Genomic DNA, 72,089 nt, shown 5'->3' with positions numbered 1-72,089 from the left:
ACACACACACACACACACACACACACAGCTTTATTCACAAGTGTTTAAATGTTCCATTTACTTGAGCTCAAGAGATAAAAGTTACAGCTAAAACAGCTGCCATATCATCAAGCTGAGAACTAGTTTCACGTAGACACAGAAAACTAACAATAACAATAATCACAAAGACCCTGAATAACCAAAGCAATCTTGAGAAAGAAAAACGGAGCTGGAGGAATCAGGCTCCCTGACTTCAGACTATACTACAAAGCTACAGTAAACAAGACAGTATGGTACTGGCACAAAAACAGAAATATAGATCAATGGAACAGGATAGAAAGCCCAGAGATAAACCCACACACATATGATCACCTTATTTTTGATAAAGGAGGCAAGAATATACAATGGAGAAAAGACAGCCTCTTCAATAAGTGGTGCTGGGGAAACTGGACAGCTACATGTAAAAGAATGAAATTAGAACACTCCCAAACATCATACACAAAAATAAACTTAAAATGGATTAAAAACCTAAATGTAAGGCCAGACACTATCAAACTCTTAGAGGAAAACAGAGACAGAACACTCTATGACATAAATCACAGCAAGATCCTTTTTGAACCACCTCTTAGAGAAATGGAAATAAAAACAAAAATAAACAAATGGGACCTAATGAAACTTAAAAGCTTTTTCACAGCAAAGGAAACCATAAACAAGATGAAAAGACAACTCTCAGAATGGGAGAAAATATTTGCAAATGAAGCAACTGACAAAGGATTAACCTCCAAAATATACAAGCAGCTCATGCAGCTCAATATCAAAAAAACCAACAACCCAAACCAAAACTGGGCAGAAGACCTAAGTAGACATTTCTCCAGAGAAGATATACAGATTGCTAACAAACATATGGAAAGATGTGCAACATCACTAATCATTAGAGAAATGCAAATCAAAACCACAGTGAGGTATCACCTCACACCATTCAGAATGGCCATCATCAAAAAATCTACATACAATAAGTACTGGATAGGGTGTGGAGAAAAGGGAACCCTCCTGCACTGTTGGTAGGAATGTAAATTGATACAGCCACTATGGAGAACACTATGGAGGTTTCTGAAAAAATTAAAAATAGAAAACTACCATATGACCCAGCAATCCCACTATTGGGCATACAACCTCAGAAAACCATAATTCAAAAAGAGACATGCACCACAATATTCATTTCAGCACTATTTACAGTAGCCAGGACATGGAAGAAACCTAAGTGTCCATCGACAGATGAATAGATAAAGAAGATGTGGCACATATATACAATGGAATGTTACTCCGCCATAAAAAGGAATGAAACTGAGTTATTTGTAGTGAGGTGGATGGACCTAGAGTCTGTCATACAGAGTGAAGTAAGTCAGAAAGAGGAAAACAAATACTGTATGCTAACCCATATATATGGAATCTAAAAAGCAGTACTGATGAACCTAGTGGCAGGGCAGAAATAAAGACACAGATGTAGAGAATGGACTTGAGGACACAGTGGGGAAGGGGAAGCTGGGATGAAGTGAGAGAGTAGCATTGACATATATATACTGCCAAATGTAAAATAGATACCTAGTGGGAAGCTGCTGCATAGCACAGGGAGATCAGCTCGATGCTTTGTGATGACCTAGAGGGGTGGGATAGGGAGGTGGGAGGGAGGCTCAAGAGGGAGGGGATATGGGGATATATGTATATGTATAGCTGATTCACTTTGGACGCAGGGCCACCGGCCCGGGAACCCGCCCTGGCGTCGGACTCTCTCCGGACTGTATAGCTGATTCACTGGTGTTGTACAGCAGCAACTAACACACCATTGTAAAGCAATTATACCCCAATAAAGATGTCAAAAAACAAAAAAAAGAATTCAGTTGGAGGAGGAATACTTCTGGAGGTTTGGCCCCATTTAAAAATTCTCAGGTGAAAGGGTGAAAAGGGGCAAATATATGGTGGCAGTTAGCAACTAAACTTACTGTGGTGGCCCCTTTGGAGTATATACAAATATCAAATTATTATGTTGTGGGCTTCCCAGGTGGCGCAGTGGTTGAGAATCTGCCTGCCAATGCAGGAGACACGGGTTCGAGCCCTGGTCTGGGAAGATCCCACATGCCGCGGAGCAACTAGGCCCGTGAGCCACAGTTACTGAGCCTGCGCGTCTGGAGCCTGTGCTCCGCAACAAGAGAGGCCGTGATAATGAGAGGCCCGCGCACCGCGATGAAGAGTGGCCCCCACTTGCCACAACTAGAGAAAGCCCTCGCACAGAAACGAAGACCCAACACAGCCATAAATAAATAAATAAATAAATAAAATAAACCCAAAAGTTTAAAAAAAATTATTATGTTGTACATTTGAAACTAATATAATGTTATATACTAATAAAATTCATAGGCAAATCCTGCTGGAAAGGGAGTTAACAGTTTCATGTTATCTAAATACCAGGAGGTTAACAGGAAGGACTTCAACAATAATATCTTAAGTGCACATTTATTTGACATAATATATTTAGATATTTGCCAGGTTTTTTTGTTTGATTGTTTTTAAGAGTATTTTTAAATAGACTACAGATTATCTGTAACTTTTTTTTTAATATTGAAATTATCTTTCAGGTAACTTTGAGGTTTACAAGTATATTAGTCCCATTCTCCTCATGGGTGGAGGAGAAGGAATGGGGAGAAAAGAAAAGCTCTCCAAAATAAAGCTGGTGTTGACTGACAGAACTGGTCAGGGTAAAGAGTTTTCTCTTAAAATGGGATATACCTGTATATACTTTACAGTTACTACCATGCTTATGTCCAAGACCTCTATTAGTTTCATGTGTTGATTCATCTTCTTTTCTCTGTCATTTCTTCAACTTAGGACCACACATGTCACTTTCTTTGATGAAGTGGTGAGAGTGGGGAATGAAGAGAGAAAACTGTTTTTTTAACAATAATTTCATATAGTAATCCTAATAATGTTGGAGTTTTAAAAAAAAAATTGGGATAAAACATTATTGTGCTATTCTAGATAGCAACTTACCATTTTTATTCCAACATTTCTTTATCTTTTAAATTGTTCTCTGTTTTCATCAAATGCAGCTTGAATAACAGTTATTCAATCCGTGTGTTTATCTACTTAAGTTCTCTAGTCTTATTAATCAATCTTTCCACGTCCTTAATATGTCACTGGTTTTAAAGAATGTATTTTAGTGCAGTATTCTTATGATAGGTCTACAAGACATTTAATTAAAGGAATATCATTTTCCTGTTTTTTTCCTCTGGGGTCTTTCATACTCCATTGTCTCTTCCTAGAATATTTTCTTGGCTTCTATTAGGTTCTTCCACAGCACATTCTTTTTCCTATCATAATTTTTTACCTTCTGGCCCCTTTTTCAAATTATGCTTTTTTTTTTTTGGATTAAGAAGCAGACAGTAACTGAGGCTTCTACCTCTTAATGAAATTTCCTAAGCTTTACAAAGAAGCAGACAGTAACTGAGACTTCTACCTCTTAATGAAATTTCCTAAGCTTTACAAAGAAGCAGACAGTAACTGAGACTTCTACCTCTTAATGAAAGTTTCTTTAGCTTTACCAATACCATGCCAAACCTCTGAAATTATTTCTTGAAAAGATCTCTTCTTCAGGTATTTTTATCCACACTTGACTCTCTTGGGGCATTTGTTTTTTCCACTTCAACTCACTTAAATTGCATATGTCCCCAGCCAGACTCTCCTGAAGAGAGTAAGACAGTGTCTATCCTGCTCACTCTTATTATCCCAAAAGTTAGGGCAGAGTATCAAACAATGGAGGTAAACAATAAATAGCTGTTAAATTAAACCTGGCTGTACATGACATAGAATACAGAATCAATATTCAAAGTATTAGATTCTGCACAGTTATAAAGTAATAATTTAGAATAGTGATAATAATGATGATGATGTTTAACATTTATCAAGGCTCCCTAAGTGCCACTGACTATTCTAAACACTTTATATATGCTAACTCATTTAAAGATCACAAAGTCCAAGAGGTGAATGCTATTTTAATCTCCACTTCATAGATAAGAAAATAGCACTGCAAGTTGAGTACATTGCCTTGAGTCAGACACCTATTTAGAGATGGAGGTTGTCTACTTGACATTGTTTTAAGTAACCAATTTAAGCTACTGACATTTTCTTTTAAAAAAGAAATCTTTAATGTATCTAAATCATTAAGTATCCCTTACATTCTTTATATTCCCTTTTATACAATAGCTATTTCTATAAGATCTTCATTTTACCTTATTATACCATATTCTCCTCTTCATTTTCTTTCAGAAAAAAAACTTTATACAAATGTACTATCAATCATTTTCAAGTTACGAAAAATTTTATGTCCTTAAACATTCATCACAAAAACTATTTTATCTTTATTATCTTCTCTCAATATAAATTGATAAAAGCACATATTATTTTCTTAAATTCCTTTGCTAAGATTAACCCGTAATTATTTTAGAAACCTTCAGACTTGCCCTTGCAAACTTTAACTACCCATTTTTAATTGGTTCCTTCTACAGATTTTCCTTCCTACCACTGATTTTCTGTTATTTCCAGTTACTGAGCAGCACCTCACAAAGTTATGCGATCTTCAAATCCTTTTTTTCTTTTTTCAGAGGAAATGTAATCTGCTGTGGTTTAATTAATAGGATTATTCTACGTTATACCTGTCTTCTTTACTAACAGAATTTCTATCTCGTATTATTTCTGATTCACAATAACTTGCTTTCTTGACATCTAACACACTTGTAATCCTACCCACTTTGATCCTATTTCTTACAGTGCCAAATTTAAGTCAAATGTGGTTCATGTAGCAAGGATATTTATCTTTTCCAATTCTTAATTAGTTTTATTCTTTCAGTAACTGGTAGATCAAGTTGCATTTTACATCCCATAGGAGCCTCCTGTTTCTGCATGGCAAGAGAATTAAATGGTACTGGTATTTATGGATATGTATATACACTCTATCTTTATTTCCCCCCTTCTAAGAATCACAAAGCTTTTATAAATCATTCTCAACATTTCATGTAAATGACTTGCAAAATAAACTAATTCTTACTGGCAAACAACAATGCTGATTTTTCCCTAGTCTAAATAAAAACAAAAACAAACAATCTCATATGCCACTTTTGTCTCCAACTACTGCCATACTACTTTTATTCTCTTTACAGTAAAACTTTTAAAAATAGTTGTCTATGTTCATCCTAAATTCCTCCCTTCCTTTTCTTTATTTAATCTATACCAATCAGGTTTTCACTCCCAAATGCTCCACTGAAATTATTATTCTCAAAGTCATCAATGTACTCTATGTTTATAAATCTAATGGCTATTTCTCAGCCACATTCCTTTTACCCAAGTACAATACAACATTTTATGACAGACTTGTCCTCCTTGAAACAGTTTCTTTTTAGACTTCCCTAGATGTTCAATCCAAAATTGAACTCATAATATTCCTATCATCAAAAATTGCTATTTTTGTAACATTGATGTTGGGGAGTGAATGTTTGTGCCCCCCAAATTCATATGTTGAAATCCTAATCCTAATGTGATGGTATTGGAAGGTGGGACCTTTGGGAGCTAATTACATCATGAGAGTGGAGACCTCATGAATAGGATTAGTGTCTTCATAAAAAGAGGCCGGAGAGCTAGCAAGATTGTTTTCACCACTTGAGGATACAACAAAAAGTGGGTAATCTAAAACCTAGGAGAGAATTCCCACTAGAAACAAACCATGATGGAGCTCTGATATCAAACTTTCAGCCTCCAGTACTATGAGAAATAAACTTCTGTTGTTTATAAGTCACCTAGTCTATGGTACTTTGTTATAGCAGCCCAAATAGACTGAGACACTTGCTGATTTCAATCAATAGCAACATCGTTCTTCCAGTTACTCAAAAATTTTGGAATCCCTTATTTTTCTCACACCCCACATCTAGTTCATCAGCAAATCCTGTTGACTGTTACATTACAATATATGAAGAATCCAGTCACTTTTTACCACCTTCATTGACACCAATCTGATCCATTCAACCATCATCTCTCTCCAGGATTACAATTGTCTGCTAACTAGCTGTCTTATTCTGCTCTTGATTCATTTCTTGCTGTCTATTCTCAACATGGAAGTCAAGTGATCTAGTTAAACATAAGGTAGATCATGTCCCTCCTCTGCTCAGTAACTTAGCTTTTCCTATCTTCAAGTAAAAGGCAAATTCTTCCCAAAGACAAGGTGTTACATAATCTAGTTCTTCATTACTTTTCTGATTTTACTTCCTTTAAATTTCACACTTGCTCACTCTTCTCCAGTGCTATTGACTTACTTCCTCTACTTAATTTTTTTTTTTCTTTAATTCAGGCATAAATTGTGTGCCATTGCTATTCGTTGTGTCTGGAATGGTCTCCTCCAGGCTACTCACTTTCTCTCCTACTATAGAGGAGAGAAACAGGAATAGTAGTTTAGAAATAAATCAATTTGGGAGTTGTGAACACTTTAATAATCTAGACTTAAATTATTATGGATTTGTCTTAACATACAGTGTTATTTTCAATGATCAGTCAACATGGGAGTTTGAAGATAAATGTTTGATGTGATTGATGTATATGATAGATCTGCCTGCTTAACATCCACTCCAGTCCCCTTCTGGTGTGTTTTCTTGTGTTAAAGAAACTGGAAAGCTTAAAAAAGAATATGTTGCTCTGTTTCCCTTACAAGTAGGATCCAGGGGGTAAGATTTTAAGATTCATAGGATAAAAGAGAGGGGAAAAGGTGTCCATTTTGCTGATGGAAATTGTGACAGAAATGTGTAAATCTGAAGTAACGGAATAGTTGCAGTTTCCAAATTCTGTGCTCTGCCTTCTGATTGTGCATTTTGCTAATCATAACTCAGGCAGCAGTTTCCTTGGTGGTCAAGTTCTTGTGTCAGGTTTTGTTACCTTTCTCTTTAAAGTAGAGCAGATTTTGCTCTCTGTAACCAAATGTTGACTAAAACAGCTGTTATAATTTTCAGATTTTTTTTAAAGTGCAGAAGAATGCATTGTTTAGCTTTCAAAATATGACTTACTCCTCATGTTCTGAATATGATACACAGCTTAGAAAATATGCCAGCACAGAAAATGTCATTGCGCACTCATGTTATTTACACGAGTCTATTACCAAGGTAGGAAACTGATTGTTTAATAGAGCAGAAATAGCAGAAATGTACTAGATTTTTTCAACTGTATAATAATATAAAACGGTGTTACATTTTTTAACCTGTTTTGTTCTTTGCTGACTTGGAAGAGAAAAAGGTAAAAAAATAGGGCTAACAGAAACACATGACAAATAAGGTAGATCTCAGTGCTATTTACAGTGAGAAAAGTAAACAAGATTAGAACGAAGGAAGCATGGCAAATATATTCAGTTAACTATACTATACTCAGGTTATGATATTCTATTAGGCTGTAAATAAGAAAATTTAAGGGTTTCACAGAATGGTAGAATCTTTCAGTTCCTATTAGTAACTCAAATAAGGATGTGCCCCTTGCCATTTACAGAATGAAAAATGAAGTTATGTCTGTTTATACAACTCTTACAGAGTAGTGGGGCATGCTTTATTATTTATCAATATTATAAAGTTGTACTAAATGTATCTTTACGTATATGTATAAAAGACGTTCTTGAGCACATCATTATTTAGTCCACAATTCTATTCATTTTGACAATGAAAATGCAAATATTCACACACGTATCCATATGCACGTATATGAACAAAAAGTACACATAAGGAAATCATCCTCGTCGTATCTTCCTTAGGAGTTCAATGAGCACCTATTTGCTATGAATTTTATTATGTAATGGAGTTAGATGAAAAAGCAAATAGGTTTTTCATTATATGGTGATTGAAGTATGTTTAAGAAGATAAAATATATATATATATATTTTTTTTTTTTTTTTCTCTTTTAGTTTGCTGGTTTACTATCTAGTGTCTACTACCAGAACTAACAGGATGTATGTTAACTTCCTGGAAATTATATTTTAAAAATACATTAGAGTAATCTATGATAAGCATATATGATTTAGCAGAATCACATGTGAATGAGACATGGGGACTGAATATAAAGTAAACTCAACTTGATATGACTATCAAAGGGTAATGGGGTTTTAGGCTGCAATGCCAGAATTATAATATTTAAAATAAAAGACAGGTGTTTTATTATAGTTGAAAAATACATTTAGTTCTGAATATTCATTTTAAGACATATATGTGTATATGTGTATATCTATATCTATATCTATATATATATATAGATATATATATCTATCTCCTAGAATATCTTCAGAAAACAGTGATGAATACAGCTAAGATACCTGAAAGCTGACTTTGACAGGAAAAAAAGAGATGGTAAAGAATATCAGGAAATAGTTGCTAAGCATGAAAGCAAGTTGACATATTTATTCTAAATTTACAGAATAACTTTCTCTTGGAGATGTCAAAAAGTAAAATATACTTAATCAAAAGATACCAAGCTATCTGTCAGTAGATCTGTTCAAGCAAAATTGATTTGACAAGTGGGTTGAAATCATTCAGAGGAGAACCCGATCTCTGAGATCTGGAGGACCAAATGAACTTTAATTTCCCTTTCAACATCAAAATGCTATGCCTTTGAAATGCACATTAAAATAACTATATAAGTCAATAAATGCCAGTCACCAAATAACTCATAAATGCTAAAGTATACTAGAGGTGGGAGAAATAAATAACTTCTTTTCTAGTGGGAACAAGCCTCAAAGAAGTGATGGGATTTGAATTTGGCCTTTGAGGAGGAAAAAAAAAGAACATGTTGAAAACATTCCAATAAAGGGAACATATTTGATAAAAGATAAGTTCAAATATGCGTGGAGTGCTCAGGAAAAATAATAATAATAGAACATTGCATTTATATAGTTTATATCGGTTTTCAAAATGAATGACATCATCAAACTTTACCCTCACAATGTCACTATAAGATAGTATTATCTCCTATTTTACACAAGGAAACTGAGGTTCAGGGTGGTCCCAGTAAAACTGCAACTAGATCCTGCATTTTCTAACTTTCTGTCAAGTGTTCATTCTACTCTATCTTAAATGACATACGATGAACCCATGAAGCAGGGAGTAAGTTTGTTTTTTTCTTTCTTCTTTTTTTGATAGTAGATGTATTTACGAGTCATACTGCTTGAAACTTGCTGTGGAATTCTAAAGTAATACATATTTATGGTCCCACAATTGAATATGTGTTTGTATAGGAAATATGTTTCTTCGAAGATACTCTTTGAATCCAGTTATTTCTAAGATGAATAAATTATATGTCATTACAAGATGCAATGTACAACTATTATAAAATCTTCTTGTATAAGTTTAACCAGTTCATAAAGTAATTGTTATACTTTTAATATGCTGTGCTTCTTCCTGATATGTGGAGGAAGAGGGTTTGACAAGACTTTGTTTGCTGTTCCTAGAACACTCAATCTCCATATTCTCTTTGCCTGAATGACCATTATTCATCAAATCTCAGTTTAAATGTGACTTTTTCAGAGAGGTCTTTTTCTGAATTCTCCCCACAGATCTGTCAAGTTTCCCTTTTGCAGGTTTTTATAGTGCCTTCTATGTGAGGTTCCCAGCACATATCACAATTGTAATTAAATCTTTAGGAAGGTTAGGATTGGTTTAATATCCAATGCCGTGACAGACTGGGAGCTCTAAGAGAGCAGGAACCTCTTCTCTCTATATTCCCAGTAATAACCACAAAAACTAACACTTGTAAATGCTCAATGTATACTTTTAAATGAATGGACAATGGGTGAATGCTGAAATTGAGTGTACCATAAAAAATAAATGTATTGATCATCTTTTGGTCAGTATTTACTGCTAAGCAATAGTTTCATTAAGAATAGTTTCTCTTGATTTTTCTCAGAATGTCTTTATGTTGACATTTAGTAAAATTCTCTTTTTAGAAAAAAAAAAAAAACTAACAAAAATAAATAGATCTCTCTCAGTACACTTTTCATAGGGTGACCCAGGAAACTGGAATATCTTGCAGAAGACTAGATACCACAGCAATCAGAAGATGTAATTCCTGAAATATTTTTCAATGAGTACAAAGAAAAGAAATAGAGTATACTCCTGTCATAAGAAATAGAAATTTAATAAAATGAATACAGTTCATACGATGCAGGGGCCTTTCTGTGCATAATAATCCAGGCAACGGCTGATAGGAAAGTGAAAATAATTTTTTGTTTACTTACATTGTTTTAATCCCTCCTTCTCCACAGGATTTTGGCAGAAGTTACCTCTCCATAGGAAGAAGTCCATTGAAATCATCTTTAAATTAAATCATAGAACTTTATTAATTTACATATAATACATTTTAAATCATCTACATATATACAGTCATATCTCTAACAACCTTTATACAAAATACAGCTTTTTAAATATTTCAGTGACAAATGCTTCAGTTTCCTTCTTATGTGTCCATGTTTGAGAATCCATCAGACAAATTTACTTAAAAATGTTCCACAAATAATGAGGAAGGGTACCACCTGTGCTCGCAAATTTAGTCAGTTAACTTACCTGGAAGGATCAAATATCATAAGTCTAGAATTTTACTTAAGGTATGTAGTTTAGAGGCTTCCAATAGGCTTAATACATATTAAAGTAGAAAAAGTAAACAAAAGATATATGATTTTTCCAAACATCCAAGTAGTTTTAGATGCTGTTTAGATCAATAATAATCTCATCAGAGGTGATAGTTCACATCCAAAGATATTGAGCTACATGTTCAAAATGTCAATATGTCCCATAATACTGAATGCATGTTCGGGGACAACAGTTTTAAAAGGTTCCAGTGAGATACATCTCACCCAGAAGTACATTTATAAACTGAAAAGCACCATTTGAATGGCATTTGAAATTAGTTTCATGCATTCTATCTAGAACAGTCATTTTCTCTAAATACACAGATGTCCACAGAGATATATATAACTAGGTCGTAATACAATTTCCACACTTATTACTAATTAATTATGTGCAAATGGAGAGAGCACTGGTGGCAAAATTCTGCCAATCCAATAACACTTAAACCACAGAGGGTTATATCAGCAAGTGTTGAATTTGTCAGTTCTCAAATTATAAAGTATTAAGTCACAGACACTATCCATATTACTGCATATCTATGAAAACTTAAAATCTATTCTTGTTATTAAAATTGTGAATTATTAATGTGATAGTCATTGGTCATCATTAACCCTATAGGATGTCAACAGTGTCAGTCAATCTCTACATAAGGACTAACCATGGAAAAAAACCTTGGATGTCTTAATAACTAACATAATAAGTTTTTATGATCACATTTACTTAAAGTAAAATACACTTACTAATATGTAACTAGAATATTATTGAAATATAATGGTGCTATATGAGATATGGATGGCAGACTAATTCGTTAAGACATCAAAGTTATTACAGTGGCACAGCTTTTTATGTGTTGTATGATTATTGTGATGCAGAGTTCAACTTGATTATTAAATCAGTAACAGTCTAGGAAAATGGTGACATTTTCCTAATAAAACCTCTCCACTACTCGCAGATGGTGATGAACAGTGTGCAATCAAATTTATTGTGTAATGCCATAATTAAGCTTGTGGTGAGGAGACGATATGGAACAAAAGTACTTTTGAGCTCAATACTGCACTCTTTAAAATGAAACCAAATATTAATTATTTCACTACAGGCAGTTGTTATCTTGTTAATATCTATCCCAAGTCGTTACAATAGTAATCTAAAAATAGTTGTTAATTATAAAGGCAGGTTTTAATATTTATCAAAACAAAGGACTGCTTTTAAAGTATATCTCATGTCACCTATGAATAAGTGTTACTATGCTGTGAAGCAATTGAAAATAATTTATTTATTTGCATGAAAGAGAATTGTGAAATATTTATTAACACATTTCTAATGGAATTTAAATGAAATTTCATAATATGCAAAAGTTCCTATTTACCCCGTTCATCCTCTGGAGTAGCTAAAAGGAGTTCCTTGAAAAAACATTTAAAAAAATCAAAACGTAAAGTAAGTTCTTCCATGAACTTAGAAAAATGCCAAAATAAATTATATTTTTCAGGAAAGACAAAGAAATATGTCCCAGCATTTAATAGAAATAAATACCAAATACCACATTGCTCCTAGCTGTAACATGTAACGTGTGATCTCAATGTCCTGTGGAACTTGAGGTCTACAGTAGGTGATTGGCTATTGTAGTTTCTAAACTATAATGTTTCCTGGAAATAAATGTCAAGAGTTCTGAAGTTAAGATTTTTCAAAGATAGTATAATGCAACATAATTAACTGCAACATTCTGTGAATAAGACAGAAGTTGATAAATCCAAAATTTATAGAGTCAAGGGACTTAAGATAAAAATTAAGAGTGTTTCCCAGCTAATCCAACAGAACAGGTAAAATGAGAAAATAAATGAAAAGGAAAATTTTAAATTAAAATAGAAAAGCACATGGAAAGTTTGAAAAAGTAGGTATTCAGTTTTTTCTCACTTTCTTTGCCCATGTTCTATTCTGAACTGTCAGCATAAGGAAACATTATTAACCACTTTAAGTTAATGTACAAAATCACAGTATAGTTTTGGAACAACATTCTTGAATTATGTTTGAAGCAACAGAAAGAGTGAGGAATGGTATGGGAAGTAGTGAGGGCAGATGGAATCAGTCCAGGCTTTGCTGGACTCTGGTCTAGAGTTATAATTAAGTGAGTTAAATCTTATTATCAGTACAGAATCTATCTCTTTATTTAAAGGAATTAAGAATGTCTTTTAAAGTGTACTTAACAGTTTAATTACAAAGCATTTAAGTTACTTCTGTCATTGTAGACTTAACTTCATTTCTATACCTACAGGTGGGTATTGACATGGGGCATTATTCGTGTAATCATTAATTCAAGGAATGGTTAAGATAGTAAGTGCAGCAAAGTAGAACAACAAGACATGTTGAATCACATATACCTTAGTTCAAATTCTCATTCTATCAACACGTGGAGTGACCTTGAAAGTTCAATAATACGCAATATGTTTTCATCGGCATGTCTGTTTTATTCACTGCTTGATGCCTAGAACATAACTCAGTACCTGACACATATTAATATCTTACTAAGAACTTATTTTCTGGCACACATTAACATAAAATGTGTTCATTAAATTATTCATCTGCTACCTCTCTGTTTAATATCAAGCCAAAATGATAGAAATCTTTGGTAAAATAGCATTTTATAATTCAGTGCTGCTTAACCTTTGGTCCTCTAACAGGCTTCAGGAGATCTCTAACACCTTTACATTCTATGTAAATTTTCTGGAATTTTGTTCATTCAATAAGTATTTTTTGAGATATACTGGCTTCCAGACTTCTTTCATTAAGTTGCTTAAACCTCTTTGTGCCTAGTTATATCAACTTGAAGATGACTGATAAGAAATTAAATGACTGAATATATGTAAAGTGTTAAAAAATGACTCACACATAGTAAATACATAAAAAATGCTTATTATTATTACTATTGTCATCATTATTATTAGCTAGTAATTGATTCACGAGTATGCGGAAATGTAATGTTTGGCATATTAAGAGGGTAATATCTATTAGAGTCCCAAAAATGTTGGTGATTCAACAAAAGTTAAGAACCACTGTTATGAGTTGCGTGAATGGGAACTGTGGAATAACAACATCAAGCATACCAAGGTGCACACAATGGGCGTCCCAGAAAGAAAGAAAAGAGAAAGGAGCAGAAAATGTGTTTGAAGAAATACTAGCCAAATTTTTTTCCAAATATGATGAAAAACATTAATCTACAAATCCAAGAAGCTCAGTAAACTAGGATAAACTCAGAGATCCACATCTAGACACATCATAATCAAGCTGTCAAAAGCAAAAGACAAATGTTGAATCTTGAATGCAGCAAGAGAGATGCAACTCATCATGTACAAGGGATCACAAATAAGTTAACAGCTGATTTCTAATCAGAAACAAAATAAACCAGAAGTCAGTAGGATATAATATTCAAAATGTTGAAAGAAAAAGACTATTCAACCAAGAATAGTATATCCAGCAAAACTATCCATCCAAAATGAAAGAGAAATGAAGATATTTCTAAATAAAAACAGTGTTTATCACTAGCAGACCTACCCTATGAAAACTATTAAAGAGAATCCTTAAGGATAAAATAAAAGACCACTAAACAGTAACTCTAATTCACATGAAGAAATAAAGAGCACTAATAAATGTAACTACATGGGTAAAAGATGGTATAAGTGTATTATTTGTTTTAAACTCTTTCAAATACATGATTTAAAAGACAACTGCATAATCATTATAATTATGGATTGATAAACATGATGTATAAAGGTGTAGTTTATGAAAATAATAGTATAAAGAAGGGGAGAGACAATGCAGGTATATATAAAAACACTCAACAAAGTTAGGAATAGAAAGGAACTTCTTTAACTTGATAAAGTCATGTATAAAAACCCAGAGATACCATCATATTAATGGTGAAGACTGAAACTTTTCCCCTGAGGTAAGGAACAAAGCAAGGATATATACTCTTACCACTTCTATTCAACATCGTGCTGGAGGCCTTAAAAGGGGCAGTCAGGCAAGAAAAATATATAAAAGGAAAGGAAGAAGTACAGTTACCTCTATTTGTACATGACATGATCTTGCGAATTTAAAATACTCAGAAAGCCACCAAAAAACTATGAGAGCTAATAAACTAGCTCAGCAAGGTTCTAGGGTACAAAATAAATACATAGAAATCAATTGTATTTCTAATACACCAGCAGTGAACAATCAAAGACCAAATTAAGAGAAAACAATTCCATTTATAACTGTATTAAATAGAGTAAAATAATTAGGAATAACTTTCACAAAAGAAGTACAAGTTTTACACACTGAAAATTACAAAATATCATTGAAAGGAATTAAAACCTAAAGGAATGGAAAGACATCCTGTGTTCATGAACTGTAAGACTTACTATTATTAAGATTTTAGTAGTCCCCAAAATGATGTACAGATTCAACATGATCTTCATCCAAATCCCAACTGCTATTTTGCAGGAATTGGCAAACTAATTATAATATTCATATGGAAATGCAAGGGACCCAGACTAACCAAAAGTACTTGAAGGAAAATAAAGTTCAAGGATTCACACCTTCTGATTTCCAAAAGTATTACAAATCTATAGTAATGTAGACATTGTGGTATTGGCATAAAATAAACAAGAATATTGACATATGTAACAATGGAATAGAATTGAGAGTCCAGAAATAAACCCTTACTTATGGTCAATAGATTGTCAACAAGGGTGCCAAGACAATGGGGAAAAATAGTCTTTTCAACAAATGATCCTGGAATAACTGGATATCTACATGCAAAAGAAGTAGAAAACTTACTTCACTCAAAAAAATTAACTTAAAATACATTAAATGCTTAAATGTAAGAGCTAAAACTATAAAACTCTTAGAAGACAACATAGGCATAAATCTCTGCAACTTTAAACACTGGTTTCTTAGATATACCACCAAAAGTTCATACAATGCAAAGATTAAAAAAAAAAAAAACAAATAGATAAATTATACTTGATCAAAATTAAACCTCAGGGGTTACTATCAAGGAAAAAAATGAAAAAAAAATGACTCATGGAATGGAAGGAAATATTTGCAAATTATATGTCTGATAAAGGACTAGTCTTGAAAATATAGGAAGAACTCTTACAACTCAATAATAAAAAGATAAGTAGCTCAACTGAAAAATAAGAAAAGGGTTAGAATAGATATTTTTCCAAAGATGATATACAAATGGCCAATTAACATCTGGAAAGATCTTGCTATTATTCTTTAGTGAATTGCAAATCAAAATTACAGCGAGCTACAACTTCACACCCACTGGGGTGACTATAATAAAAAAGACAAGGATGATGCCAAGGATGTGGAGTATTGGAACACTCATACGTTGCTGATGGGAATGTAAATGGTGTAGCTGCTTTGGAAAACAGATTGGCAATTCCTCAAAAAATGAAAAACTGAGTTGTTATATGACCCAGAAATTCTACTTTTAGATAGGTACCCAAAAGAAATATAAAAGTAAACACAAAGGAACACAGTTGTTTGTACAGGATTATTCATAATTGCCAAAAATTAGAAACAACCCACACTGTCCACCAGTTGATGAAAGAATAAACAAAATGTGGTATATTTACACAATGAAATATCATTTAGCCATAAATAGGAAATAAGTATTCATACATGCTAAAACTTGGATAGACATTGAAAACATTATGTTAAATGAAAGAAACCAAACAGAAAAGCCATATACTGTATTGCTCTATTCTATGGACATGTCCAAAATAGACAAATCCATAGAGATAGAAAGCAAATTATTATTTTCCAGGGCTAGAGTGAGGGTAAATTGAGTCTTTATTTTAGGAGTGGTAAAAATGTCCTGAAATTAGATAGTGATTGTAGTGGCAGAACTTTGCGAATATACTAAAAAAATCACTGAATTCTACACCTTAAACAGGTGAAATTTATTGTATATGAATCATATCCCAATTTAAAAAAAAAGAACCACTGCTCTAAGAAGTGCTCTGTGTGTGTGTGTGTATGTTAGTCTTCATTAACAACGAATATAGCATGTTTAATAAGTGCCATCAATGGAGTATATGCTGAGAATATCATTGGGTAAAAATACACTTTTTTGTTTATCCTAAAGTAGTGTATTGTCTAATGTGAAAGATAAATATTTTAGACTAATTATATTAAAATGTATCAATATATATTTCGGTAAGTGTTAGGAAGTAAAAGTACAAGGTACTATGGGAGTTGATTCCAGGGATGACCAAAAGGGGCATGATACTTTCCAGAAACAAGAAAATAGGCCTGGAGCACAGAGAAGGAGGTAATGAGTAAAGTGAGATGAATCCGGAGAAAGTAAGCATGTTATGAAGGGCTTTGTTAAGATTTTCATATTTTTCTGATAAGAAAAAGCATTCTAGAATTTTAAGTGGAGACAAGATAGAGTACCATGATTGTATCTTTCTTTTGACTATAAGGAAGATGTAAGAAATATCTGAGAGAAAAGCAGCAGTGAAAGAAGGGAAAACAAGTAGGAAGATACTGTGGTAGTCCAGAAGAGAAATGATGGAGAGTTGGACTGGTACAATGACAGTGACTCTGGCATTGGAGAAAGGTAGATGAATCCAAAAACAATTTAAGTGGCAAAGGGACAGGACTTAGTGATGGATTACATATAACTTGGGGATAATGGTACACAGTACCTGGAAATGTTTCTTGATTTTACAACTAGATGTATAGGTCCCAAAAGGAAGAGGACTGAGTTTGTATGGGAAGATCATGAGTTTATTTTTTGGGCACGTTGACTGCTATGGGAACATAAATGGCCCATACTAGGTGCATGAAAATATTTATTACAAATTATTATCAAATGAACATCAAATAGCCAATTAGATGTAGCAGCCTCCATCTAGGCCTGGATAAAATAATATTGGCTGCAATCAAAGATCTATTTTTGGAACTTGGTAATAAAAACAAAAATATTGAGAGAGTAGAAATCCTAATACAGAATGAAAACTCTTTAAAACTAAGTAGCTAAGTAAAGAATAACTACAAAGGCAAAAATCTATAGTACTGTTGTTATATTAGTGTAATATTGATTTCCAAATCATGCTCATCAACTATACAAGTAAAACTATGGGAAAAGTCCCTCTGCTGTTCTTATTTAGGATTTTTCATTGACCTTGTCTATGCCTCATGATTGTTCTGTATCATAATAAAATCATTTTCATATATAGTTGCTTGGCACTAACTGCAGAGAACATTTAACATTTCTACCTGGCAATTTTCAAAGGTCACATATTAATATAACTGTATTTTCAAATAAGCAGTTTGCTTTTATTGTATCATGAAAAATGCTGGCTGATGTGAGTTTATTCAATGAATGGTAATTATGTTGAGGAAGTATTGGCCTTTGTATCATTACCCTAATATTCCACCATGCTCCATGCTGCATCATTTGTGAGGATTATAGCCACACTGCTTTCTGTTTTCCTCTCCCCCATAATAAAAAGCAGTTTCTTTCTTCTGTCGTTTTTCCTTTTACTTATTGAAATACACTAAAGAAATGGAAGAAAAAAAAAAATGATCCTACAGGAGACAGCCATATTTAAGATTTTGGTGTACATGCTTCCAAACAGTGTAATTAGTATATTACAAATCCTTTGGTGTAGCATATACCACTTGGTATACAAAATATATATAATTCCATTTCTACAGCTATTGAATGAAACCTAAACTGAAGAATACATATAAAATTATATCATGTTCCACATTATTAATGTATCATAGTTAGACATTTAATATATTTGCCCCATTTTGCTATTAGACACCAAGCTATAATAAGCATGCGAGTCCATAAATTTTAGCACATTTGCCTTATCATTTCACTAGTATAAATTACTGGAAGACTAATGGCTAGTTCAAAAGATATGTGTGATTTAAGCTTGTTGATAACATTTTAAAATTAGTTTACAGAATAGTGTTAATTTACCATCTCACTAACAATGTATTAAGTATCTTTCTGACCATTTTCTTTTTAACTAGATGTTGTGCTGAATATTATTATTTATAAATATTTTAAAAATAACTTTCTTGGTCCTTCCAGTAAAATCCTATTTCATATCTTATATTTCATTCTTTTTAATTTAGTGAAGAATGTCAAACAAAATTAGTACTAGGGGGCATCCTTAAATTTCTTTCAGTTGTTTATATTAATTGTCTAGGATTTCAAAACTAAGAAGGATGATATTTACATGTTTGTAATTGGTTTCTTAACAAACTTGCTTATGAAACTACCTGAGGCCAACATCTATTTAGGGGTTTTTGAAAAAACTTGTCAACTTTTGAACACATTATTCAATCATTTTACCTCTTGGTTCAATTAACATTGAGCAAAAAAATAATTATTTCAAGATTTTAAAGTTATTACTCAAAATGTATATTTTAATTGTCATATATTTAATAACAGTCTATTGTGTTATCATCTTCATCAGTAGTCATATTCTACATTTTCTCTTTTGATATCATCTTGCATTTTGTATTTGTTTCTCCAAATACTAAATATGCAAGTTTTGCATTTGATAAAATGGAATTTTTTCTTTGTATAATGTATTATTTCATATTTTTAATTTATTATTTCTCTTTTTTAGGGTTTTTAAAGCAAAATGTGCCTAATTATTAGATTATTTTCTTTAGATTTTTCCATAAACATTTGACATTATAAATATTTCTCTAATATACCTTTGGTTTCATTAAATTTATTTTGATATGTGTACTCATTATCTGAATATATTAATAATTTTCTATTTTTCTTTGACTTAATAACAAGAAGAATTATTTTTATTTCCCAGGTGGTTTGGTTTTATTTTTGCTGTTTTGATTCCTGTTATTGTTTTCTCATTTGTTATCCATTTGGAGATGTAATTCAGAAAATATTGGCCTCACCTACTTTTCTCCCGCAAAGATACAGATTTACTCAGTGAAGAAAGAAAAACTTTACTCTCAGCTCCTTTTATTACATTATTAGAAAATTCTGCTCAACCATTACATTGCTTTTTGCTGAATTTTATTTGCAAATATTTAAAGTTACAATATACAGTGAAAGAAAAGGGAGATATCCTACAAAACTTAATGCTTGATGCTGAGATAGCATTATTTCAGTCGGTGTCAAACACTTGAAACTGAAACATCAATGAAAAAAGCCATTCTATGTTTTCAAACAGTTCTCAGTTCAGTAGTTTCTTCAAATCAGTTTGTGATGTAGGTGAGGTATAAATAAGAAATTAACAAATTCAAATTAATATTGAATAATAATACAATTTTACACATACTATAAAATGTTTTAAAATCTGTTTTTATGTGCCATGAAATCTCTAATCCTTGAAAGTGAGACATTTGGAATATTATATTAGGTTTAGCTTATCCATGTTTTTCTGATGAGGCAGGTCAAAAGTGAGGTAAATATTTTGACTGAAGTTATAATTCATTCCACCCACACAACAAATACAGTTAACAAATAAATTAATTTTCTTTTTAGTCTGTCAATTTTCTATGTCATCTTAAAGCTTTAATTAAAAATTTGCCAAAGCTATGTCATCACTTTCAGGGCTTTTATTAAAGAAACATATCACCTCATATAATACTGTAATAGAATGGTGAGACTTTTATTTTAGAAATATCTTTGAGGAAATTTACACATTTTACTGCTATAAATTTGAATTTTCAATATCAACATGGATTTTAAATTAATTTGAAGTATATTTATGAACTTTCTTGTTAAAGAAAATAAAGTCTTTCTTTAAATTTTCTGACATTATAACTATCCACCAGTGATAGTGATAGAGTAGAATTATGCATAGCAGGAGTAGGTCTGAGTGGTACAAAGGATGGGCTTTAGCGGCTATTTTGGCACACTATGCTACATCCTCATTGTCACCCGTTTGCAGCAGTCTTATAGTGGACAATTCCAATGCATCCTTGTCAATGTCCTTTATCAAACAATCAAGCACACACCTTGGCATATCTTAGTTCGCTCTCCTCAAAGCAGCAGTAGGTCACTTAATTAATCATAAGTAGGTACAACAAAACGTGTGGGGAAAGTTAATGCTCCTCAGGGCAACCCCCAACTTATGGAGCGCAGGAACTCTGGATAAATACTCCAACCTTTTCATAGACTGGTGGGAAAATTCTGAAGTGTGTTCTACACATTTTCTTAGAAGGTCTTAGCAAGACTGAGCTCCAGTTGTCCTCAACAGTAACCAGGTTTTACTCTTTTCCCTATCTCCCTTTCTTCAGTGCCTCACTTCAATTTCCTCGGACCAATCATTTCCCCCCAAAGTAATAGCTACTAAGTTTTTGCTTCATGTCCGGTTTTCATGTGAAATGCAAGCTTAGAAACTCCTTTTACTTCACTATTTATTAGCTTGAACTTTACTAGGTGATTTGGGTCCAAACTTAATCACCAATTAAATCATCAAGAATAAAAATACTTCTTTATATTAGGAAAATATTCAAACGTGTAGAGGCTAATAATTATAAGAAAAAGATGATAAAAATTCTGCTAGACTCATAGAACCAACTGCAAATGTGTGTTTTTGGAGAAGTGTGATACTTCCAAATATTATATCCCAAACAACAGGGTATACATAATGTTCATTTAGTTTAAATTTGTTAATTTTATTGATCTTTTCCAAACACCTACTCTTGGTTTCACTGATTTTCTCCATTTTCTTATTCTATTTCATTTATCTCTGCTTTAATTCCTTAAGGAATTAAGGAACCTTAATTCCTTAAAGATTAAGGAATAATCTTTATTATTTCCTTCCTCAGCTAGCTTTGGGTTTAGTTTGCTCTTTTTCTAGTTCCCTAAGGTGTAAAGTAAGGTTGTTGATTTGAGGTCTTTCTTCTTTTTTATGTGAGTGGTTACAGCTACAAATTTCCCTTTGGCATTATTTTCACTGTATCCTATAAGTTTTGGTATGTTATGTTTTTATGTTCATTTGTCTCAAGATATTTTCTAATTTCGCTTGTGATTTCTTCTTTGACCCATGAGTTATATAAGAGCATTTGTCTAATTTCCACGTATTTGTTGATTTTCTAGTTTTCCTTTAGCTATTGATTCCTAGTTTCCATTATGATTGGAAAAGACACTGTGTATGATTTTAATCTCCTTAAATTTATTAAGACTTCTTTTGAGGCTTAATATGTGTTCTATCCTGTAGAATGCTATATGTGCACGTGAGAGGAAGGCATTTTCTGCTGTTACTGGGTGGAATATATTATATATGTACTTTCAATTGGTTTAATGTTAAGTGTTCTGTTTACTTACTGATCATCTGTCTGGTTGTTCTATCCATTATTTAAATTGGGGTACTGAAATCTTCTATTATTATAGATTTGCCCATTTCTCCCTTCGATTTATCAATGTTGGGTTTACTTATTTAGGAGCTATGATTTTGGTGCATATATATCCATATAAATATATCTTCTTGGTTAATTGACCCTTTTGTCATTATCTAATGTCCTTGTCTCTTGGAACAGTTTTGACTTAAAGTCTATTTTGTCTCACATTAGTATAGCCACTCCTGTCCTGTTTTGGTTACTATTCACATGAAATATCTTTGCATTTCATTTCACTTTCAACCCATGCGTGCCCTTCGATCTAAAGTGAGTCTCTTGTAGACAGCATATAGTTGGATCTAAATAATTGTCAATATGCTTGCTTTCAATGATTTGTATTAGAAAGGTCAACTCTTTGAAGAAATACCTGCAAAGTAATATCAGCTTCAACCTCTACCTTTGCTTAAAGTTGGGAATTTGACATAGAGTTATCAACAGTGCTGTTTCTATAGCTTTATGTTTCCCTATTGTACACCTACTACAGAGATCTATGCAGCTTTGTTAAATAGCTTATTGTCCTTCAGTAGGTACCCTGCATAATTCCTACTTCAGGTGGTAATTTCTTAGGGAAATGGCTCAGGGAATGGATTCTGTCTACATATGCTGTACCTCTGGGTTTTTGCTTGTTCGGTTTGTTTCATTTGTCAGTTCTATCTCAGTTCTGAAATTGACTTGAGTTATAAAATGGCTTTACTTGTCTACATTGAGCTTTTATGAAATGGGAGGATTTGCCAGATTTAGCATAATCTGAAAATATTTTCTCTCCCCCTACAACTTAGAAATGTTTTGATTCTACAAGACCACTTGTCTGGCACTATAAATCATCTTGCTGGATATGAGTCCCCAGGATTTGGTTTTGATCTACTAGAGTTTGGTCATTTATGTATTTATAGCTACTACAGGCTACAAAATCATATGTAAATTTTAATAAAATTCTAAAAAACTAAACTATACCACAAAGACTTCTAGACAAACACAAATCAGAGCACATCCTTCTATAGCATAAATAGATAAATAAATGCTTTAATTTAACAAATGTTGAATGCTAGCTACTCCATATATCACCGACACAAACTATTGATAACACAAGGCAGATTTTTTTTTTTTTTTAATGTGTATACATATATGCAGTTCTCTATGAGAAGGACCACAGCTTTTTTTTTTTTTTTTTTAAACTTTGGGTTTATTTATTTATTTATGGCTGTGTTGGGTCTTCATTTCTGTGCGAGGGCTTTTCTCTAGTTGCGGCAAGTGGGGGCCACTCTTCATTGCGGTGCGCGGGCCTCTCACTGTCGCGGCCTCTCTTGTTGCGGAGCACAGGCTCCAGACGCGCAGGCTCAGTAATTGTGGCTCACGGGCCTAGTTGCTCCGCGGCATGTGGGATCTTCCCAGACCAGGGCTCGAACCCGTGTCCCCTGCATTGGCAGACAGACTCTCAACCACTGCGCCACCAGGGAAGCCCAAGGCAGATTTTAATTTTTACTGCACTAAGGAAGAGAACACTATCTTTTTAAAGCTATCGCAGTACACTAGAAGAGGAAAGATAAGGTCAGAATTAATTCAGAATTGAAAGTTTGGTTTAAGGTGAATTTTTTCATGCAGAGAATTGGTTGGAAATTGGTAAGGATCACATTAAAACAGTACAGGATTGGTAGAAATAGCAAAGTGAGGATTTTTCAAAGAATCTTAGGGCACGACTCTCTCTTAATGCTTTCCGTTGAAGAGTTGATGGATCTTTCAGAAAGTGTCTATAATTAAAAAGCAAATTATTTGCTAAATAAACTCCTGGACCAATGAAGAAATATTAGTAAATATAGTGGTATATCAAACTCATGTTAATGTGAACAGTAGGTATAGTTTCTGTTCTTAGTGTCCAGGTTGAATGTATGAATACATGGTTTCAGTCCTCACAAAGAATGCTACGTGCCCATCAGAGTCATTTTATTTTTCTCCTACACACTGTAAGCGCAGCCAAACTGCAGTTCTTAACCTCTTCTTCAGTTAGGTAGAGTCGTGTAATTGAGTTTTGGTCAATGGAGTGAGGCAAAAGTATACACTGGCCTGTAAAATGTCCTGCACAAACCTCCATGCACTCTCCTGTCCCTCACTTGGTTGCTGGACATTTATGCCAACATTTGGAGCTATGAGTGCAATGTGGCAGAGCTATGGAATGAAAGGAACCTGGGTCCTTGAATAACTTCATGAAGCAGACCTCCTACCTCCCCTTCTCCTCTCTCCCAACATAATGTCCCAACACCTACAACCACATACAGAATTCTGATATCAAAGAAAAGTACTGTTTAATTGTGTTAAGTCATCATAATATTGAGATTTATCTCATCTTACTCTAATTTACCATGATCTTGGTATCAAATTAAAAGACTTAAAATTGCCTAAATTGCTTTCAATGATCTGAACCCTTTCCTCGTTTCCTCATTTCTAAATATCCTCTTGTCTATCATTCCTAGTGTCATTCTGATCACTTTTTTTTAATGTTTATTGTTTGTTTGCTTGTTTTTTTTATTTCACATCAGTAGCTTTGTCTGAGGTCTTTGGCTAAAAATCTTTTTCCCCTTCTTTTCTGTATCTGAATCCTAATTATCTGACAGATAACAGTGTAAACCTCACTTCCTCAGAAAATAGTTTTCTGATTAAATCCCTCCCAAGACTAAGAGTTCAGGTTCACCTACTATTATTTTGTAGTTCTTTGTAAAGGTTAGTTTTAAAAGTAAGTAAATTTCAATTGTGTAATTTTAAATCCAACCAAATGTGAATTCCTTGAGGACAGGAACTAATTGTATATTGGTTATTTTTATATCCCTCATAGCCTGCTTAATAAATAGTTTTGGAAGAAAGAAAGGAAAGAAGGAAGGAAGGAAGGAGGAAAGGAAGAAAGGAAGGAAGGAAGAAAAGTAGGAAGAAATAGTAACTAGTCACTTACACTGCAACCCTGAATATCCCATTCCTCCTTTTTGTTCTATGCCCATATTCTAGTCTCCAAGATCTACCAATACCTTTCATGAGGATGGCAAAAGTGTGTGCACTGATAAAGACTCTCTCCTTGACCACATTTTAGTAAGGCTTCTCTGAGCCTTTTTCTCAATTAGACCTCAGTACCTTGGTCCCCTAACTTTTGTTGACATGCATAGCTCAGTTTTAACAAGAATCCTGCATAAGTCAGTTTAGAGAGACTCCTCCACCTTGATATCTTATCCCTCTCAATATCTGATCAAATCTTCATCTTCCACCATTGGCATCTAATCACTCTGGCCTGCCTTCGGCAAGAATCCTGTTAGGTCAGTTTAGCAGTAATTCCCCTACCTTTCTTTGATGTCTCTGCTTAGTAATTTCCCATCTATTGACCCCACATCCTACTCCTTGGCTATAAATCACACCTGTCCTTGCCATATTCAGAATTGAGCCCAATTCTACACTGAGATCTCTTTTCCCCTATTGCAACAGTTCTTGAATGGAATCTGTCTCTACTACTTTAAGTACTCTCTGGCTTTTCATTTTCTTTAATACTGCAAGATCTCAGAATCTCTCCCCGAATATCCCCACCTAAATACACACATTGTATTTTATCTGGGAATCATATTATAATGGGTTGCTGATATCCGTAGTGACCATTTGTCTCATTTTCCTGGAATAGTCCTATATTTTCTGTTATAGGTATTAATAACAGTCCTTTTAATCTCAAGAGTGTCCTGGTTTGGATAAATTATGTGGTCATTCCACTGTTAAAAGATAAACCAAGGCATATTACAAATTTTGAGAGTTTATCTGAGCAAAAATCAATTCCAGTTGGGCAATGCCAAACCAGAAGTGATTAGGAGTGCTCTACTGAAAGGCACTAGGAACAAGGTTTTCATAGAAAAAACATAAAATAAAGCAAATATATATATATATATATATGTATATGTACATATACATATATATTTGATTGGCTTAAGTAGTTGCATTACTCAGGAAAGCTTTGTTGGATGTTTGTGATTGGTTGTTCTTCTTATCCTTGAGGCATTTATAGGAATTGACTCTGGCTTAGGTTTCAGTTGGCTTACATACGCTACCAAGGCATTAGAACCACCTCGGTCTACTGGCCTCCTTGTCGGACTACTTTAACACTATTGGTGTCTGACCACCATGATGTAGGTATTCTGAGGACAAGTTTGTCTTCCACGGATTCTCTGACACAAACTATGCATTCAAAACCTGCAATGAGTCAGAAAACACCAATAAATGGATTATTAGCTGATGTAGTAAGCCTTTGGGAAACATCATAAAAATCTTTAAAGCACATTGGTATCAATTAGTTCCTTAAAACAATAATTTCATGAAGTATATACTTTAAGGAGTTATGATGAAACTTCACAAAGGACTAATTTACTTCTCAAGGATGATTTACATACTGAGAGGATCTGGAACAATAATTATGATATCAATCAATCAAAGAGGGAATTGGGCATTTGTTTTAATGTTACTTCTTCACTGTTGTAAGAATTGTCTCAGGACTATACCTTCTACAAACTCAAATGTAACATGAAACACACTGTGGCCTTCAGTATAAATACCCCAGTACATTTCATACATGTAAGAGATCATAATAATGCAGAAAGGAAGCAGCATAACTATACCTAGAAAGTTTTAGAATGTTACAAAATCGGCATCTAGTAACAGCCAATAAGACATATAAGTTAAGACTTGAGTAAAGTCATACTTCTAAGGGTTTGGAAAGGGGATCTGAATTCATAGGGATCCTAAAGAAATAATTATATCTGAAAATATTTGAGGTTGAGATTTTAGATTTGATTATTTTGTGATTTATTTTCCTTTCATTCATTCATTCATTTATTTTCCTAACTGAAAAAAATTAAGTGCATTTTGTGGACAACATATTGGACAATATTTACAAAAACTATAGAAGATATAAAGAAGAGTGCATCACAACCCTATGCCCTAATAAGTGTCATTAAACATGGTAGAAAAGATAAGCAAAACAAAAAACAAGCAAACAAACAAAGTCTTGAAATACCTGAAATGTATGTAGGAAATATTGAGGAGGAGCAAGACTTAGGGGTGATGAAATCTAGTTACACGATCAGTATCATATTTCAGGTGAGTGTTAACATGATTTTACATTAGGGTAGTAATATTAGAAACAGGTCAGGAAGAACAACATGAACCATATGGTTTTGTATTCAGAGGGAACTGATAACAAACTAGATGTAGAGTGTAATGGATTGTTGGCAAAAATTCTAGCAGCACTCTATCTATACAAATATCTAAGCTCTTTACAATTTGGCATTGCAGCTACTTTCCTCAAGAGGTGGTGTCTATTTTTCCAAACTAACTCTGGGATTAGCCATATGACTTTCTTTGCCCACTGTGATAGTAGCAAACTTGCTACAAGTGCAGACTTGAGAAATGCTTTCTCACTTCCACTTTCTTTCTTGGAACAAAGCTACCACCATGGAAACAGGCCTGAGCTACCTTACTGGAAGATAAGAAATATCTAGAGCAGAGCTGAGTAGTTCCAGTTGAGGCCACCTTACGTAGCCAGCTCCTAGCAGAACTGTCACCTGCTCGTAGCCACATGTGTGAGCGTGTAGAAGATCAATTACCCAGAGAAACAGAATCTCTCAGACCACCCACTGGCTTCTGAGAAAAAATGAATAGACATTGTTTACTCCTGAGATTTTATGTGTTTTTTTCACCAGCATTATTTTTAAAATAGATAGCTGATATACTGGAATGAGAGAGAGAGAGGAGTCCAAGATATTTGCTGTTTATAATTTCAATCTCATTATGAGACAGTACATTCATAAGTATTTTCTAATATGTGAGGAAATTCACTGTTTACTATTTCTAGAATGTAAAATTGAAAAACATAGTAGGAAAGTTGGATTTCTGAGTATTTGAAGCCTGAATTTTGCTCCTTCAGTTTAACTGTGTGATCTATTGTCATACGAACATCTTATTTTGAGAATAACTTATTTGCTGACATATTGTCTACTTGCAGAAAAAAGGAATAGAAAAGGAAATATTTATGTTTCTGAAAGTAATTTATTATTTACTAATTGAAATGTCACATGCCATGAATTATGTAGCAAATATTGTAGGTAAACAAAATATTCCACCAATCCAAGCAACATCAGTTTAGATTCAAAAAAATATTAATTACTAAGTTTTAAGCTCAACAGTAGCATTGCTCTTTCAGGCAATTATTTTTAAAGTCTTCAATGAAATGAAGCATATTTCTATAGAATGTTTTTAATTACTGTATTACAATAAATGGAGTTCTCAAAACACTGGTAGAAGAATACATAGCATTTAAAGGATTCTTTACAGATGTATTCATTATATATATTTTATTTTATTGTTCTCTGTTCTATTTACTAGTGGAATACTTTATAGTAAAAAAAAAAAAAAATCCGAAAAACCCTTCTTTTCTAAAATCGTTATTACTACATATAGCATGCATATCTCTGTGCCTTAATAATTATAAGTATCCATTTGGCCAATAAATTGTTTTCTGTATAATTTCCCCAACTGATTCAAGTATTAAAAAGTGTAATCCTCTGGGTGTTATAACAGTGAATGATGAATTGGATGTTTAGAAAATTAAGACCAAGTTCCCTTACAATTACCTTAGGTGTTTTTATTTTTAATTAATCATTTAGGTGATTTTAATGAAAGTTAATAATCACAATTCTCCTTAAAATTATGTTTATCTATGGTAAAAAACAGTAATATTGATACTTCAAATTATAATTCTTCAAAGATAGGACAATAAATTTTTATGTGCTAGTTCATAATTTATATAGTGATTATTTTTGTTTTGAATTCTTGAGTCCTGAAAAGTTAAAATGAAGGTCCTCTTCCATTTTAGTAATAGATCTTTCCTTTCATTTCTTTCTTTTCATTTTTTTTCTAAGTTTATTTTCATTGTTTATGTTTGTTTTGAATTTAAGCTCTCAGGTTTACCAAGGTTTGAAAACCATTCAGTTAAGAAATAGTGTATAGTATTAGTAAATAGATTATCTTCCCTATGCACTTGGGAAAACTGTTTTTAAGACTATGAAAGGTCGTAAATACTAATAATCTACCATGTCACTAATGAGTGGATACTCTTATTAGATACTAGGATAGAGTTATCAGTAATATGCCTTTGAAAGTTTGAGGAAATGCTGTAATATCTGTCTCCACCTGAGGTTTGTTAAATGGTTTGGTTAGAACACTGGTTTAAATGAAAATTAGTTATGTGCATAAAGTGGTAAGGAATTTAAGAATAAATAACTATCTCTTCCTCAAAGATTACTGCACTGGGCTTCCCTGGTGGCGCAGTGGTTGAGAGTCTGCCTGCCGACGCAGGGAACACGGGTTCAAGCCCTGGTCTGGGCGGATCCCACATGCCGCGGAGCAACTGGGCCCGTGAGCCACAACTACTGAGCCTGCGCGTCTGGAGCCTGTGCTCCGCAACAAGAGAGGCCGCGACAGTGAGAGGCCCGCGCACCGCGATGAAGAGTGGCCCCCGCTCACCGCAACTAGAGAAAGCCCTCGCACAGAAACGAAGACCCAACACAGCCAAAAGTAAAATATAAATAAATAAAAATAAAAAATAAAAATAAATAAAAAGACTGTCTTTTTAAAAAAACAAAACAAAAAAAAAAGATTACTGCACTGAGAGTCAGGAAGTAGGACAATTACACTGTGAGTCTGAAAAGTTTGTGCTTAGGTCTCTGCAACTTCTGAGCAGACTGTCATGAAAGACAAATTATAGATTGAGAAAAAGGCTGTTTGGTTACTGTTATTATTAGAAATATATTAAACAAAATGAAGGGAATTCATTTGATATACTGAGCAAGCAAACAAAACACATAAAAGTCCAAATACCTTCCAGGCTAATTGACAGACTTGTTAATGTTCTCTCACCACATTCAACACATTCCAGCTCCTTGTAAAAGGCCAATTCTCTTCCCCAGTGTAATTCGTGGTTCATTAACTTTCAGTTGGTTAGAAGTAAAAAATTACTGGAGGGTCAGGTAGGTTCACACTAGTTTAAAAGAAACAATTATTAGGAAAAAAAAAATGGTCCTTAAGGATTTAAGTTTTTATTGTTTAGTAAACCTCCTTGAATTAACTTTCAGTGAAGTTTTATAATTCACCCAATGTCTGTTGAAGGGGAAAAAAGAAATACATCAATAGAAATGTTTTATGTGAAATCATAAGAATAACTGAATATTGTACCTGAATCATTGCTGTATTTTGACCTCATTAATGGCTTTATATTTTCTGCCTGTAAAAGTACCTCAGTCTCAAAATCCCAAGGCAGCTAAAGTAGTTATAACAATAGATAACTAATTGTGCAAATTTGTTCTGTTTTTAAATCAATAAAATCAAATTGTATTTTTGCTTCAAAGTTAATAGAATGGTATTGAATAGATATATATATGATTACAGGCCTGATAAAGCACATCACTTGATTTTCACACCCATGGCTTAGTGTGTTAATGTTGACTGCTGATAGTTAAAAGATAAATCAAAGTCAAATTATGGAAAAAGGGCAATGGAAGTACTGAATTCAATGAAGTTATACCTGTGGGAGATATGATCAAATGCAGCCTAGCTAAGATTTAAAGGTCAAATCTGTGTTGCTTCAGTTGCGATCCAGCCATGAAAAGTGTGATGAATTAGTGGTGAACAAAGGAATAGGGTCTTTTCTTATTGTTCCATTTATCTCCTGGATTACCTTGATTGGCAGAAATACATAGAACCAAAAGTTTTTGAAGCTCTCTGTTTTTCTCCTATTGACAAGAATGTGATAAGGAAGTTTAAGACCTCTACATTTCCAAGTGAACTGATAGTGAGACCATAGAGAAAACAAAATTATCAAAAGTATTCAATAAGACAAATCTTTCCAATGATAAGTACCTATTAAGATTTGAAAAGCTATTGAATTCTTTAAAGTGTTCATTGGGCCATTGGTAAGTTCTGCATAAATATCAGTAAAGGACCAGCTGTGCCAGTGGTGATGAATTAGTACAGTCTAATTTTTTTCTTGTTAGTAAGTTTGGACACATTTAGAACAGTATATTAAAAAATAAGATTGTAAAAAAAAAAAAAGATTGTAAAGAAAAAATTTGTATAAAAATTAACAAAAACTATTTTGAAATCTGTAAATTTAATATGAATGAATTAGAAAATAGATTCTGAAATTAAATCAACGATCTCTCTTCTTCATAATCCAATAAAAGTATACAGTGAACAAATATGCTTAAACCACTAATGTAATTGACTCATTTCTAGATCCTTGAAACAAGTCACGTATGTTAATGTCTTAGGTTGCTTTAGTTAGAATTAATCTTATTCAGATAGTTTTGATGTTTGTTAATACGTAAAACAAAAGGCTTAAAGAAATAAAGTTTTGTTTGCTTTCTTCTTACAAAGTTTGTTTTTTCTTTTTTTGTATGCTAGATAACTTTGCAAAGCTATATTCTGCACCGGTAAGTAGAAGTCTGAAGGCAAATCTTAGCAAAATGAGATATAATAAACATGTCTAAAAACAGCAATAATGTTGTTTTCTATTATTTGACTTAGCAGTTTGATGCAATTATTCATACACATTACTACTACTAAAATCAAAGTTATAATTGGAACAGTTTACATTTATTTAGCATTGCCCAATATGAAGAATTAACCAAAAAGTGAAAATCACTCTCTTAAAAGTTTTAGCTATAAAGGAGGTTAAAATCATATTACTGAATATGTGAATTATCTTTTGATTTTGAAACAGGGTTTTAAAAAATAATTGAATATAATTGAAAGCTAGAGTTTACTCTCAAACAATAACAACAATTCTTTTAAATGATTATATGCTAAGCACTGAGTTAAGGACTTTATTTTCTAGTAACATATTCATCTTACAACAAATCTAGGAGTCAGAGACTATCATTATTGCCATTTAGAGATGGGATTAAGTGATTGATCACAAGTCACACAACTAATACATGTTTGAATTCTACTTTGAACCTGGATTATTTGACTTCTTTACTCCTTGACTTCATTACACCACAGAGAGCTGCCTCATAACTAAACCACTAGCATTTGTTTGGCCTTTTAAATATTAAAGATGTTAAATTTTTTTTTTGTATTGGTCCTCTTTCTTAACTGTAAAATATCACACTTCATTTTGGATCAATAGCTGAGAAGTAATATCGTAATAATATTTCTATCTTAACTCAGAAGTAAACTTAATCATTAGTGACACTCATTCCTTGAATTACCACACATTCATTATTAAATAAAGATTTGTTGAGCTCTTCCTGGGTACAGTTCCTGTGCAATATTGCTATGGTTTGAATGTTGTGTCTTTTCAAAATTCATATGTTGAAACATAACCTTCAACGTAATGATACTTATTGGTGATTAGGTCATGAGGGCCGAACACTCATGATTGGGATTAGTGCCTATATAAAAGAGACCCCGCAGAGCTCCCTAGCCTTTCCACCATGTGAGGACTCAGTGAGAAGTCCACAGTCTGTAGCACCGGACCCCAACCATGCTGGTGTCAGGATATTGGACTTGACATCCTCCCAAACTGTGAGAAATAAATTTCTGTTGTTTTGTAAGCCACCTACTCTGTGGTATTGTGTTATAGCAGCCTAAAGTAACTAAGAAGAATACTAATGGGTTGGCCAAAAATTTCATTCGTTTCTTTCTGTAATATGACTCTAGTAGCACTTAGTTGTCTTTAACTCCATCTGAAGCAATTTTGTTAGATTGTATAGTGACAACTGTCCTATCAGCATGCATTTAAAAAACATTTATCAAAATTGGTGAATTTTTGTGTAGCAATTTTAATATTGAAGATGGAAGAAAAAAAGCAACATTTTTGGCATACTATGCTTTATTATTTCAAGAAAGGTAAAAATGCAACTGAAACACAAAAAAAGATTTTTGCAGTGTATGGAGAAGGTGCTGCGACTGATCAAATGTGTCAAAAGTGGTTTGCGAATTTTCGTGCTGGAGATTTCTCACTGGACTATGCTCCACAGTCGGGTAGACCAGTTGAAGTTGATAGAGATCAAATCGAGACATTAATTGAGAACAATCAGTGTTATACCACTCGGGAGATAGCCGACATACTCAAAATATCCAAATCAAGTGTTGAAAATTGTTTGCACCAGCTTGGTTATGTTAATCGCTTTGATGTTTGGGTTCCACATAAGTTAAGCGAAAAAACTTTCTTGACCATATTTCCACGTGCAATTCTCTACTTAAACGTAATGAAAATGTTCCGTTTTTAAAACAAATTGTGATGGGTGATGAAAAGTGGATACTGTACGATAATGTGGAACAGAAGAGATCTTGGGGCAAGCGAAACGAACCACAACCAACCACACCAAAGGCCGGTCTTCATCCAAAGAAGGTGATGCTGTGTTTATGGTGGGATTGGGAGGGAGTCCTCTATGATGAGCTCCTTCTGGAAAACGAAATGATTAATTCCAACAAGTACTGTTCCCAATTAGACCAACTGAAAGCAGCACTCGACAAAAAGCATCCAGAATTAGTCAACAGAAAACGCATAATCTTCCATCAGGATAATGCAAGACCACATGTTTCTTTGATGACCAGGCAAAAACTGTTACAGCTTGGCTGGGAAATTCTGATTCATCTGCTGTATTCACCAGACATCGCACCTTTGGATTTCCATTTATTTCGGTCTTTACAAAATTCTCTTAATGGAAAAAATTTCCATTCCCTGGAAGACTATAAAAGGCACATGGAACAGTTCTTTGCTCAAAAAGACAAAGAGTTTTGGGAAAATGGAATTATACGAAGTTTCCTGAAAAATGGCAGAAGGTATTGGAACAAAACGGTGAATAGGTTGTTCAATAAAGTTCTTGGTGAAAATGAAAAATATGTCTTTTATTTTTACTTAAAAACCGAAGGAACTTTTTGGCCAAGCCCATGTTTAGTCTACTTTTAGGTACAACATGTAGTGGTTAAAAAGATACCCAAGTTTCTTACTCTTGAGGAGTTTGGTTGGTGAAAATAGATCATAAACAAAGAAATAAAGAAATCTGCCTAGAAATATGGTAAAAGAAAAAAAAAGTTGATTTAGTGTTAATATAGACAGAGGCACTCTGTGGTCTCCCGTTCTATACACTGGACTAAGATCAACTCTGTTTTAGTTACTCATCTATGTAGCAGTAGAAGCAGTATAGTAGTAGTTAAGACTTTGCACTTTGGAGGAAGACCTCAGTATATAATCCAGACCCATCAACACCTACTTACTAGTTTTCATAAACTTCAGAAAATTTCATAACCTCTTTAAATCCCAGTTTCCTCTTCTGTAAAATAGAAAGTCATGCCAGCTCCATAGAGTTAATGATAACAATAATAATAGTGATTTTGATAAATAAATTTGAAACATTTTTTAAAAATCATGAAAACCATTAGGTTTTTCTTCTTCATATTAAACTTTCCCACTACTTTCAAACAATTTTCTATAATTTGTGATTGTTAGGCTTGGTTAAATAGCATTTAATATGTAACAATTATATGTCATTCTCCGTGCTATGCACTGGAGATAAGGTTGTAAAAAGTAAATAATATGGTTATCAAGAATTTTATAGTCCAGGGAAGAAGAAAGACATGAAGCAAATCATTTTTAGTATAATGAGTGATTAGTTTGCTTTCTTTTTACAGAAAATAATTACATTTTCTTTCTCATTCTGTTTTAAGCTCCCACGTATAAATCAGGTAGTGACTAGAATTAATTGATTCCTATAACAAACTATAGTAAGACAGGTATTAGTAAGAGAAATGATGGCTATATGACAGTTATTACATTAACTGAAAGGCAGGGCTACATTAAGCTATATTCAGAATGCTAAGGTATCCAACTAAAAATATATTTTATTTAGGAAAATTTAAAGAAAAAATAAAAAGGCTCTAGTTATGTCACAGGTGCTAAAGCCCATATTTTACCAAAAAGGTTAAGTCAGCAACAAATCAGCCATTTTACTCTGCAAGTGTTTGGAAGATTTCAAAAGAAGAAATTATCCAATAATGGAATGATCCGTTAAGGTTTAGCTGTTCATGAGAAAGAAAAGCTATTAAGGCTACAAGCTTTCTTGCCCTTTTTTGTACATAGATATTTTTAAATAGCAGAAAAGTAAATGTATGCTTCAAAATCTGGGCTTATTGCTTAAACCCTTTCTCATCTCTTAGTTTTGGATTTGCAGGATATGCAAAAGATGAGGATATTTTCCTCAGATAAAATTTCCTCCTTGTCCAATAAGTTTTTCAGATATCACAGGCATTTTACACTACTGGAATCTCAAATTTATAGTAAATACAGTTTTAAGCAATAGAAAAGAAATTGTATTAAGTTTTCATCATATTAATGAATATTCCTTATCTAGATAATTCTTTTGTTTTTACTACTTTTAATCCTAAAGTGTATTATGGAAACCAACATATTAGTTGACTAACAATTATTTCATTTTATTTTTATGTCAAAATAAATGAATCTTGTGAGCCTAATAGCTTGTATTCATTTTCTCAAAACACAAAGAGCTGCCTTGAGATTTAAGACCATGAATAAAACAAAGCAATTAGGGTAAGTGTGCAATTTTGATCATTATACGTAGCTATGATCATGCTTCAAAGCTACATTGGAAAAAAAGGATGCTACCAATTTTTCTACAGTGACAATAAAAAACTGTGAAAAGCAATATAGATTACATATTTTGAATGTATTGATTAAATTTATATTGGCATAGTATACAAACAGGAATATTTCAATACATGGTGCTTCATATAACATAGTTTAACTTTCTGGTTTCTGACATGGACTTTTATTTCTTATTTTAAACTGAACCTGACCCTGAGATCTAAATGGATAGTATTATTTTTTAATGTGATTTACATTTAAAAGGTGCATTTTCATCTTAAATCTAAGTTGGCCATATTCTGTTTATGGTGGGTAGTATTTAAATAGTTTTTGAATGGAGGCTGAACATTGAAATTTTTGATGGGAGAGGGAAATGACACCAACATCACTATACACTTCCTTGAATCTGAAGACTGATAGTTCATTGAATTTCAGCCTGAATTACCCCTACCCTTGGAGGATTATCTAGAGACTAGAAAGAGGTTTCTGGGGAACAAAACTTGGATCAAGAAACTCACATCATGCCCTTTTAAATCTAAATCCCAACTAAGAGTCAGGATGAAAGCCAAATGAGGATGAGAGTGCCAGATTAGATTTGGGACCAATAAATTAAATAATTCAAGGCTGGAGAACTAAGATGAAAATATGTAGGCTCAGCTAGGGATAAGTTTGAAAGCTAGGTGTCATTAACTTTTGAGATTACCTTCAAATGCATTTGAATATATTTATATAGATCTAAAATGCTCTAAACTTAGTGAGGACAGGGTGTAACTGTGAGTATTTTTAATACTTTCTAGTATAATAGGTATTTTTGGTGTCCTGTTTTCTGTCAATGACACTAATGCCTTGATCTGTATTCTTAGTCTTCAAGTTGTTTATCCATTTTAATAAAAATGTGTTGTTTCCTATGTGTCAGAAACTTTTTTAGGTGCTGTGGTAAACAAGATAGACAAAGTCACTGTCCTCTTAGAACTTGGATTCTAGTATGAAAAACAAATTAAGCAAGTTAGATGCATAATGAAGCAGTGGTAAGTGCTAAGAAGAAGAATAAAGAAGGTAAGACTGATGGAATGCCTCAGAGAAAGAAAGTCAGGAACAGCCTCTCTGAGGAGGTGACAATTCACCAGAAATTGTGAGCCATTTAGGGAGCCAGTCTTGTGAAGATCTGGAGACTGAGTGTTCCAGATCTCCAATTAAGATTAACAATCTCTTACTTGTTCCAAAAGGAACAATTAATACATGTAATGTGTGTCAGTCTAATCAAATAAGTCTTTTAGATGTCTTTGCAATCATTCAAACACACTTCATGCATTCTGCATGTATATGTAAATTGAATCACACCAAAACCCATACCTAATCATGTCACTTGCCTGCTCAAAATTCTCAATGGCTCCTCATCACCTAGGGAAGAAAGCTAAACCCAACTTGCCTGGTTTTTAAGTCCTCTGTGATCTGTACCAATACTGTTCCTCCCGTATTTCCAACTTGACCCTTTACATGATTTATGCTGGATCCACAAAGGACTACTTTCCATTTCTTAAACATAAATCCCTCCCCTTTTCTTGCTTTTAGAGCATTTCCACAGCTTTTCCTCTGCTAATTTTAATAACTAAAATCATCTAAGGTTTAGTTCAAATGCCACTTCTTTTGAAGACTTCCAGTGATTTATCTCTCCTTCGAACCATTTTAAAACTGCCTCATTATTTTTACCTCATAAGAGAAGAGAAAGTATCCTAACATGTAACTCAGGGAGAATGAGTGATACTATAACATTAATCACACAAGGCTCTCTTCATCATTGTTTATATTTCTGTGTTCATCTGCAACCAGATTATGAACATGTCAAAGAGTTCGTAGGGAATTAACTTGCTATCTGTGTATCTGGCACTGAAACTCCAATGAGTGATCACAAAACATCCCAGACATAACTAAAATATATTGGAATCAAAGAGGTTTTGAGCTTCCTGGTTATATTTGGGTATATGGTTAAGTGTGTTTCTTAGTCCAATCAGGCTAACGAACAAAAATACCTTAGACTGGGTGGTTTATAAGCAAGATAAATTTATTTATCACAGTTGTAGTGGCTGGGAAGTCCAAGGTCAAGGCACCCGGCAGAATCAGTGTCTGGTGAGGATTTGTTTCTGGGTCCACAAACAGCTGTCTTCTCACTGCGTTCTTACATGGTGGAACTACCAGGAGAGCTCTCTGGGACCTCTTTTTTCAGGGCAATAATCCCATTCATGGGGGTAGAGCTGACCAATTATCTCCAAAATAACCTCCCAAAGGCCTCACCTCCAAATACCATCACACTGAGTATGGCAAGGAAACAGATTCTCCCCTACAGCCTCCAGAAGGAATGAAGCCTTGTTGACACATTGATTTTAGGACTTCCAACCACCAGAACTGTAAGATAATAAATGTATATTGTTTTAAGTCACTAACTTTGTGGTAATTTGTTATAGCAACAGTAGGAAACTAATACAGGTATTGCTGTCATCATTGTTGTTATTGTAATAATTATTACAACATTAAGTATACTAAGCAAACAGAGACTGTTGACTAGGTGAATCTTTGTAATTAAATCACATATTTGAATAATGAAAAAGAAGGAAATTTGTGTAATAGAAAAATAAAGGGATTTATATTTTATTATGGGAAAAAAAAAACCGTCCCAAATAATTATTAAATACAGAATTTCAAGAGTCAGGTGATATAGAATCTCTTGGCCTAGAGCAATATTCAGTATGCAATAAGACATGTAAGGATTTTTGCCTAGGTATGTTGTAATATTAGAGGGAAAGAATAGGTTAGAACTCATTTAAAACTCTCTAATTCTTCCCTTAATGTATTTGAGAATATTTCAAAATGATGACTGACTAAAAGGAATTTGGCTGAAATTTCTATTATTTCTCCCAGGAAAAGACACTAAAATTAAAATGTTCTAAAACAAAAACCATATTTATGGATACAGCACTTTATACACTGACTGAAGCTACATGTTAATGAATTCTAGCACACAAAACATGGGGGATAGACTCTAAGCAATTCTGTGGCTTCATGTAGCCATTTATGATGTATGTAATCTCTCGCTCCTCCTCTTCTCAGCTGCCAGCCCCTCTGGTTATGCCTTTTTTGTCTTTCTCTTAGTCTCTCTCTCTCCCTCTCTCCTGTGAATGTCTTGCTAATATCCTGTTAATGAACTTTATACTGAGATCTGACTAAATTATCTATCTGGATCTGCATTCTATTTGAACGTATGTGTAGTGATCATCAGATGGAGCTTGGTCAGCAAGATGCACCAATGTTTTGTGAGAAGAAAGTTGATTCTGACTACTGTAGAGATGGCTGAAGAAACATCTAGAATATTGGGTAAAGAGCCACATAATTTAATCAAAGTCTTCAGGGCAGAATATCATTGGGTTCAAAACTACCCTGTACTTCATCCACTGGGCAATCCAACAGATACACTGCTTACTCTATATTCACCAATAATTTTGGAATGCATTTAGGTCGATCAGATACTCCCCAATGGTATAAATATCAATCATATTTTGTGAAGTGTTATAATGAACCATTTATTTTATGTGCACACTCAAGTCTTCTAACTACCATTTTTTTTCCTTCTCTATCAAGTTGTGTTTTTTTATTGCCTTTGTTTTTCTTTTCTTTACTTAAATATCCTGTGTGGCTTTAAAATGAAAGTATTTTTAATTGAGTGCAATTAGATCCTTAGTAGGGACTTTTCTGTAAAATTGACATTTCATGCAAATGCGTAATATCAAGATTTCTTTACTAATTTATATCAAATTCTTTACTAACTAATATCAAATATTCTTTACTAATCCTCATGCAGTATCCTTCTTAACTGATTTGGATTTATTCCTTAGGGATTAATTTGTATAACTAGAGAAATTTTACTTCAATCAATTGGAGAGCTACTTAATTTTTTTTTTTTTTTTTTTTTGGCCACACCAAGCGGCTTGTGGGATCTTAGTTCCCCAACAATGGATCGAACCTGTGACCCCAAAAGTGGAAGCACAGAGTCCTAATGACTGGACCTCCAGGGAATTCTGAGAACAAATTAATTTTAAATTCATTTTCATTTTTCTTTTTTTAAGGTTTATTTTGGCTCAGAATATATAAGACTAATTATATTAACTTTTTTAGTCCTGTGAAATGATTCCATTAAAAAATATTTTAGGTAGTAGCCTGTAGCCTTTTACCTTAGCATGTACCTTAGACATGTATGAATGGACCAATAAAGTACAGCCTAATGTGCCTTAAAGCTATATTCCCAATTCATGTGGCCAAGTTCCTCTTCAGAATTTGCCATGGACAATCTAGGATTTTATCTCTTGTCTATCACTAACTTAATCTCAGTTATCCTTTAATGTTAGCTAGTAGATTTGATTTTAAATTTTGTTTTGTTTTAATCTTTTACAGGACTAGACTGCAATTCTTTCTGAGAGTGAATGTTCCTGATTGTTATCCCTTTATTTAGTTTACTCTATTACTCAGTCTAAAATATTTATTATTCATCATCTGATAGAAATGTTCATTGCTATTTCTGCAGATGATGATAGGAGATTTATTTCCCTCCAGTGTCTTCTGCTTTTCATTGGTGGTTAGATTTGTTTATAGCTAAATTCTCTTAGACATAAATAAGACTTTCTTGTCATATCTTATATTATTTCTTTTATATCTTTTAGATATAAAAAGAAAGAAAAACTAAGATTGGAATCAGGAACATTTTTCTTCTCAAAATATATTTTAATCAGGTTTACTTTATAAATTTGCTTAATTAATTGACTTCATTTTGTTTCAACCAAATTTACTTCTTCATTTAAATCAGATATTCTTGTATGTTTGCATTGCATTTGAACACACAATATGCTTTATGATAGGCTGTTTGTCCAACACATATTTGTTGGCAATATTCCATTTTTCATATACCAATCCTGTTTGGAGTGAGCTTACTGTCTACTAAGAGAGATAAAATAGTATTAGTTTTACATTTAGGTAGTACCTTTATGTAACTTGGGCTCTGGAGTTGACTGACTGCCTGTGTTTATATTCCTGTCTTATTTCTTTCTAGATAAATCATCTAAGATAATTTTTTAACCAGTTTCTTTATAAAAAGGAAATAGTTATAGTACCTGTCTTATAGAGCTATTTTTGGAACAAAATATATTATTAATAATAATAGTCAAAGTAATAATGATAGTATTTATTAACTGCTCATTATATACTAGGCAGCGTTTTAAGCATCTCACCCAAAGTAAAAAGAGAAACTTGGTAGATTGCCCAACTCACTCACATAGTCCAAAAGACAGAGTAGGAATTTAAACTCAAAATTATCTACTTACAAAATCACTTGAACATTTCTCTTATACATAATAACTAAACAAATTCTCTAAAGGGAATTGTTTTGCTTTGGTTGATGATGATGAAGTTGATGGTGGTAATGATGATAAATGGGTAAAAATGACATATTCAACCCTTATTTTCTAATTTATCAACTACATGAGTAGTCATATAACAAAAGCAATTTATTTTCATTAGATTTTTTTAAAAATCCTTTTCAATTTATTTTCTGCGACACTATTAGAGTAAATACACTACAAGTGTGAATACACATTTTAGTTTTCAAATTAAAACTTTAATTAGGTCCTTGATGTTAATTGTTGTTAAACACTTATTCTGCTAGCAATGTTATGTTTCACAAGTCTAATAAGAAAAATGTGATGTTAATATAAAAATATTTGTTTTTGTAAAATAGTAATTTATCCTCCAATTTATATTTTCTATTGCATCAGGATAATTGCAAATGGCTTGCTATATTACAGAATGAGTTTTATGTAACCTATCTTTAAAAAGGAAATTTTAAAGCTTTATGATAATTTCAAAAAATAAGGATTGAAACAATTTTTAAGCAATCCATATTTTTAGATCTTGCATTGAGAAAACTGGTTATACAGAAGGAAAAAAAAAAACCGTATCTACATTCAACAAAGACCGGAGAGGTTAGTTTCTATAGCATTTCTTTTTTTCACTCCATCCTCAGAAGACAGAAGAAAAGGACAGGTGAACATTTCCTACAAAAGCAGTCATTTGTTCTCTGAATTCAATGGTACCAAAGTATAAAACCCATTGCTATAGACTCTGCCAAAGACATTCAGAAAGTCTAAAGCTTCCTTTTGCTATGAAAGATAATACTTCTGTGACATCTTCAAAGGAACCAAATTTCATACTTTTCTACATTTGTAAACCCCACACTGGGGGATATATTATGGGTAACAAAACCAGTAAGAAAATGAGAGTGTCTACTATTACAGTGAAGGAAAAAAACTGTAACCAAGAATTATATATGAAAGAGATATACATATTATGTTTATATTTAAACTGAAAAATATGTGAATGTGTTATGTATTATCAATAACTCAAGCAATAACTGCAAGCATTTTTTTAACTCATAATCAATACTGAGGCATACAATGATATAGCATTTTCAAAGTTTTCAAGAGTATCAATAGACTGTTCAAATGTATAATGTTCATTAAACAGTACTTGTATGTAATTATTTTGCATTTCTGGTAGACTTAACATGTAAAGTGCTTAGCATTATTTATGATTTTTCCAGACATGCCATTTTCTTTTAGCAATGCCTTTGGCTTTTAAATAGTGCTTCCCATTAATAAAAGGAAGTGACATTTTAAAATGAGGAACGAATCTAAGCTTTAAATAAATTGCATATGATTTACAATTTCAAATCTGGAATTTGAATAGAGTTGTACTATTCAAAATATGTTCTCTCATTACATGGTTTAAGTTTGAAGTATAAACCATTGTTCATAATCTTACACCTCCATTAAAATGTCTTGTTTCCATCCAGAATATTAGAACAGATCCTTAACATACAATGTGAAGCATATGTAGTTAATTAGCTAAGCAATAGTGGTACATTGTTTAGTCAAAATTAAGGTGTATTTCATTTTCGAAATACTGAAATTATCTTTTAAGGTACTGCAGCACACATGGGTTATTAAATATGCATTTCTCTCAGATTTTTCTTTATAAAGATGGTTTTATCAAGTATCATTAATAAGTGACATTTATGACCTGCAGCCGCCAACTGCCTTGGATTGTTTTTTAGAATTCTTCACTAATCTAATGTATTGCTCTTATTGCACGTTCTTGGGCTCTCAAAAATATTTATTTTTCAAATATTTCAATTTTAATTAAGGAAAAAGATTATTGAAAGGCCCATGGCATGAAAGATCATATGACTTAAAAGGTAGTCAGTGATTTATGACATTGTTATTCCCCATTATTGAGTAAATGATGCTTGAAACTGACTAATGTTTCTCTTCATTTTGTTTGTTGGAAACATTTATAACTTCCTCCAGGGATTTTTTTTGGTGCTTTATTGTAGAATAGTGCAGAAAAATAAAAAAATCTTGAACTGTCACTTGGTTTTAATTACATTTGAGAAATAATACTTTGGACTTAGTATCAATGTTACTGGGAGTCCTTTGACTTAGTAAACTTCATTTTGCATTTTTTGGACAACGTATGTATTGGTATAGGTGAAAAACAGCACTAATAATAAAATCCATTTCAATCAACATTACTTCAGATGACTAATCATTTTCTATTTTTGTATGCTTATATCAAATCATAGAAGAAAATTAGCTTTTCCCAATTACTTTCTTAGAGTTTAAGCCAACTGAACTGAACACGGACAGATGACATGATAGTCTGAGCTGTTATATAAAGTCACAAATATAATGGGCATTAAGAAAAGTTCTATTGTTTCAAAAGGAAAAGAAAGTATATGAAATACCTTCAATGTTTTTGCTATGAAGTTAAGAAATCTCTTAATGTACACATTCAACTTCTCTTTTTATGCTCAAGCATTATGCTCAAAAAGAGAACTTTATGTTATCTTTCCCTAGGGTTCCAAGACTGAACCCAAACTGTGGTCATCCCTGGATTTTGATGCTCAGCACAGTGGGGATCCATTTTACATTAATTTCTGACAGAAATAATTTATTCTTTGGAAAATTTATCAAGGATAAAAATTTTAGTTCAAGAATTTAAGATAAGTATAGACAAGGAAGATAGATTCTAAATGTAACACCAATGTTTTCTTCCCACTTTCATCTTGGAAAGAGAGTCTGAAATAAAACACAAATGATAAAGTGAATAATTTATTTTAAATTCATCAAATCATTGGGAATTCAACAATATTATTTTGGAGAATATATAACAAAATAATGGTTAAGACTACAAGCACCTGACAGACTTTGATTTAAATCACTTTTGCTACTAACTGTTTGTTATCAAGGGTAATTTACTTAATGTCTCTGAAGTTTAGTTGAATTTCTAAATTAAGATTATAACAAAAATAGACTTGATTTTTTTGGTTTGCTACAAAGGGAAAAAATGCAGTACAGTACATAAAACATTAGCACAGTGGCAGGCACAAATACATTTTCAAAAAATGTTTTTTAAAGTACTTAAAATGGTATACTGTTTAAGAGTTTTAGGTCTGCTTTCAGGCAGATGTGATTTTCAATCTAGAATTTACTACTTACTGGCTGAGAGAATTTGGGAAAGCTCTTCAAAATTTTTATGTTTATCTCTCTTTAAATGCAAACCAGATAGTAATAGTACCTACATCAGCTCTGTTTGGATGTGATAATACAAGTAATGCACTTATATACCCAGCACTTATATATGAAGTTCATAACAAATATTAGTTGTATTATTCCTGTTGTTGATAGAAGCATTTGAAAAGTTTTGTTTTTTTTTTCATTATTTTCTATCCACAGGATACTACTGGAGTATGTTAGCGCACAGAATAGATTTTAGAGGCTATGTTGGAAGCTGGACTCGCCTGCATCTGGAACAGCAGAAAAGCAGGAGGGGATATTCTATATCAGCTGACTTTTGCGCCTTCGGTGGGCTTTAATGGCACTAGTGATTTTCGCACCAGGAGCATGAGGAGACAGCATCATAGCCAGATCAAAAACGGAGCAGACGGAAATGCTAGAAGCCATGTGGCCATCAAAGGGAACAGTTCAATGGTGTACTGTAAGTCACCCTATAAGTAATCTATAAAATAGCTGGGGAGAAATGGTTGGAAGTCCTGCAATATGCACAGGAGGCAAAATCAGAGGAAAACTATTTTCTATTTATTTTAACCCTGCGATAGCCTAGTAAACATGATTTACATGGCTATCTAAAATTATTATTTGTTTCACTCTCCTTTACTTCCATAAATCTTATAGTCATTTCATATTTGTTCCTGGAGCTAGTCATTTCTTCCCCACGATCATGCACACGAGATGTTCTACGTGGGGATAGTTGGCTATATTCCAGACCAAAATACCGCATCACAGTTAATGAATAACAGCAGCAGTACCAACATTTTTGTTTTGCTGCCATGTGACACAGCTGCCTAGATCAAGCACCAACAATTCAGGGTGATGAGATGCCAGAATCAGCTTCTCTTCTAAATAAACAATTTGAAAGGAGTGAACAAATAACAACCTATTTTAAAAAACAGATAATCTCTTGTGTTTTATCACTGTCTATAAGAGAAAAGCAAGAAAATATGAAAAACCAGATCACAATTGGTGGCGTACTATATTTTACCACTGATATATATTAAAGATACTTCTTTAAGGTAAAGAATATAATGAGCCAATCTGACTCAGAAAGGCTTGACTTCAAGCCCAGTGCATAGAAATAATGGATTAAATGCATAACTAAACTTAAAGAAAGGGAAATACAAAGTTCCAGAAATAAAAGGGAAATCCAAAATTAGAAGAACAAACAGGGAATGTATCTGAAAGAATCAGTAATATATGAATCAGATATAAACCTTAATATGTGTCTCAGGCTTTAACATTCACTTCTAGAATGGTTTCAGGTTACAAGCTCTAAACACAAGCCTTTGGAAACTGTGAGGAAATTTTCCATCCACCTAGGACCTGGTGATAAAAATCATAGAAATTCAGCCCATTATTACTCATATATGTGGGACATACATTACCCTGCAAGCATGATTCAGAAATCTAAAGTTAAGAAATTAAAATCAAGTTTGAAACCAGTGAAAAAAACAGGGTCCTAGGCAGAGTCACCTACAAACATACCTCACAGAGACAAGTCCACAACACAGGAATCTATGGAAAACAAATGCCATGGCAAGTGAACTTAACACTGACATTTTATAAACCACAAGAGGAAATAAACTAGGCTTGATTGAGCTACATTCAGAGAAGTGCATTTAAAATTATCAAAGAGGAAAAAGAAGGAATAGACAATATAAGAAGTTGAGAAAGGCAGTATCAAGTGCATAGTTTTTCAACCACATCTTGACCCCATGAGAGTGGAACATTTCCTTACCAAGAAATAGTGTCCTTACAGCCTGTACTGGGCTTGTCACCTTGTGTAGGAATATCCTGTTTCAGACTCAACATGTACTCCTTTACCTTGCTTAAGCATGTGTGTCGTATGGCACCTGGCCAACCCCAATACCATATCGGTTGCCTGTGGAGGGGAGGTAGGTCCTTCTGATGCTGCACAAGAGGGATACATGCAGACCACTGCCCTGAATCAGCTGCCAGGAGGCACCTACTGGCCATGGGACCTGCTGACACACATCACTGAAGCCAGCCTTGTTCCATCTCTTCACTATGTGAATAAAGTGTCATTCCATCCAGACTCTGTTGTGTTTTCTTGGTGACTGATACCAAGATCAATGGGCAGAGGCGTTCAGATATCTGCTCCTGATAATAGGTAATAGAAGCCACTTGCTCAACATAAGATCAGTATAAAAAAGGAATAGGGCAATTTAATAAAAAAAGAAACTCTAGAAATAAATAATAGAAGTAAACTTAGAATAATAGAAATACATTATAAAAGCAAAAATGAATACAATGGCAGTGTTGGGTATAATAGAGCAGCTGAGAAGAACACTGAAGAATTTAAATATAGATCTGAGGAAATCACCTAGAATGCAATGAGAAAAAATAAAGAGATGTAAAATATGAAAAGTACATTGAACATAATATATATAATGGGAAGGTCCTGCAATGTTAATAGGCATTTCATAAGGAGAAAGTGCAAACAATGGTAAAAAAGCAGAGTTTCAAGTGATGATGGTAGGGAGCCATATTCTTTTCAGAGTTAAAGAAATAAATGAATTCTTAGAATGAAGAAGCCATCCAAGTCCTGACCAGAATTAAAAAGGTCAAAAACATTCCACTAATTCATAATGGCAAACTTACAAGACTTCACAAACTTTGAAAATGTACGAAAAAAATAGTAAAGATTTTATATAGAAAAACAATATTTAGAATTATGGCAGACTTCTCATTAAGAAAAATAAAAGCCAGAAGATAGTAGATAATACCTTTAAAGTTCTGAGGTAAAAGATATGTCAATTTCAAATGAAATATTTGCAGGGCATGCCTTAGAGAATAACTAAAGGGTGTACTTTAGGAAGAAGGTAATTGAATGCAAAAGAAAATAAGTTTATGCAACAATTAGTGATTAACAAATAAATTATAAAATGCTGGCACAATTAATGAGAATTAACTAAAAAATTCATAATAGTGACCAATGGGGTGCTTAGAATCAAAATGAAGCTAAAATTACATTACAGGGAAAATAGCATGGGAAAGCAAATTTACAGTGATGTAATGTCCTTGTATTATCCTATAAGAATATAGGGTAAAAATAAAGAGATTTTATTAAATCGGCATGCACGTTAAAATTTATGAGTAACCTAAATCACTGGAAATCAAATGGAAAAATTCAAAAGGTGGATAGAGTGAAGTGGGGGAAATGAAAATTGGATCAACTCAGCAAAAAGTAGGAAAAGAATAGGGGAGAGATCAAACATGTCAATAATCACCATGAGTTAAAATTCGTATAAAAACTCTAGAATGCATTGAAAATATCAAATAAAGTTTAAAACGTGCATATTTAATAATCCAATACATTTATTTCTCTAGATGTAGTCTAGAAACTTTTACACTGACTACTAGCAGATAGAAAGAATGTTTTGTTTATTCCTACATTGTTTGTTACAGAGAAAAACTGGAAACAGTATAAATATCCATCAGGACAGAAATGGATAAAGTATGATTTATTTGTATGTTAAAATATAATACATCAGTTAAAATGAATAGACTTTGGGAATGTAGACCTAGATAGATCAAAATATATAATATTGAGTTAGTTTGGTTTTCTATTATGCCATAAAAAATTACCACAAACTTAGTGGCTTAAACAAGATAAATTTATTATTTTTTTAGTTCTCTACATCAGGAATCTGACATATGTCTCATCAGGCTAAGATCAACATGGTATTAGGGCTTTCTGCCTTCCGGTAGGCTCTAGGGGATAATATTTTTCTTGAACATTTAGGTATTGGCAAAATTCAGTTTCATGTGTTTATAAGACTGAGGTGTCTATTTTCTTGCTGCCTATCAGCCTGGGGGCTGCCATTAGCTCCTATGGTCCTCTTTTTGGTCTTTGCACATAACCCTCACCTCTCAGAACCAGTGACAGGATGTGGAATCCTTCTCACACTACCATCTTGATTCACTCTTTTGCTTCTGTCATTGCATCTCTCTGACTACAGCCAGGAATTATTTTCCAATTAACTTGTGCAATTATATCATGCCCACCTATATAATCCAGGACAATCTCACCATCTCAAAGTCCTTAACCTTAATCAGAACTACAAAATCCTTTTGGCTATTTATGGTAACATTATCACAGGTTCTGATGAGTAGGGCACAGACATCCATGGGGCCATTATACTGCTTATCATAGATTCCAACCTCTGGCCCTCAAATGTTCTCATCCATCCCACATATAATTATCCCCATCCCAAGGTCCCCAATCCATTACAGCATCAACTAAAAGTCCAATAATCTCAATGACATTTCATCACCTTAAAAGACCAAAATCTCATCATCTAATTCATCCAAATTTGATATGGGTGAGTCTTGGTATAATCCATCCCAGGACACAATTCCTCTCCATCTGTGGACCTGTGAGACTAAAGAAACATGTTATATGCTGCCAAAATGCAATGGTAGGACAGGCACAGAATAAGGGTTAATGTATCAACTCAAAAGGAGAAAATGGAAGGGAAAATGAGACAATATTCCCAAGCTATTTTGCAATTCAGGCACACAAATTCCATTAGGTTTCAAGACCTAGGGATAATTCTCTACAGCTTGCATCTCTGCCCTCTGGCTCAAGACTGTGGTCTCTAATTATCATTATTTATTTATTTTTTTAATAAAGAAGTAGCAGATTTCGCAGCTAAGTAGTTTCATTAGCTTGTTTCTTGACACTAGAGTTTTGGGAATCCAATACCTTTTACTTATTTTATGTCTTGTTTGGTCCTGTTAGTTCAACCTGGCACTGTTTCTGCTGATATAAAATTCTGAAGAACGCTGTGGGTCTTCAACGTATGTCACAAAGATTCACTCCATTAAACAAGAGATGTGTTCATGGATCTCTCCTAGATAATTCAGTATGATACCATTTGTGAAAAAGTTTAAAAACTCATTAATGTTATATATTATTTGTGATTAATAGATATGTAGTGAAATAAAAACATGAGCAGGAAGAATACAGTGAATTCATAATTGTTTTGTCTGTAAAAGAAGATTAGCTGGGAAATGGAAATATGAAGGGGATATTTGAAATGTCTTTACTTCTCTATGAGTCTTTTTTTTTTTTTTAACTACTGCTTCTGAAGCAAAAATATCATTTGTTAATTCTGGATGGTAAATATCTAGATGTTTGTTACATCAGTCTCTATTATTTCCTACAGTTAAAAAAAATTACAACTAAATATACAAAAACATCATAATTCTTCAGGGATTTGTTCTAATAAATGGATTTTAGGTCAACAACTCTACAAACATTCTCAGTTGAACATTCAGCAGCTGAACAGTGGGCTTTCTGGAGCAAGCCAAGGCCTCTAAAGATGCCATTTGGCAGAGACAGATGGGCAGATAGGCACTGTCCAACATTTAGCATATGCTTCTCTGTGGAGTTCAGAAAATGCTTTCTAGGTGTCATTTTTACATAGAATTAGTTACAAAAGTAGACAATGGTTATTAATCTCCCAAATGCCACCATTTGTCCCATAAGAATTTGTGAGATTGTTCCAATATTCTATTCTTTTTTAATATATCTTTATTGGAGTATAACTGCTTCACAATACTGCGCTAGCCTCTGTCGCACAACAAAGTGAATCAGTCATATGCATACATACATCCCCATATCCGCTTCCTCTTGAGCCTCCCTCCCACCCTCCCAATCCCACTCCTCCAGGTCATCACAAAGCACCAAGCTGATCTCCCTGTGCTATGCTGCTGCTTCCCGATAACTATTTTACATTTGGTAGTGTGTATATGCTGATGCTACTCTCCCTTCACACCAGCTTCCCCCTCCCCCACTGTGTCCTCAAGTCCATTCTCTATGTCTACGTCTTTATTCCTGCCCTGCCACTAGGTTCATCAGTACCATTTTTTTTTCCAGTAGTCTATTAAACTTTTTAAAGAGCCAGACTTACTAACCCTTGAAATTGCTCTTAATTAGATTTAATTATTTATATTTCACTTGATTAATATGTGACTTTAATTTTTTAAACTTAATGAATAAAATAATTAAAACAATTTAATATCTATTAACGCAGATATATAAACATGATAGTTTTATTTCTTCTTATAAAAATAATTAATTTTAAAAAATCCCACATGTTTCTACTCTTCTCATTTTGATACAAGCTTCTTACTACTGGTGATAACAAGGAAGTACATGCTCAAGTTCTCCATAACTTTTGTTTTAGAAAACAGAAGAACCAAATGTGGACCAACAACAGTTTTCAGTTAAGGCAGTGTCCCTCCCATTAGCCCAAATCTGAGAGGAGTTTGAAGAAGCATTTTCAGGGACAACATAATGAAATTTGTATTTAGTTTAAAATATGAAAATCCCAGCAGGTTATTTTGCAGATATAAACAAACTGATTCTAAAGTTTGTATAGAAAGGCAATGGACCCAAAATAGCCAACATACTATTGAAGGAAAAGAACAAAGTTGATAAACTAGATGCTACCTGACTTCAAGAATTACTATTGAGCTAGAGTAAACAAGACAAAGGTATTAGCAAAGGTATAGACAAATAGATCAATAGAACAGAATAGAGAGACCATAAATAAACTCTCACAGAGTCAACAGATCTTTGACAAAGAAGCAAAGATAAAACAATGGAAGAAATGTGGGCTTTTCAACAAATGGTGTGGAACAACTGAATATACCCACACAAAATAAATGAATCTAGACACTGACTTTAAGCCTTTAACAAAAATTAACTCAAAATAGATCATAAACCTAAATGTGAAATGCAAAACTTTAAAACTCCTAGAAGAGAGCAGAAGAAGTCCTAGATGATCATGAGTATGTTGATGCCTTTTTAGATAAAACATCAAAGACACAATCTATGAAGAAAATAATTGGTAAGTTGGACTTCATTAAAATTAAAAATTTCTGCTCTGCGAGAAACAATGTCAAAAGAATGAGAAGACATATCACAGACTGGGATCAAATATTTGCCAAAGACACACCTGATAAAGAGCTGTTATTCAAGCTATACAAAGAACTCTTAAAACAAAAAGAAAATAAACAACTCAATTTAAAAATGGGCCAAGGAACTTCACAGACACCTCACCAAGGAGATACAAAGATAACAAATAAGATGTTCCACCTGTAATGCAAATTAAAATAATGAGACATCATTGTACACCTATTAGAATGGCCAAAATCCAGAACACTGACAACACCAAATGCTGGTGAAGAGGAAGATAAATTCTCATTTATTGCTGATGGGAATGCAAAATGGTACAGATATTTTGGAAAACAATTTCTTATAAAACTGGACATATTCTTACCATAGATCCAGCAATCACACTCCTTGGTATTTACCCAAAGAAGCTGAAATGTATGTCCACACAAAAAAAACTGCACAGAGATGTTTATAGCAGCTTTATTTATAATTTCCAAAACTTGGAAGTTACCAAGATGTCCTTTAGTAGGTGAATGGAAAATAAACTGTGATACCTCCAGACAATGAAATATTATTCAGTGCTCAAAAAACTGAGCTATCAAGCCATGAAAAGACATGGAAGAAACTAAGTGCATATTACTAAGTGGAAAAAAGCCAATCTGAAAAGGCTACATACTGTATGATTACAACCATATGAAATTCTGGAAAAGACAAAAGCCAATAAAAAGATCAGTAGTTTCCAGGTAGGAGATGGGAAGGGATGAATAGACAGAGATAGAGGATTTTAAGGGCAGTGAAACCACTCTGATATGATATTGGTATATGATATGATATATGGTATTACAGTGATTGATACATGTCATTATACATTTGTTTAAACCCCACAAAATATATAACACCAAGAGTGAAACCTAATGTAAACTATAGGCTCTGGGTTTTTATGATGCATCAATGTAGGGTCTTCCTGGTAACAAATGTACCATTCTGGTGAGTGATGTTGATAATGAGGGAGTCTATGTATGTGTGGGGCAGGGAGTACATGGGAAATCTCTCTACCTTTCTCTTAATATTGTTGTGAACCTAAAACTACTGTCAAAAAAATCATAAAGTCAGAAAGAAAGAAAGAAAGAGAGAGAGAGAGAGAGAAAGAAAGAAAGAAAGAAAGAAAGAAAGAAAGAAAGAAAGAAAGAAAAAGAAGGAAAGAAAGAAAAAGAAAGAAAGAGAGAGAGGGAGAGAGAGAAAAAAAGGCAGAAAGAAAGGAAGAAAGAGAAAAAGGAGAGAGAGAGAGGGAGGGAGGGATGGAGAAAGGAAGAAAGAGAGAAGAGCAGAGGTAATTGACAGAGATAGGTGCTAAGTTCAAGTTGCAGCTTACGCTCATTTCCAAGGTTAGGACAAAATCTTGTCTCAGAGATCCCTGGCACACTCCTTGATCTTTACAGCAAGCTCCAATATTTGCAAAGGATAGAAAAAATAAAATAAACATTAATTCTGTATACTGTTTCTCTCACTCTTTTATTTGCTATTTCCCCATTAATGTTGGCTGTGAAATGGATAGATCTTACCAATAAAAAGGAAAAGGAATTGCAGACTTAAGATAATTTAAGAAAATATCATACATTTTATTACATGCATATTCAATGTGTATGTACATGAGGTATCTACTATCAATACTATATAGCACATATTTTGTTAAAACAGCATCATCCAATTCCTCAAAAAATGCAATTCATTAATGTTTCTTTAAACTTACAAAATTCTGAGAAGGATGTTATGAACAGCAATCCAGAAAAAGCCCATACAAAAATAACACTGTACTATTTAACAAGCTTATCCCATTAACATTCTGCCTTCTTAAACAGTTTCAAATGTGAAAAGGCTAGGCAGAAATCCAAGAATAAAAATATGAACCCAGGTGAAATTGAAAAGAAACTGGAATGCATAATGTGGCAAGTTTTACGCTAATAATTTATGCCTTTGCCTCTCTGAGCAATACATAGTAGAAAACTTTTAAGATAAGTGAGCTTCTTGTAATTTTGTTGTCCAACTATTCTATATTTGCTACTTTGATTTTTCTCTTAAATCAGTAATTGTTTGAAAGCATTTAAAAAAAAATTAAGTGGTTGACTTGTTTATACTTTTACTACTGATTTTTCATTCTACTACATTATGCTCAGATGAACGAATTTCTGCCTTTTAAATTTTCTTAATCTGTGATTTTAATTTTTTCTAATTTCATGAAATTTAATGTCACACTCTCATCAAGAGCTAATTTGTAATATCTCTTTTCTTAGAGCTGCCTGAAGCTTATCCTGACAGTTCTACAGAATTTGTAAGACTTACTTAAATTATTCAGCAATTATCAATATTAATAATTAAATATATATTGATAATTAAAAACCTCTTTATACACTCCAATTACTAAAGACTCCTGAAAGAAAGAGATATCACTAAGCAGTATTAACCCCTTCTCATTCTATTCATACATAAAAGTTATTTTAATGATATCTGAAAATTTGAATATGTATTTCTATAAAAGAAAAACACATTTTTAAGAATAAATAAGTTCTCTAGATGTGCACAATCACAAATATATAAGCTTACACTGGGATTTGATTTGCACTTTATATTTAACAAGATATTATAACCAAAGCTTAGATTTAACTGTCTCCTAAATATCAAGCATCAACAGTTTCCTTTAGTAGGTGCTTTCTGATTGTTGATCATCCTAGAAAACAAATGAGCTTCTTCAGTTAGTGAAACCACCACTCAATACTTCCTTTTGATTTTCTTCCTTTAGACAACCCATGATTACAAATACTCACAACACAATAATAATTGTAATAATAATAAAGAGTAATGCTACTACTATTATTACTGGTAATATATTTATCAGATTAGGCTGTGGTAACAAACAAAACTCCAAGTAGAAACAACTTATGACAACAATGTGTTTCCCATATTATATCCATCATGTTTGGCTGCTGGTCTTCACTTTTTATTAACGTTGAGTCTCACAGTAAGGAGCAGGTTTTATCTAAGACATGCTATCTTCAGGATTAAAGAATATTTTCTGGGAATAATGCAGGCATGAAGATTTCAATATATGTCTTTGGGAGAACATATGAATGCAGTTTTGTGGGACATATACCATGGAGTGGAATTGTTGAGTCACAGGTTAGATATACTTTCAATTTTAATAGATACTTCCAAAGAGTCTTCTGAAGTGATTATAACTTTTCATATCCCACTAGCCCACTAGTACTGTACAAGTTTCTAATTCCTCATTTATACTTGGTATTTTTCATCTTTTACTTTTAACCATTCTCATGAAATTATATCACATTCAGGTTTTAATTTGTATTTCCCAGAAAACTACTACAGTGGAACAACTTTTTGTATATTTAGTAGACTTTTACATATCGTCTTTTGTGAAATGTCTATTCAAATATTTTGCCTATTTTAGAAATTGTGTTGACTGCCTTTTTCTTATGGATTCATAGAGGCTTTAATCGATTATTCATCCTTTGTTAGATATATGTGTTGAAAATGTCTTCTGCCACTTGGTAAGTTGCCTTTTCATTACCTTAATGATTTTCCTTAATGAGCAGAGGTTTCAATTTTAATATAGTCTCCTTATCTATTTTCAATTATATTTAGCAATTTCATGCCTGATTAAGAAATATTTGCCTACTCCCAGATCACAAAGTAGCTTTTCAATATTTCCTTCCACAATCTTAACTATTTTACCTCATATATATATATACATATAAATATGTGTGTGTGTGTGTGTATATATATATATATATATATATATATATACATATATATATATATATATATATAAAACAGATCTAGAATTGATTTTTGTGCATGGTGCAAAGTAGGGGTCAAAACATTTTTCCATATGGATATTTAATTTATCCTACACAATTTACTGAAAAGATTGTTATTTTCCCCACTGCAGTGCAGTAGGACTTTTCTCACTTTTCTCATTTTTCACTTTTCTCAATCAGGTGATTATATATGGTCTGTTTTTAGATTATCTATTTGTTTGAGTGATTTATTTTTATATTTATTGTACTGATTCTGATTGTCTTCCTAATCATATATCCTTATATGTCTTCATATCTATATTAAATCTTCCATGTATTAATTTTCTATTGATGCTGTAACAAAGTACCACAAATGATGTGACTTAACATAAATTTGAGAATGACATCAAGATGGCAGAATGGAAATCCCAGCTCTTGTTCCCTCACAGAAACACATTTAACAATGATACACAACATATTTGTGTATATATATACACAAATATATAACAGTGATATACCCTGGATCTGAACATCGCACATCTAAGGAACTCAGGATGATGGAGTGGGTGCCTCCGCACGTGATGTTGACTTCTATACCAGAGAAAAGGAGAAAGCTCTAAGAATTCATGTTTTTCTTTTAGTATTTTTTATTTTGTTTCATTTTTGTTTTCTGTTTAAGTTAGTTTTGTTTTTATTATTAATTTTGGTTTTTGGGCTCTCTTGTCTGTATGTTCTCTTGTTTTTTGCTTCCCTTGTTACTTTTGTCACTGTTGTTGTTGTTTTATTTTGTTTACCTGGATTTGTTTTCATTATTTGTTTGGGTTTTATTCCTCTGTCTGTTTTCTTTTTTTTGTTGTTTGTGTGTTTGCATTTGTTCAGTTTTGTTTTTATTTGTCTTGGGTTTTGTCTTTTTTTTTTTTTTTTTTTTTTGCAGCACCGCACAGCTTGCGGGGTCTTGGTTCCCAGGACGAGGGTCAGGCCTGAGCTCCTGTGGTGGGAGCACCAAGTCCAAGCCACTGAGCTACCATGGAACTTCAGGCCCCAGGGAATATTAATCAGTGTGAGCTCTTTCAGAGGTCCTCATCTCGGCACCAAGACCCTGCTCCCCCAACTGCCTGAAAGCTCGAGTGCTGGATGTCTCAGGCCAAACAACCAGCAAGACAGGAACACAGCTCCAACCAACAACAAAAGTGAGATGACAGAGAAATATGTTACAGACAAAGGAGCAAGGTAAAAACCTACAAGACGAAATAAGTGAATAGGAAATAGGCAATCTACATAAAAAGGAATTCAGAGTAATGATAGTAAAGATGATCCAAAATCTCAGAAATATTGGGTTTGCTGAAAAGTTCATTTGGGTTTTTCCATAAGATGGTATGGGAAAACCTGAATGAACTTTTTGGTGAAGCCAATAAAATGCAGGCACGGATGAAGTAAACACAAGAAAAGTTTAACAAGGACCTAGAAGAACTAAAGAACAAACAAACAGTGATGAACAACCCAATAACTGAAATAAAAAATGCACTAGAAGGAATCAATAGCAGAATAACTGAGGCAGAAGAATGAATAAGTTAGCTGGAAGATAGAATGGTGTAAGTAACTGCCAAGGAGCAGAATAAAGAAAAAGAATGAAAAGAAATGAGGAAAGTCTCAGAGACATCTGAGACAACATTAAACACACGAATATTTGAATTACAGGGGTTCCAGAAGAAGAGGAGAAAGGGAAAGGGTCTGAGAAAATATTTGAAGAGAATATATTCAAAAACTTCCCTAACATGGGAAAGGAAATAGCCACTCAAGTACAGAAAGCACAGAGAGTCCCATACAGGATAAACCCAAGGAGAAACACTCAGAGACACATATTAATCAAACTAATAAAAATTAAATACAAAGAAAAAATATTAAAAGCAGCAAGGGAAAAGCAACAAATAACACACAAGGGAAGCCCCATAAGGTTATTAGCTGATTGTTCAGCAGAAACTCTGAAGGCCAGAAGGGAGTGGCAGGATATATTTAAAGTGATGAAAGGGAAAAAACTACAACCAAGATTACTGTACCCAGTAAGTATATAATTCAGATTTGACAGAGAAATCAAAAGCTTTACAGACAAGCAAAAGCTAAGCGAATTCGGCACCACCAAACCAGCTTTACAACAAATGCTAAAGGAACTTATCTAGGTGGGAAATACAAGAGAAGAAAAACACCTACCAAAAAAAACCAAAAACAATTAAGAAAACAGTAACAGGAACATACATATCAATAATTACCTTAAATGTAAGTGGATTAAATGTTCCAACCAAAAGACACAGACTGGCTGAATGGATACAAAAACAATATCCATATATATGTTGTCTACAAGAGACCCATTTCAGACCTAGGGACACATACAGACTGAAAGTGAGGGGATGGAAAAAGATATTCCATGCAAATGGAAATTAAAAGAAAGCTGGAAAAGCAACACTCATATCAGACAAAATAGACTTAAAAATAAAGACTGTTACAAGAGACAAGGAAGGACACTACATAATGATCAGGGGATCAATTCAAGAAGAAGATATAAGAACTGTAAATATTTATGCACCCAGCATAGGAGCACCTAAATACATAAAGCAAATACTAACAATCATAAAATGGGAAATCGACAGTAACACAATAATAGTGGGGGACTTTAACACCCTACTTACACCAATGGAGAGATCATCCAGACAGAAAATTAATAAGGAAACACAAGCTTTAAATGATACATTAGACCAGATAGACTTAATTAATATTTATAGGACATTCCATCCAAAAGCAGCAGAATACACTTTCTTCTCAAGTATACATGGAACATTCTCCAGGATAGATCACATCTTGGGTCACACATCAAGCTTCAGTAAATTTAAGAAAATTGAAATTGTATCAAGGATTTTTTTCCAACCACAACTCTATGAGATTAGACATCAATTACAGGGGAAAAAAAAAAAAACAAAACTGTAAGAAACACAAACACATAGAGGCTAAGCAATATGTTACTAAATAACCAAGAAATCACTGAAGAAATCAAAGAGCAAATGAAAAAATACCTAAAAACAAATGACAATGAAAACACAATGACCTAAAACCTATGGGATGCAGCAAAAGAAATTCTAAGAAGGAAGTTTATAACAATACAATCCTACCTCAAAAAAAAAAACAAGAAAAATCTCAAATAAACAACCTAACCTTCAACTTAAAGCAACTAGAGAAAGAAGACCAAAAAAAGGGAAACCCCCAACGCTAGTAGAAGGAAAGAAATCATAAAAATCAGAGCAGAAATAAATGATATAGAGATGAAGAAAACAATAGCAAAAATCAATGAAACTAAAAGCTGCTTCTTTGAGTAGATGGACAAAATAAATAAACCTCTAGCCAGACTCATCAAGAAAAAATTGGAGAGAACTCAAATGAATAAAATAAGAATGAAAAAGAAGAAATTTCAACTGATACCACAGAAATACAAAGGATCATAGAAGATCGCTACAAGCAACTATATGCCAATAAAATGGACAACTTGGAAGAAACGGACAAATTCTTAGAAATGTTCAACCTTCCAAGACTGAACCAGAAAGAAATAGAAAATACGAACAGACAAATCACAAGTAATGAAATTAAAACTGTGACTAAAAAACTTCCAAAAAACAAAAGCCCAGGACCAGATGGCTTCACAGGCAAATTCTATCAAACATTTAGAGAACAGCTAACACCCAGCCTTCTCAAGTCTTCCAAAAAACTGCAGAGGGAGGAACACTCTCAAGCTCATTCTATGAGGCCACCATCACCCTGATACCAAACCAGACAAAGATATCACAAAAAAAGGAAATTATAGACCAATATCACTGATGAACATAGACACAAAAATCCTCAATAAAATACTAGCAAACAGAACTCAACAACACATTAAAAGGATCACACATCAGGATCAAGTGGGATTTATCCCAGGGATGTAAGAATTCTTCAGTATACACAAATCAAACACTGTGACAAAACATATTAACAAGCTGAAAAATAAAAACTGTATGATCACCTCAACAGATGCAGAGGAAGCTTTTGACAAAATTCAATACCCATTCATGATAAAAACTCTCCAGAATGTGGGCATAGAGAGAACCTACCACAACATAATAAAGTCCATACATGACAAACCCACAGCAAACATCATTCTTAATGGTGAAAAACTGAAAGCATTTCCCCTAAGATCACGAACAAGACAAGGATGTTCAGTCTCACCATTATTATTCTACATAGTTTTTAAAGTCCTAACCATGGCAATCAGAGAAGAAAAAGAAATAAAAAGAACCCAAATTGGAAAAGAAGAAGTAAAACTGTCACTGTTTGAAGATGACATGATACTAGAAACCCCTAAAGAGGCCACCAGAAAACTACCAGAGCTAATTAATGAATTTGGTAAAGTTGCAGGATACAAAATTAATACATAGAAACCTCTTGCATTCCTATACACTAACAGTGAAAAATCAGAAAGAGAAATTAGGAAACACTGCCATTTACCATTGCAACAAAAAGAATAAAATACCTAGGAATAAACCTACCTAAGGAGGCAAGACACCTGTATTCATAAAACTATAAGACACTGATGAAAGAAATCAAAGACACCAGGAACAGATGGAGAGATATACCATGTTCTTGGATTGGAAGAATCAATATTGTGAAAATGATTATATTACCCAAAGCAATCTACACATTCAAAGCAATCCCGATCAAATTACCAATGCCATTTTTCACAGAATTAGAGGAAAATATTCTACAATTTGTATGAAAACACAAAAGACCCTGAATAGCCAAAGCAATCATGAAAAAGAAAAATGGAGCTGGAGGAACCAGGCTCCCCGACTTCAGACTATACTACAAAGCTACAGTAATCAAGACAGTATAGTACTGGCACAAAAACAGATATATAGATCAATGGAACAGGATAGAAAGCCCAGAGATAAACCCACGCACATATGGTCACCTTATTTTTGATAAAGGAGGCAAGAATATACAATGGAGAAAAGACAGCCTCTTCAATAAGTGGTGCTGGGAAAACTGGACAGCTATATGTAAAATAATGAAATTAAAACACTCCCTAACACCATACACAAAGATAAGCTCAAAATGGATTAAAGACCTAAATGTAAGGCCAGACACTATCAAACTCTTAGAGGAAAACATAGGCAGATCACACTATGACATAAATCACAGCAAGATCCTTTTTGACCCACCTCCTAGAGAAATGGAAATAAAAACAAAAATAAACAAATGGGACCTAATGAAACTTAAAAGCTTTTGCACAGCAAAGGAAACCATAAACAAGACCAAACGACAACCCTCAGAATGGGAGAAAATATTTGCAAATGAAGCAACTGACAAAGGATTAATCTCCAAAATTTACAAGCAGCTCATGCAGCTCAATATCAAAAAAACAAACAACCCAATCCAAAAATGGGCAAAAGACCAAAATAGACATTTCTCCAAAGAAGACATACCGATGGCCAATAAACACATGAAAGGATGCTCAATATCATTAATCATTAGAGACATACAAATGAAAACTAAAATGAGGTATCATCTCACACTGGTCAGAATGGCCATCATCAAAAACTCTACAAACAATAAATGCTGGAGAGAGTGTGGAGAAAAGGGGACTCTCTTACACTCTTTGTGGAAATGTAAATTGATACAGACACTATGGAGAAGAGTACATAGGTTCCTTAAAAAACTAAAAATAGAACTATCATATGACCCAGCATTCTCAATCCTGGGCCTATACCTGGAGGAAACCATAATTCAAAAAATACATGCACCCCAGTGTTCACTGCAACACTACTTACAATAGACAGGACATAGAACCAACCTAAATGTCCATCAACAGAGGAATGGATACAGAATGTGTGGTACATATATACAATGGAAAATTGCTCAGCCATAAGAAGAAACAAAATTTTGCCATTTGCAGAGACATGGATGGACCTAGAGACTGTCATACAGCATGAAGTAAGTCAGAAAGAGAAAAACATATATCGTATATTAATGCATATATGTGGAATCTAGAAAAATGGTACAGATGAAACTATTTGCACAAGATCAATCTCTCAAGACTGGAAGAGGCGGCTGTTTTATTTAATGTGCAGAAATCAACAAAGAAAGACAAGGAAAATGAAGAAACAGAGGAATATGTTTCCACACAAAACACAAGATAAATCTCCAGAAACAAATCCTAATGTAAAAGAGTTAAGTGTTTTACCTGACAAAGAGTTCAAAATAACAGTTATAATTATCCTCACTGAGGACAGGAGAACAATGCATGAACAAAGTGAGAATTTCAACAAAGAGATAGAAACCATAAAAAATTACCAAAAAGAAGTAACAGAGCTGAAGAATATAAAAACTTGAGTGAAAAATTCAATAGAGGTGTTCAACAACAGACTAGACCAAGTAGAAGAAAGGATCAATGAACTCGAGACACAGCAGTGGAATATAACCAATTAGAGGGGCAAAAATAATGAAAAAGAGTGATGATAGTTTAAGTGATAAAAGCAGCAAGAAAAAAGCAACTAGTTACATACAAAGGAACTCTCATAAGAGTATGACAGATGTTTTAAGAAAAATTTTACAGGACACAAGAGAGTGGAATGATATATTCAAAGTGCTGAAAGAAAAAACTTCCAATCAAGAATACTCTACCCAACAAAGTTGTCCTTCAGAATTGAAGGAGAGATAAAGAATTTTGCAGACAAACAAAAGACGAAGAAATTCATCACCACTAGGCTGGCCTTAAGCAATGCTAAAGGGAGTTCTTCAAGTTTTAATGAAAGAACACTAATTAGTAACAGAAAAACCTATGAAAGCATACAACTCACTGGTAAAGGTATATATACAGTTAAATTCAGAATACCCTAATATTGTAGTTTTGGTGGGAAAACCACTTATAACTCTAGAGTTATAAGTATTAAAGTTTAAAAGACAAAAGTATTAAAAATAACTATGACAACAATATTTTTTTAATGAATATACAAGGCAAAAAGAGTGAATTTTGACATCAAAAATATAAAATTTTGGGAGGGGTTGTATAAAATGATTGAGCTTGTGTATGCATTCAAAATTAAGTAATTATTAGCTTAAAATAAACTGTTATAAGCCTAAGATTTTTTATGTAAGCAGCAAAAGCAGTTCCAAGAGAGAAATTTGTAGTGGTAAATGATTATGTTAGGAAAAATGAAAGATCTCAAATAACCTAAATTTACACTTCAAGGAACTAGAAAAGGAAGTACAAAGTAAGCCTAAAATTAGCAGAAGGAAGGAAACAATAATAATCAGAGTGGAAATAAACAAGATAGAGACTAAAAAGACAATTTTTAAAAAATCAACAAAACTAAAAAACATTTTTTTAAATTAAATAACTAAACAAATTTTTAGATAGATTCACCAAGAGAAAAAGAGAATGACTCAAATAAATAAAATAGAAATGATAGAGGAGACGTAACTAATACCACAGAAATACAAAGTATCATAAGAGACTACAATGAACAATTATATGCCAATAAATTGGACAACCTAGAAAAAATAAATTCATAGAAACTGTATGTTTTTAACCAAGACTGAATCATGAGTAAATTAAAAATCAAAACAGACCAATTCCTAATTAGGAGATTGTATCAGTAATCAAAAACATACCAACAAACAAAAGTCCAGAACCAGATGAAATTTACAGGTAAATTTTACCAAATATTTAAAGAAGAATTAATACCAATCCTTATCAAAATCTTCCAAAAAATGGAAGAGAACACTTCTAACTCATTTTGTAAAACCAGAATTATGCTTAAACCAAAAATATACAAGGACACTATCAGAAAAGAATATTATAGGCCAATATCCCTAATGAAAACAGATGCAGAAATCCTCAACAAAATATTAGCAGACCAAATTCAACTGTACATTATAAAGATCATACACAATGATGCAGTGGGAGTTATTCCAGTGATGCAAGGATGGTTCAACATCTGCAAATTAATCAATGTGATTCACCAAATTAACAAAATGAAGAATAAAAATCATATGATTATCTAAGTAAATGAAGAAAAAACATCTGACAAAATTCAACATCATTTCATAATGAAAATTCTCAGCAAACTGGATATATAAAGAATATGCCCCAACAAAATAAGGGCCATATATGACAAGCCCACAGCTGACATCAGACTCAACATTGAAAAGCTGAAACTTTCCTTTAAGATCAGTAACAAGACAATGTTGTCCACTCCTGCTACTGTTATTCAACATAGAAGTTGGAAGTCATAAGAGACTTAGGTAAGAAAAAGAAAGAAAACACATCCAAACTGAAAAGGAAGAAGCAAAATTGTCTCTATTTTCAGATAACATACTAGTATAACAGAAAACCCTAAAGACTCCACCAAAGACCTGTTAGACTAATAAACAAATTCAAAAAAGTTGCAGGATACAAAATCAATATACAAAAATCAGTTGTGTTTCCATATATTAATAACAAACTACCAGATAGAGAAATGAAGGAAACAATCCCATTTATAATAGCATCAAAAAGAAAAAAAAAAAAAAATCTAGGAATAAATTTAACCACAGAGGAGAAAGATCTCTACACTGAAAACTGCAAAACACTGATGGAAGAAATTGAAGAAACAAATAAGTGGAAAGATATTCCATACTCATGGACTGGAAGAATTAATGTTGTAAAAATATCCATATCATCCAAAGTGGTCTACAGATTCAATGAAATCCCTATCAAAATGCCAATGGCATTTTTCACAGAAATAGAACAAACTCTCCAAAATTGGTATGAAACCACAAGGTCCAAATAACCAAAGCAATCTTGAGAAAGAAGAACAAAGTTGGAGGCATCACATTTCCTGATGTCAAACTACATTACAAAGCTATAATAATCAAAATAGTATGGTATTGCCTTAAAAACAGACACATAGATTAATGGAACAAAATAGAGAGATCAGAAATAAACCTATGCATATATGAGTAATTAATTTTTGATTAAAGAGCCAAGTATATACAATGGGGAAAGGTTAGTCTCTTCAATAAATTGTGCTGGGAAAATGGATAGCGATTTACAAAAGAATGAAACAAGGTGACTATCTTACATCATACACAAAAATCAACTCTAAATGGATTGAAGTCTTGAACATAAGACCTGACATTGTAAGACTCATAGAAGGAAATGTAGGGGATGCACTCCTTGACATTGGTCTTGACGATGACCTTGGGGGTTTGATGCCGAAAGCAAAAGCAACAAAAGAAAAAATATATAGAACTGCATCAAATTTAAATGCCTCTGCAGAGCAAAAGAAATATCAACAAAATTAAAAGGTAACTTAAGGAATGGGAGAAAATTTTTGCACAGCAAGTATCTGATAAGTGCTTAATATCCAAATTATATATAAAACCATACAACTCAATAACAATATAATAATAATAATAATCCAATTAAAAATAGGCAAAGGACCTAAATAGACATTTTTCTGAAGATATATAAATGGGCAACAGGTATATGAAAGGATGCTCAACATCACTAATCACCAGGAAAATGCCAATTAAAACCACAATGACATAATACCTCACACCTGTTATTATGTCATTATTTTAAAAATAAAAATAAAAACAAAGCAGAAAATAACAAGTGTCTGCAAGAATGTGGATAAATTAGAAATCTTGTATACTGTTGGTGGAAATGTAAAATGGTGCAGCTGCTATGGAAAACAGTATGGAATTTCATTAAAAATATTAAAAATAGAAAAAAAATATTAAATATAGAACTACCATACAGTCATTCCAGGAATTACACTTCTGGGTATTTATCCAAAACAAAATTGGAATCTTGAAGAGATATTTGTACTCCATGTTCATTGTAACACTATTCGTAACAGCCAGGGTGTGGAAGCAACCCAAATGTTTACATCAGCAGATGAATAGATGAAGAAAATGTGGTATACACACATAATGGAATATTCTTAACCTTAAAAAAGAAATACTGTCATATGCAACAACATGTATGAACACTGAGGACATTATGCTGAGTGAGATAAGCCAGTCACATTAGGGCAAACACTACATGATTCCACTCACATGAGGTATCTAAATTAGTCAAGCTCATAGAAGCAGAAAGTACAAAGGTAGATTTTAGAAGCTGCGGAAAGAGGAAATGGGATGTTGCTCTTCAACGGTCATAAAGTTTCAATTATGAAACATGATGAAGTCATAGAAATCTGTTATACAACATTGTGCTTATCGTTACAATACTACATAGTTAAAAATTTGTTGAGGGAAGACCTTATGTGTTTTTTACCACAATAAAAAATAAAATAATATAAAACATTGATTAACTTAGAATTCTGGAAATCAGAAATCTGTAATAGGTCTTAGTGGGCAAAAATCAATGTGTCAGCAGGGCTGATTTCCTTCCAAAACTCTTGGGAAGAATCTGTTTCCTTGTTTTTTCCAGGTCTCACTCTGACACTCCTGCTTCTCTGTTATAAGAACATTTGTAACTACATTGGGTCTACCTAGACATAATTTTCCCATCTTAACTTTCTTAATTTAATCAAATCAGCAGTCTCTTTTTCCATGTGGGATAATGTATTCAAAGTTTCGGGACTTAGAATGTAGACTGCATTGGTGGGGGACATTATTCTGTGTACCACTGTCTACCTTCTGGCCCACAAAGATTTCATCACGTCCCAGGTGAAAAATAAATTCACCCCACTTCAATAAACTCAATATCTTAATGTATTACAGCATCAACTCTAAACCCCAAATCTCACTTAAATCTCATTAACTCAAAAGTCCCAAACGTCATCATGTAAATAAGGTATTTGTGAATCTCTGAGTAAAGACACTGTGGCAAAATTTTTCTCCATCTATGAACCTACGAACCAAGAAACAATCTCATTTCCAAAACACAATGGTGAGATAGGCATAGGTTTATAGTTATAGGAATTTTTATTTAAAAGAGAAAGTGAAAAAAAGAAAACATTCATTGGTTCCAAGCAATTTTGAAATCCAACTGGACGTTAGGTTTCAACATCTGAGGAAAAATCCTCTGGGACTGCACTGAATCTATAGATTAATATGATCTATCATACCATTAATATGATAGATGAAATTTTACTTTTAATCTTTACTGTATTGAGTCTGTCAATTCATATATATTGTGTAATTCTGCATACATTTTGTTATTTAGTTTCTTTAAATAATTTTCTATTTTCAGTGTAGAAGCTTTACACATATTTTGTTAGATTTATTTCTTGGTAGTTGAAGGATTTTAATTCTACTGTAAGTGGTATTTTTTAAAATTTAATTTTCTATTTATTGCAGCTGTATAAATATGCTATTTTAATATTGGTCAGTGTTCTTAATACTTACTTAATAAATCCAGTAGACTTCCTCTATTTTGATATTTTCTACACACATAATCAGGCCATCTCTGAACAATGACATTTTTTTCCCATTAAAAACATTTATTCCTTTTCTTGCCTAATTGCACTAGTTAGGATTGTGAGTATAATGTTTAGTAGGAGTGGTGATAGCGGATATCCAGATTCAGAAGAAATAATTATTCAGAAAGTTTTGGGCTATAAGTATATGCTGATATTGATCATCAAGTTAACAAGTTTCATTCTGTCCCTTGTTTGCTAAGAGATATTTTCATAAATGGGTTCTAAATTTTATCAGATACTTTATCTATGTTTACCAAGGTGATTAAATGTTTTTCCCTTTTAGTCCATAAACGTGGTATATTATATTACGTGCATTTGAATGTTAAATCATTCTTATATGCTTGGATGAACCTCCACTTGATTTTATATATTTTTATTTTTCTCCATTACTGGATTCAATTTGCTAATGTTTTGTGTAGAATTTTACATGAGATATTGTTGTATAATTTTCTATTCTTATAATGTTTTTATGTTGGCCTGGTATTTGTCTCATAATATAAGCTGAAAAGTTTTCACTCTTTTCCTGTTATACAGAAACATACGTGTCAAGCTGGTTATTTATCCCTTAACTTTTTGAAGGCTTTTATTAGGGAAGACAGTTGGTCCTGGAATTGTTGTTGGTATCTAATAATAGATACACAATTTTTAATAAACTATTTCAATGTGTTCTTATTATTTTAGCTTTTAGTAAGATGTGTTTTCAAAGAATTTATCCACTTTATACAAATTATCAAATTCATTATGGTGAATCTGTTCATATACATACCTAAATTTCTAAAACTGTTCATAATATTTTTTATTTTATACTTTTGAATTTTATTTTATTTATTTTGTATATAGCAGGTTCTTATTAGTTATCCATTTTATATATATTAGTGTATATATGTCAATCCCAATCTCCCAATTCATCCCACCATCACTACCACCCCATCAATTTCCCCCCTTGGTGTCCATATGTTTGTTCTCTACATCTGTGTCTCTATTTCTGCCCTGCAAACCAGTTCATCTATACCATTTTTCTAGGTTCCACACATATGCGTTAACATACGATATTTGTTTTTCTCTTTCTGACTTATTTCACTCTGTATGATAGTCTCTAGATCCATTCACTCATTTTATTTTAATGTCTGTAAGATCTGTAGTGATATTCTCATTTTCACTTCTGATATTGGAAATGTATGTTTTTACTTCTTTTTTTACGATTTAGCCTTGTTTCTTTTTATTATTTAGCCTTATTTCAGTTGATTTAGAAATTTGTTTGATATTTTTGTAACAAAAGAGGAATAATTACCACTTGTTAGAATTGATGAGTTTCTTTGATGTTGGACAATGATAGGTCATAGAAAACTTGAAAAGTAGGTCTGAAGCAAATGATTTTATGAAGTGAATATCTGTAATTATTTTTAAACTAAAGCTGTAATCCTTACAGTTAAGTTAGAAATCTAAATGGCATTCTTAGAGAAGAGTAAAAAAGTGGCCCTTGCTTTGAATAAAATTCAGAATTTTTAAAAAGGCATTTGCTACAACACCATAATGTTTACAGAATTAGTTACTGAGAGGTCACTGGAAGAAAAAGTGAATTTGCCCTCCCATTTATAAAAGTATCAAATATTTTTCTATATTATCAAGTCAATCCTTTTCATAAAGGTAGTTAATGTGTTAGAAAGCCCAGTAATATGGTTAAGACACTTAAATTCCTGGTTATTTAATGAATAATACGTTGACCTTGGCACCTTGGATGCACATAAAAACTATTCTAAGATACTGAAAAGCATGTTAGAATAATGCCATAAAATCACAGTAAAGTAAGAAATTTATATTTCTTCAGACAAGTACCAAAAATTCAAAAGCACATTTTTAGTATTAAAAAAATACCTTCAGTTATGAATATACAAGTATGTCTAATCCAAGATAGTGCCTGATTAATACACCAACTGCTATGGTTTTAGATGCCTATTTTTTTTTCCCCGTGAAAAACTGAAGACTTATTTGAACCTTTTATTTAGTACTATTGTTTCTTTATGCTCCAGAGAAATGTAAAGTGCAATCAAGTCCCTTATTCAATTCAAGCTATTGTAGGGCTCATAGAAGCTCAATTAAAACATCAGCTTTCTATTAATCAGTTGTTTAGTAATTACCACACCTTGTCTATTGTATCCTGTTCACTTCTACAACTTTGTCTCAATAGATTTAAGCACTTGGAAGTGCCCCTTCTAACAGAAAGAGCCTTGATGTACTTTGCAGGAAGGAGTATGCTGAAGTGCAGCTGTTGTAAAAGGAAAGAGTAACACTTTGAAGTAATGACATGGCTAATTAATGCTGAATTCCAGTAAAAATCCTATTCCTACTGAAGTACTTATGACATCCACATTAATACTAAATGAGCCCATCAGAATTAATGTCTTTGCAATAAATACCAAAGGAGTTGAGAATGATTAGGCTATTATTGTAAAGTGCTACACAGAAAGACAAAAAAGACTAAGGCTTAAAGCTTAAAAGAGAATAGTAGTGATTTGTTTCTGAGACTGGAGCTAGTGGAATCCATATTTATTAAATACAATAAAGACATGGAAATACACAGAATATTCACAATTCAGTCCATTTTTAAATGTACAAATGAGTTGCTCTAAAAATTGTAATGTTTAATTCCATGAAAACTGTTAACAATACTCTACTTTTGCCTTTTTTATCAACCTTACATCTTATGTGGAGTATATATAGTCCATATATATGAAATCTGTAAGAACAGGTTTTCCTTATACACAGCTTTAAGATTTCATTCTTAAAATGATGCTGCTGTGGTCATCTTAATTTATAATCTAAATAATAAAACATTACCATGCCTACAGAATGCTCTCATCTAGTTATTTTCAAGCTCATTCGCAACACTAAGATTTCACAAAGTTTCCAAAAAAAGCCATGTCAGGAAGTGAGTGAAGAGAAGTCCAGAGGGAAGGAGTCTTTCCCTCCCATTGCACCTGCTAGAGGTAGAACAGCTCCATTGTTCTCTGTTTTAACTTTTATGGTTCTGGGTAAGGTTTTATTGGAAAAAGTTGTTGCTTGAAAACAAACCTTTTCTTTTTTTTTATTTTAATTTTATCTTATTTATTTTTTACACAGCAGGTTCTTATTTGTTACCAATTTTATATATATTAGTGTATATATGTCAATCCCAATCTCCCAATTCATCCCAACACTCTAACGCCCCACCCCTACCACTTTCCCCTCTTGGTGTCCATAGGTTTGTTCTCTACTCCTGTGTCTCTATTTCTGCCTTGCAAACTGGTTCATCTGTACCATTTTTCTAGGTTCCACATATATGCTTTAATATACGATATTTGTTTTTTTCTTTCTGACTTACTTCACTCTGTATGACAGTCTCTAGATCCATCCACGTGTCTACAAATGAACCAATTTCGTTCCTTTTTATGGCTGAGTAATATTCCATTGTATATATGTACCACAACTTCTTTATCCATTTGTCTGTCGATGGGCATTTAGGTTGCTTCCATTACCTGGCTATTGTAAATAGTGCTGCAATGAATATTGTAGTGCATGTCTCTTTTTGAATTATGGTTTTCTCAGGGTATATGCCCAGTAGTGGGATTGCTGGGTCATATGGTAGTTTTCTATTTTTAGTTTTCTAAGGAACCTCCATATTGTTCTCCATAGTGGCTGTATCAATTTACATTCCTATCAACAGTGCAAGAGGCTTCCCTTATCTCCACACCCTCTCCAGCATTTGTTGTTTGTAGATTTTCTGTTGATGTCCATTCTAACTGGTGTGAGGTGATACCTCATTGTAGCTTTGATTTGCATTTCTCTAGTAATTAGTGATGCTGAGCAGCTTTTCATGTGCTTCTTGGCCACCTGTATGTCTTCTTTGGAGAAATGTCTATTTAGGTCTTCTGCCCATTTTTTGATTGGGTTGTTTTTTTTTTAATATTGAGCTGCATGAGCTGTTTATATATTTTGGAGATTAATCCTTTGTCTGTTGATTTGTTTGCAAATATTTTCTCCCATTCTAAGGGTTGTCTTTTCATCTTGTTTGTAGTTTCCTTTGCTGTGAAAAAAGCTTTTAAGTTTCATTATGTCCCATTTGTTTATTTTTATTTCCATTACTCTAGGAGGTGGATTAAAAAAGATCTTGCTGTGATTTATGTCAAAGAGTGTTCTTCCTATGTTTTCCTCTAAAAGTTTTATAGTGTCTGGTCTTACATTTAGACCTCTAATCCATTTTGAGTTTATTATTGTGTATGGTGTGAGGGAGTGTTCTAATGTCATTCTTTTACAGGTAGTTGTCCAGTTTTCCCATCATCACTTATTGAAGAGACTGTTTTTTCTCCACTGTATATCCTTGCCTCCTTTGTCATAGATTAGTTGACCATAGGTGTGTGGATTTATCTCTACGTTTTCTATCCTGTTCCATTGATCTATATTTCTGTTTTTGTGCCAGTACCGTATTACCTTGATTACTGTAGCTTTGTAGTATAGTCTGAAATCAGGGAGTCTGATTCCTCCAGCTCTGTTTTTTTCCCTCAAGATTGCTTTTGTTATTCGGGGTCTTTTGTGTCTCCATACAAATTTTAAGATTTTTTTGTTCTAGTTCTGGAAAAAATACCACTGGTAATTTGATAGGGATTGCATTGAATCTGTATATTGCTTTGGGTAGTATAGTCATTTTCACAATATTGATTCTTCCAATCCAAGAGCATGGTATATATCTCTCCATCTGTTTGTGTCATCTTTGATTTCTTTCATCAGTGTCTTACAGTTTTCTGAATACAGGTCTTTTACCTCCTTAGGTAGGTTTATTCCTAGGTATTTTATTCTTTTTGTTGCAATGGTGAATGGGATTGTTTCCTTAATTTCTCTTTCTGATCTTTCATTGTTAATGTATAGGAATACAAGAGATTTCTGTGCATTAATTTTGTATCCTGCAACTTTTCCAAATTCACTGATTAGCTCTAGTAGTTTTCTGGTGGCATCTTTAGGATTCTCTATGTATAGTATCATGTCATCTTCAAACAGTGACAGTTTTACTTCTTCTTTTCCAATTTGTCTTCCTTTTATTTCTTTTTCTTCTCTGATTGCTGTGGCTAGGGCTTCCAAAACTATGTTGAATTGAAAACAAATGTTTAAATAAGTTTGAAAAGCATTTCCCTAATCAAAATTCTTAAGGCAAATTATCTGTTATCTTATCATTTAGTAGACATAGAGGTTCTAATGACCTTACGTTGTTTCTTAGCAAGGACTGAACAGTAGCATTTGAGTATTTTCAAACCACAATGGTTTCTTGTCTAGATTACCTCAGTGCTTATGCAAGTCACTTAACTCTCTTCCTACACTCTAATGCCAGCGAGCTTTTGAAAATACAGCCCTGATAATATCACTACTTTGCCTCCAATCCTTCAATTGCTTCCCATGCATATGGCATGAA

The 72,089-nt window shown here is 33.0% G+C and overlaps 1 long non-coding RNA gene across 1 annotated transcript; it reads left to right on the top strand.

The window, feature by feature from the left end:
• Positions 1-16,679: 16,679 nt before the first annotated feature.
• LOC309611541 lies at positions 16,680-56,080 on the top strand. The gene is made up of 2 exons (XR_014234583.1): positions 16,680-23,148; positions 23,524-56,080. It is a non-coding gene; the product is annotated as an uncharacterized lncRNA (long non-coding RNA).
• The last annotated feature ends 16,009 nt before the right edge of the window (positions 56,081-72,089 follow it).

The sequence above is a fragment of the Balaenoptera borealis genome (genome assembly GCF_965194805.1).
Source record: "Balaenoptera borealis genome assembly, chromosome: 1".
NCBI classification, from domain to species: domain Eukaryota; kingdom Metazoa; phylum Chordata; class Mammalia; order Artiodactyla; family Balaenopteridae; genus Balaenoptera; species Balaenoptera borealis.
The sequence above is the reverse complement of the archived record's forward strand: the minus strand, read 5'-3'. Positions and strand labels throughout refer to the sequence as shown.